Here is a 72,089-nt window from a genome sequence, read left to right on the forward strand (position 1 = left end):
CCCTGTTTCTAATGTAAGCATTTAGTGCTATGAATTTCCCTTTTAGCACTGTGTTAGCTGAATTCCATATATTTTGATAGCTTGTCTTGTCATTTTCATTCAGTTCTTTTTTTTTTTTAATTTTATTTTGACACTTTCCTTTGGACCCATGGAGTAAATAGAAGTGTGTTGTTCAATGTCCTGTGTTTGGTGATTTCCACTTGTCCTTCAGTTACTGATCTCTAGTTTGATTCCATTATAGTCAGAAAACATATTCTACATAATTTTAGTCTTTTTATTTTCTTGAGATTTGTTTTATGGCCCATGATATGATCTATCTTGGTGAATATCTTCTTAAAGAAATGTATATTCTGCTGATATTGGCTAGAATGTTCTGTATGACAATTAGATCCTGGTGGTTGCTTGTGCAATTTATTTCTCCTATAGTCTTGTTGATTTTCTGTTTATTAGTTCTACCACTTACCAAGAAGGGAATGTTGGAGTCCATAACTGTAATTGTAGGTTTGTCTATTTCTCTTTTTACATCTATCAGTTTTTGCCATATGTATTTTTACCCTCTGCTGTTTGGTGCATACACAATTTAACTTTGTTATATCTTTATGATTTATTGACCCTTTGATCATTATAAAAATACATTTTAATAGGAACTATTAATTATGTTGCCTTGTATACATTTTATGAAATCTTAGGGAATGTAATCTACATAGATTGATAACTAAATAGGGAAACCTCAAACTCCAGTGCAGTAGTAAGACAAGTTATTTTAACTTTAGCCAAAGTAACTGGAGATACATTTTATAGTGTAGCATAATATGGCACCAAAAAAGAGACTCAGCCCTTGTGCAAAGAATTTTATATAGAATCTATCTTGTTCATTCATATATTAATACAATCAGTCTCGTGTGTGTGTGTTCATGTGCATGTATACATGTATTGAGTAGTTATTGAATAAGAAAATGCATACTTAGTATGCACATAGAAAATAATGGATAGGCACACATACAGTGCAATTGTGATATTATCTAACAATTCCTTCTGAACTATCAGTAAACTCCTTGGCCATGAATGGCAAGAAATAAGAAAAAAATAAAACAGCTCTCATTATGATCTGAGCATCTCATCTCCCTTGCCCCAGTTTTATTGTGATATAATTGACATACAGCATGATATAAGTTTTAGGTGTAGAACCTAATGATTTGACTTACATATATGGTGAAATGATCACCACAGTAAGTTTAGTTAACATCAGTCATCTCATATAGATATCAAAAAAGAGAAAAGAAAAGGTTTTTTTCCATGTGATGAGAACTCTTAGAATCCACTCTCTTAACAGCTGTTATATATACCATACTGAGCCTCTCTTCTTTATATTTCATGTTGGTATTGAGTAATTAGCTAATATCTGTAGTAACTTTACCTTGCCAGTTATTACAAAATTTACTTCCAGCCTTATATTTTTTCTTTTTTTCCACTAATGCATGCCAAAAAACCTAGTATGAATAAAATGGTAGAGAATAAGCACCTTGTTTCTAGGTTTAGGATTTGGGGCAGTGGGTTTGGTGAGGAAGATTGGCCCTGAGCTAACATTTTGTTGCTAATCTTCCTCTTTTTTGCTTGAGGAAGATTGTCCTTGAGCTAACATCTATGCCAATCTTCCTCTATTTTATATGTGGGACACTGCCACAGCATGACTCGATGAGTGGTATGTAGGTCCATGCCCTGGGATCCGAACCCAGGAACCCACCAACTGGGCCACCAAAACAGAGTGTGCAAACTTAACCACTAAGCCACCAGGCCAGCCCCTAGATTTAGTTTTTCAATGGCATGTGTCACAGTGATAGAAGCTTTGTTACATTTTATAAGATAAAACTAGTTGCTATAAGAAAAAAGTAATGCTTCTATCAAAAACCATGTATTAGTTTTGGACTGTCATTGCTTTTTGGTGGAATCTCTTGCTAATTTTGTGTTTTATGTTTGCTTTTTATTTCAGTTTTAAAAACCAAGTTGTCCACTTTATTCAACAGAGTTCCAATTAAATCCCCACAACCTTGAGAATGAAGAAAGTGATTTGTACTGGTAATTATAGTGATCAGATGGAAGTGAAAACACTTAAGCTCCAGGGCCCCTTCAGTTTGTCTTGATTTGATACAGAGACAAATACAGTCATGCATTGCTTAATGACGGGGATACATTCTGAGAAATATGTCGTTGGGTGATTTCGTCATTGTGTGAACATCATAGAGTGCACTGACACAAACCTAGATGGTATAGCTTACTACACACCTAGGCTGTTTGGCACTAATCTTATGGGACCACCATTGTATATGCAGTCCGTCGTTGACCAAAACATCGTTATACAGCACTTGACTGTAAATGGCTTGATGGTGCCAAATCAGATCAGGGCCAACGTTTTCCCATTCATTTCTAACCAGGAATTGAGTGTGCGCATGCCACCATTCCTATAATTTAAAAACGTTATTTTAAAGAAGTGAGACTTTTTGCAGCAGAATCCTCCATCCTCCTCTTCTCAGGACTCTACCCTCCGGAGATTCCACATGGCGTATTGTGGGTTCTACAGAATTATTTTTATGGAGTGATTTGAAACCATGCTACCCTATATTTGACTTTTTCTTTGTCACTCAGTAGATGACCTGTTATACCTGAGATGTTCAATAAATACTTGGTAGCTATAGTAGTTCAAGTTTTATATCTATACCCATATTTGTATCTATATCTATACTGGGCTCAGAGTGGGAGGTTTGTGTCGTGACGACTGAAAGAGAAAGAAATCCAGTTTTATTTTCAGAAATTTTTTTGTATCTAGGGCTGATTTCCAAGGACCCTCCAGTTTAGGTCAAAACACCTTGGGGCTATAGAAGCTGAAAAATAAAATTAACCTGTGTCTAATCCTCCTTGTAGAGTTTATAAGACCATATTAACAATTTTTAACAATTAGAATAAAACATACAATGACAGTATGGTTTGTCGGTATCTGTGTCACCAGCTGGCCACAAACGGTCACTAGTAATCGGCAGCAAGGGAAAGAATAACAGATCTTGTTAGTTAACTTGATGTCCAAAACTAAATCTTAAATTTCTTTTGAATACTCATTGTCAACTCCATAAATTTTGTTCACTGATTGACAGATTCTCTATGAGACATGAGGGTGAGCAAAGTTGTATTAATTATCTACTGCTACATGAGAAATGACCTCAAGACTTAGTGGCTTAAAATAGTGAACAATTGTTATTTCACAATTTCTGTAAGTAAGAGTTCAGGTCCTCTCTGGGTCCTCTGCTTCAAGGTCTTTTAGAAGGCTACAATCATGGAATAGTCTGGGGCTGTAGTCTCATCTGAAGATTTGACTGGGAGAGGACCTGCTTCCAAGCTCACACATGTGGATACGGACAGGACTCAGTTCTTCATAGCTGTTGGTTGCAGGTCTGCCTTAATTCTTTGTTATGAAGGCCTCTTTATAGCACAGATGAAAATGTGGTAGCTGGATTCCTTCTGAGTGAGTAAGCAAAAGAGCAAGAGGGGCACCCATGACTGAAGTCACCCTCTTTTTATAACCTAATCTTGAAAATACTAGCCCATCACTGTTGCTTCTTTCTCTTCAAGTCACTAGGTCTAGGTCACACTCAAGGGGAAGAGATTATACACAGGCATGACATAAAGGAGCCAGTGATCATTGAAGGTCATATTAGAGTCTGCCCACCATGAGGGTATTGTTAATAATGCTGATGTACACAAATTATTTTCCTTGAAAACCCGTTTTATTTTTTTCTCTCACTCTTGTGATTAAAGAAATACATGGAAATGAACAGGAGAATAGACACACGCTTAAGATAATCCTGTTTTGGCAGTGTGGGTGGCTGTGGGGTAGGGTGGGAAACTAATCATGTAAAAGGAATAGATTAGTACACTTAAATGCTACAGGTGCACACTGTCTCACCTTAAAATGGCCATTTCAATTAAATATTTTAAAATATCAACAGATTCCACCAGCATTTAGGACTATGTTTAAACTTTAACAAAAGGCAACCAAACTTTGAATTTCAGTTTTTTTCATAATTTTGATAGCATTGATTTTCCAATATTAGGGTAACAGATATCCAGTTATCATGTTTTGTCTTTATACCAAGTTGTTGAACAAAGTGAAGTCAACATTAGATCAAAAACAGATAAAATGGCTTTACATAAAATGATAAGGAATTATTTCCAAGGTAAAGAACCACATTTACACTCTTTAGAAAATCAAGGTGGTGTTTTGACTTGTTTTCTGGGGGGTGTTTTTGTTGTTGTTTGCTGTTAGTTCTTAGATAAAGCATAACACTTTTCCCCTGAAAGGGCCACTCTATTTAGTGTAGTTAAGTAGAATGCCTATTTATTTTATTATCAAAATAATTTGCTTACAGTGTCCACTAAGATGCAATATGACTATAATTACAAATATCAGTTGGTTGTGATACCTTCTGTCTTTCTATTTGTTCAGATTTTAGAATTCAATATTACATCGTATTGATTTTTTGGTAAAATCACTTCTTGTTGTACGCAATATTGAACCATTGAATTCCTTCCCTGCTGTGGAATTAGATGTGTAACCATTGTCTCATAATGAATAAGCTGCCTAACAATGGACTCCTTTATAAACACAACAATAACATTTTGAATTTCATCATTATGAAAGATTAGAAATGTACAATTTAATTCCCAGGGTTTTAGCGTTAATGCGATACTAGCTAAAATATTTACATTTTCAGTGCCGGTTTAATTAAGCATATTCATTGTCTCGAATCAAAACATAATTTTCACTGGGTTTTAATATTTCAGTATTATGTTTGTACAGAGTTTGAACACTGTCATCAAGGGTCCTTAGAGTTAATTTTAAACTCCAGCAAATGAGTCATTTTAAGTTAACCCAAGCTTCTTGGTGCATTGCAACACAGGTTTACATTTCCTGACAAATTGAATTCCAGCCAGGTGTCACTCTTTAGAATCCCCAAGGTTTTATCTCTGCCCTTTCTGCTCTGACATACGCTTTTGACATACCCAGAAAATTGTGTGATAGAAACCTGTGGAGTGGCAATACCCTCTACAGCAGGGGTCAGCTGTAAAGAACCATTAATGAGGCCTCCCATAAACAAACTGCTCTGAGCAGTGACAGTGGCAGAGGAAACAAAGAGATGTGATCCACTATTACATATTGCATATGGCGTAAGGCACTCTTATAACTCATTCTTCAGAGTGTTTTCCAAAAAGTGAAAACAAGCTGATTTTTTGTCCTTATCTCCCACGAGAAAATTATTTGACTTTCTTCGAATTTTTATTTTTACTCTCAACTTGAGACGTACTCAACATTTGCTTTGATTGATGTTTCACAGTAGATCTGTCATCCACTATCTTCATTAAAAATATGTCTCTCTGAAAACATGTACCCAAAGCACTTGACCCAAAGTCAATTAATATTTATTCAACTTGCAATAAACTGTTTCTAGTGGAGCCCACCCTGTAGTTAATCTGAACGGAAGATAATGAACAGGAAAGAGCATAACTGCATACAATAAGTAAACACTATTAAGTAAAAATGAGATTGGATGTTCAGCCCTTAAATTTTTCTTAATGTGAAATCTGCTGGAAACTCAATGCTGTGTCTCAAGAGAAGCACTAAAGTCATATTATTCAAGTTATTCCACAAAGAAATAAGCAGAATATTCCGGCTCATGAAGCAGGAAAATACGGGCTATGACCAGATGACCTAGGTAACCAGTGGTATCTACTAACTTCATTGGTTTAGGTGTGATATTGATGATTATTTCTCGTTTGTGTATTTGTTGACATTTAATGTTTTGTTTGTGCTAGATGTAAATGCCGTCTGAATAATGCATTTGTTAATATACAAAACAGTCACTTTAGAATGAAGTTAAGTCAAACCCGGCAAGCGAGTAAGTACAAAGAGTTTCTAAAACATCTAGCATGTTGCAACATGCTTCAAATTTCTTGGTTCTGACATAATTTTTCTCAAGTTTATTGGGAAATAATGCACACATAGATTTTTTTAAAATTCACGATACCATATATGAAGACATAATTTGAGTCATTACATTTATTATAAAACTAATTAGAGAAAAAATGCCTCTTTTGCCTCATAAAATATGCTTCAAAATGTTGTAAAGCCATGTATATGTATAATCTGCTTATGTTTTTCTCACTGATCCCAAATGTGAATAAATGAAATCAAATACTCAAATACGGTGAAATAAAGTAAAGGATTAGTGCGTATGTCCCCACATTATGAAACTCATTATGGACTCCACACTCTGCCTCCCACCCATGTCACAAGTCCCCTTGACTACTCTAACCTACCCTTCTGTCCAGTTTTAACTCAAGTTCAAGGACTCTGTATGAAAGAATCTTCATTTACAGACCTCCCCCTCCCCTTTCTCCATCCCAATCCTGAGCTAACAATACTCATGAGCCTGAGAGGTATATTAATGTGACAAGTTTGTGTGTGTGTGTCACAAATTTATTCCAACTGCATTATCAGTGACTTAAATATAAGAACAATGCCTTAAAAATTTTCCCCTTGGGGAAAAAGTCAAGTTATTATTTGTAATACTTAAAATCTCTCAATAGGTTAAACAGTCTTACTTACTTTGATTAGATGGGTTTTGAACAGATTTGGATCAATCTTGGCTCTCAAATACTCCTTCTCTAAGTTCCTCTGATTATCAATAACAGCAGCTATTGAATAACTGAATAGGATCAGAGATATCATCTAAGGGTGCGAAACAGTCTTTCTCTGTGCAAAACCAATTTTTTTGTGCTTCACACAAAACTAAGTCCAAGTGTCATGTGAACTATTGTGTCCATATGCCTGGAATTTTCTCCTCTCATTCATTCTCTGTATCTCTATAATTAAAGTGCTATGGAACAAAAAGAAAGGAAGTTATCATTTGACTATTCTCATCTGAGTTACATCGAGGATTTCCATAAACACAGGGACAGAGAAAATTAAGGAACTTTGAGAAGTTTTCCATTTAAGGATACATTGAGTACACGGGTCATTTGGATAAGGTTAGGGTAGACCAGTCACTTACCTTTAATTAAAACCGAGGGTAGGCACTAAATGACATAGAAAAAAGTTATTTTTACCTCTGATTATAACAACTACCCAAGCAGATTGGGCAATTTGTGTGCCATCTTAATTCATTTAGAATTAAAATAGGTTGAGTGGAAGGGAAGGATGACTAAATGGAATTTTTTCCCTTTGCATTTTAATCAAACAGTGGAGTCATACCTTTAGGAAATTTGCAATAACTTTAAACTCAAGATGAAGTTAAAGTCTTAGGAAGGCTGTGTGTGAAAAGTAAGGCTGTTAATTATATTTTGAGAATTGTCTCACTTGGTGGATGTTCTTTTAATTTTATTTAACAGATTTCATCTTAAAATTGTGAAAATGAAATGGACTTAACTAGGTAGAGTTCTTAATCGTTCCTTCAGTCCTCTATCTTTCTCTCCTCGCCCTTCCTTCCTACTCTACCTCAACAAACAGTAAAAAATCATTCTTATGTGCCAGGTGATGTGCCATGAAATAAGTACACCATAGATGAAACCCAGCGCCTGCCCTCAGTGGGCTACATTTCCAGAGGGAGGGACAGACATGCGTAACTCCGTGCAGGTGGCATTGGTGTTCTTGTCTCTCTTCCACTCAGTCTCCCAGGTGTCTTTCTGGAGCCTTAAAATATGCATCATGAATTAACTTCCCAAAGCATCAAATCTAAGCAAGAAGTATTCAAAGGTAAAGAAGATTAAGTGGATGCAATCTGGTGATTTTTGTAAACCATTGACTGCCCAAAATCTTATTTATAATGATTGGAACAACTTTTAACTGCATATAGCAAGCACAGGACTCTTTAACACAAAACACACGGGGATCTCTTCTGTGGTTCTGCATCTTCTTGTTTGTTTTACATGGTCCTTTGATAACCTGACTCATGTCTCTGGACATTTGTATACAAACATTCACATGAACTTCAGATTCTCAACTTGTCCTGTACATGAATGACAGTAAATGAAAGTTATAATAACATGAAATATGTGGAGGATGTTCTAATAGTGATGGAATGGAAGGAGATACTAGTATTGTTATCCAATATGTGAAATGATTAACGTTTAAAATATTTATAACATTTATAATATTGATTAAATTTTATTTCTCTTTATCCTACATTAAAGGCATATTATTGAATTGTTGTAATTTAGTCTGTACATATATATGATGAAATCAACATCAAAAGAATCTGTTTAATTGCTCATGTACTTGCATTTCCTAATAGTTGTCAAAGCACAAAGTCTTTAAGTGAACAATTACTTTATCATGGAGCCAATATAAAGAAACACAGATTGATTCAATTATTTGCTATTTTTTGCATTGTTTGCATTGCTTAATTAATATCTCCTGATATGTATATATACCTATTTATCCTCATTTATAGTCATGAATTAAAGCGTTTTTTTAAAGTCTATAGCAATTCTATTAATATTTGAACTGCAACCGACTTAGGAAACGAATTCATTCAATGAGCTTTAGGTTAACATTATTCCCAGATTGCATATCCCAGAAGATTAAGAATTTTATTCTCTTTCACATTAAATTGAAGCTGTTGTTCAGAGTTTATGGGATTACAATCCGAACAAATAACCAAGTCTTTTTACTCTTTTTATGCAACATGTTCTGTGTTATACTTACCACATTTACTTCCATGGCTTCCTCTCTCTTCCAGAAACGAGGAAGGCTGACAACCCCACCCCCTCAAGCTGTAGACGTAAGGATGAAGCAGTGGAAGCCTCCAAGGGGAAGCTGCTCCCTTGCTGACCACAGCTGCTCTGACCACTGCTCCAAAGGTCCACCTTTTCCCCTGGGGAAAGGGGCAAATGAACCTCTCGGTGGTCCTTTCTCCAGCAATGACAGATCCCATTGTTTGGGATTTGGTTCATAATGATTTAACCGAAACTTTGGAGAAATGACAAGAGTCTTAAAATCATGAATATCTTTTAACTCAGTGAACCCCCTTCTGATGATCTATTCTAAAAAATGAACTGAAAATACATAAAATGTCTTATATTATATGGCAATGTAAATTGGTGCAGCGACTATGGAAAACAGTATGGAGTTTCCTCAAATAATTAAAAAAATAATAACTACCATTTGATCCAGCAACCCCACTTCTGGGTATATATCCAAAGGAAAGGAAAACAGGATATCGAAGAGATGTCTGCATTCCTATGTTCATTGCAGCATTGTTCACGATAGATAAGATATTGGAATAACCTAAGTGTCCATCAATGGATGAATGGATAAAGATGTGGTATATACAGATACAGTGAAATATGATTCAGCCATGAGAAAGAAGGAAACCCCGCCATTTGCAACAACATAGATGCCCCTTGAGGACGCTATGCTAGTGGAAATAATTCAGACAGAGAAAGAGAAACACTGCATGGTATTATATGTGGAATCTAAAAAAAAGTCAAACTCATAGAAATAGAGAGTAGAAAAATGGTTGGCAGGGGCTGTGGGGGTGACCCCTCAGAATGTCATCGTGAATAAACTAATTTTTTTAAATTCTAGGTTTAAAAGGATATTTAAGTTATCATAAGAAGTAGTGCATGGGTTTAAATCAAGGTTGGGTATAGAAATGGAAGAGATAGGTGATTGTGCTTGCTTCAGCAGATTTGGTTTTTCGATGTTTTAGAATACGGATATATACAAAAAGAGAGTTAAGAGAACAAAGAAGTAAGAGACGAAAGAGAGACAGAGAAAGTGGAAGAAAACGACAAAGAGGAGAGGAAAAAATATGTATATATAGTAACATAAAGACAGAAATAATATGGTTCTTATCAAAGGTTTAAATACCATGCAGAGTATGAAACATATTTGGGGAAAATGCTTTGTTAAAGGAAAATTAAATTTTCAGCAAGGGTTCAAAAACACATCTTTCTGATGAGGCAATCTATTTGATTAAGGATTCAGGCGTAGAGACATTAAAGCGAGGTGGTTCAAAGCGCTGGGGCTACCTCAGAGTGGCTTTGCTCTCAGAGCCAGCCCAGAAGTTATTTGATTCACTCTTTCCTCCTCCAATGTCTGCATTTTGCTTTTCAAATGAAAGTCAGGAAACACACACATCAAGATCTCTTTTTGGAACAAAGTGCGGAATACAAATTATACTACCTTAAATTTTTTAAATGCTTGATACTGTTTTCCTCTCAATTTTTATCTTTGCTGTCGCCTTATCACAATGAAGAGTTTCTGTTGGTTAAAAAGAGAAGTGCTTGTTTTGGATGTGAAAACATTTGAAAAGAATAAGAATAATGTCAGAGGACTTCCTTGTCACAGAATCAGGGGGTGGGGATAACGTGGCATAAATTCATCAGTGATTCACCGCCCGAGCATGATAGCAGGATAGCACCTCAGCAACTCCACACACTGCCCGGCCTTTTCTAACAAGAATGAGCAGTTACAGATGAGCAAACGCAGACTCTCTCAGCAGCTCTGTCAGACGCTTAGGTGTTAATGTTTCTAGATGAAAGGAATTTACATGCCACCGCTACATTAGGGGCATTAGTGCTCAAAAAGCCAGTGCATTATTACCACTTACATGAATCACTTTTAATACAGCTCGTCATTAACCAAGACTACTTTGGGGTTTTCCTTTTTTAAAAGCTGTTTATATTTTGGCTTCTAAAACTATTGCTTTGTTTCTGGGAGTCCCAGAAAAATACATTCTTTTTGTTACTCTAAAAGAATAGAATACTGGAGCATCGATCAACATAGCAGTGATGTTTTCCCTTGGAAAGGCCATGAGAAATGTATTGCGTTATCATCAGTTGAGACCACCTGACAAATAGCGTTGTTTCGGTTGATAATAAATACAGAGATCTAAATAGAATTCCACCAATGTCTTGTTTTAAATGGATGCGCAAGTATTTTTGTAATTCTTATTTTAGAGCATAAAGACTCTATTATGAGCCGCAGTAGGTGTTTATTACGCTTAGTATTTTTTTTTAAATAAGGAATTGCAGCATCTTGTAGGTGCTAACCATTTGGCCAGTAGGTGGCAGCATAGCTCTTTGGTTGCTCAGAAGAAATCGAAATTTAAAGTATGGCAAGAACTCTTTCTGGCGATTTAAAAAAGTTTTTCTGTATGCTTCACATGTTTCTTTTATTTTCACACCATATTTATGCATGGATATATAATATTTACGTATTAATTTCAGAGAAGATTAGCAATCTGCCCTTTCAAATAGTTTTTGTGATATATACGCTATATTTACAATGTCATTTTCATTTTTAAATTGTAACATTTTAAAGCATTAAAGGACACCTCTAAATCCTCTACCTCACCCTTATTATTTTATAGATTGAACAAACATCGAGCCCCAGAAAGATGAAGTGAGGTGTCCAAGTTCAAACACAGGTAGTTTCAGGAATCAATTCATCTTCCTTTCTCAATACAAATTTATCAGGAACAAATTTTCTTTTGCAGGAATGTTGAAATGTGAACTAGAGGATATTGACAACTACTCATACATTATTTATTTTGTTCATATTTTAAAGTAAACTGTTCTCTTTTTTTTGGTAAGGTTAGGTTAAATTGTATAGAAAGACCATGTATAAGCGGCAGTATTTTTTTTCTGACCACTGACGTTCTTAATCCAATAACCTTAGACAGGTGACTAGTCAATGACAGCAGATATGACAATTGCAAATGATGCGATGTCGTCTGAGTAACTACTTGTTTCCAGTCCTTCAGAATTTTGATGATTGGTCTTCAGATGAAGTTGGTCCAGTGGGCAAGGAGGCCCTTCACGTACTACCCGTCCCTGGGCTCCCCTCACACTGCCCCCTCTGGTGCTCAGTCCACTCCTAGCACACAGGCTCAGGCTCGGGGCTGTTCCTGGAGGCTGAAGAACAAATTCTAGGCCAGGTCCAAGCTTTTGTGTTCTGGCCCCAAATATTTTCAAGGACTGCTTGCTCATCTTCTTTAGACATTTCCTGGCACAAATGTCATCACTGTGGTGAAAATACCTGAGGTTCCTGATCATCTTAAATAAAAGTGCAACAACTGCCCTCTTGTCATTTTTCCTATCCATATTCTCTGAGTTATTTAGTAGTTCTTTTGGCTAATTTAAATTTGAGAACATTTCTTCCAAGCAACCAAAGAACTATGCTACTATCAACATCAGCAAACAATATATTTTATTTGTTTATTTACTTACTAGTTGGTTATTGTCATTTATCCTACTAGAATGTAAGCCTCAAGAGGCCCCAGATTTTGGCTATCTTATTTCCTTCTGTATCTCCAAAACCTAGAATATTCCCTGGCAAATAGTAATAAGTCAATGAATTGAATTTGATTTTGTTCTTTTTCATAAAGCCTGTGGAGTCCTTTGAAGGAAGTTGTAAACAAAAGACAGTGCTACTTCTTAAAGGCTGATTAGCACAGAGCTTATTTCCTGAATTATTTGTAGTTCATACAAAGTATTACAAGCCTTATTTTGATTATTTCCTACATCTTTCTTAGTAATTGATGATTATTGCAAAATAAAATAAAATAAATGAAATAAAATGAGTGTAAAAATAAATGAAATAAAATAAATGAAAATAAATAAATAAAAATAAATGAAAACATTAATAGCATATTATGCTTTCCAGAAACTTGGTATAGTTTTTCTTTTTTTTTTTTGTGGTACTAATTCTATTTCTTTTTCTTCCTCCTTTTTTTCTTTGTTTTTAAACAATTATATATTAAAGTACATGAGGTCAAACTAGCAAAGACTGATCTTGGAATTTTAATAATCTCGTTTAGATGCAGAAAAATAAAATAGAGAGTTTATTTTTAATCTTGAGTCATGATATTGACCTTGACAAATTTATTAATGTGCTACCCAGACTGAGGTGAGCCACTCTGTAAGTTTTGTGTGTGTACCCTTACATGACTAGGGTGTTCCTCGGTAAAAAGATGGCTTATTTTCATGACTAATCACATATCCTTGGTACCATGTAGCCTTTGTGACTATAAACCACCTCACCTAGGCTACAAATCAGTGACAAGCGATGTCAGAAGAGATAATGCTAATGGTATGTGTGGCATTTTTCCTAAGTGAATATTGATCTAGGGTTCCAGCACACAGTTTGTAGGGAGAATTTTATTGCATGAAACACCATCTTATGAAAAACAGACACTAGATCCTTTGTTTTGGAGTTGTTCAAGACTCTCATAACTGTAAAATGCTGTCATCCATAGTGAGAAAAATATATTAAGCACGCCAAATCAGTTCACATTAAACTCATGCTACGCATATTCATTTAAGTTCAATAATATGAAATTTTTATTATGGAAGAATGAAAATTTATATTCACGCAAACTACCTATGAACACATTGATTACTCCAATAATGGGCTTGTATTATGTTGCTATCACCAAGAAATAATTAATAAGAAAGAACTCTCATTGTCGCAGAAAGGAAATTAAACAAAGTGAAACACTGCATATTTCCTCATTTAAATTATGACCAATCTTGCTTACTATGAGCTATTTTTTCTTAAAAATAGTAAGGAAAATGAAAAAGTGGATCAAAGAGTTGACAGGAAATTTTACATCTATATGCAGAAATGGCCAGCTCCTTCAGAAAACAGTATAGGGAGTGAGAAATGAAGAGTTATCAAAATCTCTAACATCACTCCATCTTGCCTTGAAATGAGATCTGGATACTTTATATAGGAATTCGCTTACCCACTAGCCAGAGTCCAGGGGTGTAGAAGACATAGGGTGCAAAATCTATAAATGGTAATGGTATCAAAAATTCTATTTTTATCTAAATTTTGAAAACTCAAATGAATTCACAAAAAAATTGTTTGCATCACAGAGGCGTTTGATTTTTGTGGTAGTATTCTGTAAATGATCATGTGGTATATTGTCACTTTAAATGTTTAAAGGAAAGGTCTGGGTAAATCAACCAAATGATGAGGAAAATAAGCCAATAAACCACCTGTAGTTTTGTTTGTACAACAATAACATACACACGTAGCTGATGCTTCTGATTTTAGCCACAATTTGTAACATCTCTAAACATAAAATGTATATCCAGTCTATAGATAGACTCCTTTGGTTCCAGCTATGGAAATTAACAGTGTTTCCTAGGCACAAAGGTTAAATGACACTAGGACTCTGCATGACAGTAATGATGCAGCGAACACGTCAACCTGTTTTTTTTTTTTAATTGAGGTATAATTGACATACATTATATTAGTTTCAGGTGCGTACCTAATGATTCAATATTTGTGTATAATGTGAAATGAACACCACAATAAGTCTAGTTAACCTCAGTCACCACAATAGTTACAGAATTTTTCTTGTGATGAGAACTTTTAAGATTTACTCTTGTAGTAACTTTCAAATATGTGATACAGTATTATTAGCTATAGTTGCCATGATGTTCATTACTTCCCCAAGACATTTTTTTCATAATTGAAAGATCGTACCTTTTGGCTGCCTTCACCCATTTCACCCACCCCCTCCTCCCTGCCTCTGGCCACCACCAATCTCTTCTCTGTATCTATGGGCTTCAGTTTTCGTGTGTTTTTTAGATTCCACATATAAGTGAGATCATAGGGTATTTGTCTATCTCTGTCTGACTTATTTCACTTAGTACAATGCCCTCAAAGTCACACCAACATTTTTTGAAAATTTAAAATATCGCCCCAGCATAATTATTTCTGGCTTTCCTCATTGGGTAAGACAAATATTTTTTTCTTAGATTAGAAACTATAAAGTAAAGTCAATTATGACTGTTCTATATTAAAATTATTATTAGACATTATATTCCTGAACAAAAATAGATATAAAATTTATTAAAGAAATGGATATTTTCATATTATATTTCAAAACATATTCTACCACGCAGGTGTATTATATTCCATTCATGCCAGGGTAACATTCATCTTTTTTATATTAATGATTTGATTATGGTTCTATCTTCTCCCAGTGGCCTGTGAGCTCCTTGAGCAGAGAAACTGTGACTTTTCTGCCAGTTTTGTAGTTCAAGTTGCTAAGATAATGGCTAATATTAAGGCATTATTCAATAATTGTTTACTAAATGGATCATAAATATTATGCAATGTTTTCTTCCTTTTTAAAGCTTTTTGAGATGTATAATAAATGAACAACAAATGAAATACAGTAACTGTTTACAAGCTATTTTAATTTATATGGTACAGTTATAAACCTTTATAGAAAAAATTTTAATTTATTTAGTCCTTGTTTGCTTTTTTATTTCTCCTCTCTTTATTTTTAATAACAATACATAAGAAAATGAAGCCATTTTCATCAAGGCATGCAATTTAAAGGGCTGTGATTTTAATAAACATTTATGTGAAAATACGAGAAGTATCTCAGTACATTTTGAGAAAGTGATTTATAGTTGCTAGTTTTACTCCTTTTTCTTTTATTCTTTCTCACCAGCAAGTAAAGGCTTGTGAAATCAGGTTTTGTCCTTTCTGATATTTTTCATATTTGAATCCAAATACATCTATACTTTTATACTGCTTGCCAAAAATAGCACCAAGATAAAAATGATTTGCTTTCTCCATTTTTTTCCTAAAGTCAAGACCCTTTGTCATCACCTTTGTGTGTAAGATCCAGAACACAAAAGTCTGAATGTGGAAATGATCACATTTCTTTGTTAACATCCATATTATTTGGTTAAAATAAGACATGTTTTCTTAGAAAAATATGAGAAGAAACAGAGTCTTAACAAAAGAGGGCCTTGAGAAAATAAAAAAGGAATAGAGTGTATGCTTGTATCATTATACTACTTTTGTGTCAATATACTACTTTTAAATGCCATTAAAACGGACAAGAAAGTCAAACATTCCTTGTTAAAATTGCTTTAAAGCATGTTTTCTTTCTAAATCATTTTTGGTGTGAGTGCACATGCACTTGTGGGCCTTCCCAGGCTCTGTCTCACGAATCAGCATCTGCATGTTTCAGGGTTCCATCCTGGGCTTCCTCAATCATCCAGGTGTAGAAGGAACAAGCCTGTAAGGCATGGTTTCTCCATTGTGCTCCCTTTGGCCACTCAGTACTGGGTTGCAATTTTTCACAGCTCCATCAGGCATATACACCTATCTTTTGAATACATTTTTCAAATATCTTTTAACATCAAATATTGTAAGGTTAATAAAAAGAATTTGGGAGGGAAATAAAGCATACCATGCAGTAAGATTTTATGTATTTTTCATTTAAACTTAAGAATAAAAAAACTACAGGTTATATACATACAAAATGACACTATGTTTTTGGTTAATTTATAATTCTCTCTCTCTAAATGTTAGTATGGCTCTTAGCGGATATGGTTTGATATAATGTCATTATGGTCTTGTTCAGCCTCTCGACTGCTTTCATCTTCTGCTACTTTTTTCTTTTCTTCTCATGCCAACCTATATCTCCCCTCAGTCTGTACCAAAATTATTCCTCCTGTTAAGTCTATCTGTTGTCACTTAGAGGAAAGACATTAAAACCAGAGTCATTCAGGGGCCAGCCTGGTGGCACAGCAGTTAAGTTCTCACATTTCACTTCTGCGGCCCAGGGTTCACTGGTTTGGATCCCAGGTGCACATGTACACATCGCTTATCAAGCCATGCTGTGGCAGGCGTCCCACATATAAAGTAGAGGAAGATGCACACAGATGTTAGCTCAGGGCCAGTCTTCCTCAGCAAAAAGAGGAGGATTGGTGGCAGATGTTAGCTCAGGGCTAATTTTCCTCAAAAAAGAAAACCAGAGTCATTCATTTTATTTCTAAATAATTTCCACCTAAAGTTCTTAATTTTACTGCAGAAACCCAAAAAATTCTAGTAATTAAGAAGGTACTTTATGATTTATAAAAATTATAATAACGCTTCCTTCTAGAAATTTTAAGTTGTGTTTCTTAAAAGTGTTTTGAGTATATAGTGTATGTTCAAAAACATTGACTAATTTTTAAATTACTGTAGTTATTGTTATCCTTATCTCATCTGAACTGACTTGCTTTGATAACAATGACAAAGATATTGATTTAGAAGAAGCTCATAAAATATCATGAAATCAGTAATCTTTATAGCATAGCCATTCAAGACCTACCAATAAGATAATAACTATTCAAGAATAAAAGAATTCTTTCAGGTCTTCTTAGGAAACAAAATTAATTGAGACTGTCATTTGTTAACAAAACTACTCTGGCACTAAAATAGTTAATGTTTTATACAGGAAAAGAAAAATTGGCAATGCTCAATGTCCATGTTCTTAAAATACAAGCACTCCAAATAAAAAGGATTTGGGCCACATCTTCTCAGTGTATAGCCTAGTAGCTGATTTTATTTTTTTTTCTCCTCCATATTTTTTAAGAGATGTATTTACTTAGCCATTTCATCTCTTTATTTAGTGTTGCATAGCTGATTGATTGATGATTGGTGACATCACATAAATCGCAACTTATGTCAAAGTGGGGCAAAGTGAAATGGAAGGAACCTTGTCATCATTACTTGACCTTTACCGTAATGCAGCTCTTATCAGACTGCCACTTAGTTTGGGGAAAATACTGAAAATGCAGTGCTTGCCTTTAAGTTATATTTGAAAAAAAAAGCACTCTGTTAGCACACTTAATGTTCTTCTATAAGTCATAATTATCTTACACTGTGTCTATTTGTGATCATGAAAAAATTATCCTTGTCTATGAGTTTTTCCAGCTATAATAATGATTTTTACATTACTTTAAATGTGTGTAAATGGAGAAATATATCTTGACTCACTGTTGGTTAAAATAGTAGGAAATGACTAGAAAAAAGCCAATATGATATAAAAGTGATTTGCCAGTTGGCCCAATGTTAAAAAGTACAAAAGCTTTACCTTTCACAAGTAAAAATGTGGTTGCAATTAGATTCATTCATTCGTTTTCAAACAATTAAAATGTATTGACTCATTGCAATGGATTAGAAAAAGGGAAGTCATCATTGGGTTAATTGTGTGCAGCAGATTATTAAAGTATTTAATAAATGTAAATATATTTAGTTAAAGTTTTTTATGATAGTAACAGTTGATGTTATATTTGATGCTGACTTTTTATTTATTTATTTATTTTGCTGAGGAAGATTCGCCCTGAGCTAACGTCTATTGTCAATCTTCCTCTTTTCGCATGTGAGCCACTGCCACAGCATGGCCAGTGACAAAGGAATGGTGTAGGTCTGCCCCCTGGAACTGAACCTGGGCTGCCAAAGAGGAGCATGCTGAAGAGGAGCACTAGGCCAGTGGAGCTGGCCCTTGAAGCTGACTTTTTAAAAAATTACATCTAAGCTAAATCACATGCTCTCTATCTAGAAGCATTAACATAATTAGGAATAAAATATTTGTCCAATATTAGTTTTACACACAAAAAAATACTTCAGATAGTGCTGAAAAATAATTTTTTTCAAAATTATGATGAATCTTTCTTTGACATCAGTTTACTTTCAAAGAGATAAGAATAGAAATTTTTGTTTAAAATTGAAGAATTCAAAATTTCTATTATAGCCATTATATGTTCAGTGGAACCACACTTTCTCTTTCTAGGCTAGACAACATTATATTGCAGAAAAGAGGTGAGGTAAATGTTTCCAGACTTTTGGACCACAGGCAGTGAAGGCTTGTGATTTTCAGCAAATGAGAACAAACAAGGTGAGCCCCACATGCACTCAGGCTTTCTGGCTGAGGAGACCTCCTCTACCACAATGCGATAAGGTGAAGTCCAGTCAGAATACAACAGCCTCACTAAGCTGAGGAAGAATAGTGGTGCTCAGGGCAGCTGAAGTGGTTGAAATGAGCAGGGCAGGTACAGGAGAGAAAAGAGGGAAGGGAGGGAGTCTCAGAAATCTACAGAGGATTCTGCATCTTTCTGTGGCTGAGGGAAAATTTGCACATATGCAGAGGAAACTACTAGAAGGCTAGTAGAGAGTCACCACTGCAGGGGTCCAAATGTTGAGAAAAATACCACAGACTGTGAAGCAGAAAGACATTGGAGTTCTAGTACAGGCAGGTGCCAGAAACCTCTCGAACTCCTTATACATTCAGTTGAGACTGTAGACACTTCCAGCCTTGGGAGAAAGGAATAGGTTTTTGAATATGAGCCATACCCTAGGTTTAAGGACAAAACTAAAATAGATATATTCTAACAAAGAATAAAACCAAGCCTGAGATTCTAGAAATAATCTGTCAGTAATGTAACCTTGCCTACTAGAACAAACAAACATACACACCTTCAAAGTTACTGCAGTCTTACTGCAACATATCATCCATAGCATCCATCTTATAAGAAAAAGTGACTCAATCTTAAAGGAGCAGGAGATTGTAATCCACAATTTAAAAATTAACAAGCATGCAGGGACTGGCTCCGTGGCTGAGTGGTTAACTTCACGCACTCCACTGCGACGACTCAGGATTCGGATCCTGGGCGCAGACATGGCACTGCTGGTCAGGCCATGTTGAGGCGGCGTCCCACATGCCACAACTAGAAGGACGTGCAACTAAGATATACAGCTGTGTACAGCGGGGGTTTGGGGAGATAAAGCAAAAAAAAAAAAAATAGATTGGCAGCAGTTGTTAGCCCAGGTGCTAATCTTTAAAAAAAAAAAAAAACAAGCAAGCAAAGAGGCAAGAGAACAACCAATAACCAGGAGAAAAGTCAATCAATAATAATGGAAAGAAATCGTGACTCAGACTATAAAATTAGCACAGAGATGATAAAATAACGATGGTAATTTTATTACATATGTTCAAGATGGTATGAAGAATAAAGAAATAGCAGATGTAAAAAGAATCACTCAAATTACTAGAGATTTTTTTAAAAAAGCAAACATGAAAAATACACCACATTGTAAGAGCAGATTAGATCCTCCACAAGGTAAGATTAGTGAAGACGCAGAGAGAGAAAAGACTAACAAGTGAACAGAATTTCATATTTTCTGTGGGGCATTATCAAGAAATCCAACATTGTGTAATTTGAGTACCAGAAGTTGGAGAGGCAGGACAAAAATTTTAAATAACGGCAATTTTTTTTCAAATTTGATGACAACTACATACACACAGAGCCAAGAAGCTCATCAAATTCCAAGCAGAAAAATCAGGAAAGAAACTACACTAGGAATACCATAATCAAATTGATGAAAATGTGTGATAAAGAGAAATCTTCAGCCAGAAATAAGAACTAGGACTTACAAAGGAATAAACATAAGAATGACAGCAGGCTTTTCACCCCAAACCACACAAGCCAAAAGATAATGGAAGGTTATTTTTACAGCAAGAACCACAACAAAAACCTGTTGACCTATATTTCAATACCCAAAAAAATACTTTTCAAAAGTAAAGGTAAAAAGAAAGATTGATTTCCAATATGCGAACATGAGGAGCTTTGCTGACCTGCTCCCTAGTGAAACTGGTGGAAATTATTTTTTAAAACAACCATTTAAAGCCTCTAGAAATAGCCCTAAGGGCAAAAAGCAAATTAAGAAACAAGAAACTCAAGAAAATCTACAAAAATTCAGCAACAAAAGGCAAGTCTGTGGTATTTGAACCAGGACAACTCCCTCTCCCAGCTCAGAGAGAAAGACACCCTGCTCCAGACAGCTGCGGCCAAGAAACAGGGCTCCCCTCTCTTCCCAACTCCCAGCCAGAGGGCTTTCTTCCCAAGAAGGCACAACTTCAGCATTTCTCATCCTGCCCCCAGATAGCCATGGCTGAGGCTAAATCACATGCAAGTGCAGTCTAGAGGGGTAGGTTCCTTCTTCTGTGCAACCTCCATTCACAGAATGGAGGCTCTACTTTGAGTGTGGCTTGTTGAGAATACTAGGTCCCCCACAGCTCTTCCTTCCATGTTACGAAGTGGGGTTACCAGACCCAAGAGGTAAGCTGAGAGAACCCCAAGATGTTGCCTGCCCCTCCACGAGCGCTCAGCAACTACAGCAAAGGTGTCACTCAGAGAGAAGCTTTCCATTGTTCCATAGCCAGCTCCAGAGTCCTGATTCAGAGATTTTGCCCTTTAGGAAAAGCAAGATGTAAAACAGATGGTTCATAATCTGTTCCCAAAGAAACTGACTTCTTTGGCAACAGAATATGGGGAAGTTTAAACCTAAGGGCACTCTCAAGAGCAGCTGAGGTTTCGATGAAGAGCAATTGGGAGGAGATCTGTGGCTCTAATGAAGGTACAGTTTACACTGTAGGTCCACTAGCTTGCAGGAGGAAACTGTGGAACAAGACAGCTGGGAAGAGCACGCAAAGCAAATATCAAATACTGATCGCAGAAACTATTTCCTAAAAGGAGACAAATTTGACTGGATTAGTTTTTGAAGGGTAATTTTTGCCCCAGGACCTTACCAGAAATAGTAGACAAATTGGCCAGTAAGGCAATTAGTGGAGTTTCACAGATATGTGTGGTCAGAGGAAGAGTCGAAAAGAGCCCTACCAGTGACACTGTCATGCCATGGTGACTGTAGGCATACTGAAAGCTGTGACTCTTTGAGGAGCAACATCAGAGGCCTAACAGCGTGTGGGTATGGGACATGAAAAGACTTCCGTAAAATAATCCAGCCAGTCACTAAATAAATAAACAAGCTCATTACAGTAACTAGTCCAGGAGGAGGGACAGTACCCAGAGTTCCTTCAATATATTATCCAAAATGTCCAGTTTCCAACAATGAAATATGAGACAGGCAAAGAAATAGGAAAGTATGACCCATTCACTGGGGAAAAAAAGCAGGTGAGAGCAGCTGCCTGCAAGAGCAACTAGAAGTCACATTTAACAGAAAAAGATTGCAAAGTAGTCTTTAAAAGGTTGTTCAAAGAAGTAATGGAAAGAATGAGTAAAGAAGTAAAGGAAGGTATGATAAGAATGTTGCATCAAGTAAAGGATATCAATGAAGTAGAAATTATAAAAGAATTAAATGTAAATTCTAGCGTTAAAATGTTCAATGACAGAAATGAAAAAAATTTACTAGAGGGACTCAATAGCAGATTTTAACTGGTAAGAGAAGTAATTATTGAACTTGAAGTTAAATTGCTTGAGACTATGCAAATCAAAGACTAGAGAGGGAAAAGATGGAGAAAAATGAGCAGAGCCTCAAGGAAGAATCAGACAACAACATATGTGTAGTAGGAGTATCAGGGGAGGGGAGAGAAAAAATACTCAAAGAAATAATAGTTGAAGACTTCCCAAATTTATTGAAAAATAATAACCTACACATCCAGGAAGCTCAATGAACTCCAAGAAGGATCAAGATAAAGAGACCTATAAAAACACATTATAGAAAAATTGCTGATAGTAAAAACCAAGAAGAAAATCTTGAAAGAAACAAGAGAAAAACAGCACTTCACTTACATGGGAATCCCAGTAAGATTAACAGTTGACTTCTCAACAGAAATACCTAAGGCCAGAAGGCAGGGAGATAATATATTTAAAGTTCATGCACACACAAAAATAACTGTCAACCAAGAATCTTATTTATAGCAAATCTATCATTTCAAAATTAGGGCAAAATAAAGACTCTCCCAGATAAAAACTGAGAGAATTTGTAGCCCCCAGAACAATACTAAAGGAAGTGCTTCAGGCTGAAAGCCAGTGACTCCCGACAGTCATATGAATTCACATGAAGAAATGCAGGGCACCGGTAAAGGAAAACATGAAATTATAAAAGACGATTTAAAGGCATATCTTTGTCCTTTCTCCTATTAATTAACCTAAAAGCCAGTTAGAGGTTCAAAGTAGATTTATTAACAAGGAATATTTCAAAAGACAAAATGTGATATTTAGTTCATTTTTTGATTTATCAAAAGGAAAACTCAATCTTAGACGTATAAGGACCTACTGGTTTCAAAATGTATAAAAGAAAATGACAGAACTCCAAGGAGAAATAATTGTGGATTTCAAAATCCTTTCAATACCCTAAAGAAAGAGTAGATTGATAATTTGAGCAACACTATCAACCAAACCAAACAGACTGATGACTCCACCCGACAACAGCAACGTATACATTCTTTTCAAGTATATGTTGAACATTCACCAAGATAGACTGCATGCTGTTCATAAAAAAAATCTTAATATATAAAAAGCAGAGAAATAAAAGTATGAATTCTACAACAGAATTATAGTAAAAATCAGGAACAAAATCGAAACTGGAAAATAACCAAATACGTGGAAATTAAGTAACATACTTCTAAATAACTCATTGGCAATAAAAATACACAAAGAAAACTAGAAAATATTTTTGACTGAATTAAAATGAAAACATAACTTATCAAAATTAGTGGGATGCAGCTAAAACAGTTCTTAAGGGGAAAATTATGGTATTAAATTGTGTATTTAAAAAAATCTCAAATCAATTATCTTAGCTTTTACCTTAAGAAACTAGAGAAGGTGAACCAAAGTATACCAATCATATGTAGAAGGAATAAAATAAGAAATATGAGTAGAAATTAATGAAATAGAAAACAGAAAAATGAAATAAAGGACTTGTCTTTTCAAGATCAATAAAATTTATAAACTTCTAGTTTACCTGAAAAACAGAAAGGAGAGAAAATGCAAATTTCCAATATTAGTAATGAAAACAGAGACATCACTACAGATCCTACCACATTAAAGGTATAAAAAGGGAATATTATGAACAAGTTTGTGCCAACAAATTTGATAAGTTAGATGAAATAGAAAAACTCCTTGAAAGACACCAACTACCAAATCTCACCCAGGAAGAAATAGGTATCCCAAATAGCTCTGTATCTATTTTTAAAAATTGGATTAGTAGTTGAAAATGTTTCCACACAGAAAATTCCAGGTCCAGGTACATTGAATGATGAATTCTACAAACATTTAAAAAAGAAATATTAACAGGTTCATACAAACACATCCAGAAAATAGAAGAGCAGTAAACACTTCTCACCTTATGAACACAGATGAAAAATTCTTAAACATACTTTAGCAAATTTGATCCAGTAATTTATTAAAAAGGATACTATGTCATGACCAAGTTTATCCTAGGGATGCAGTTAAAAAGGTGATATAACCAAAACTAGTTAAAAAGGTGATATAACCAAAAGTACTTAAGAATTTTGGGTCAATTTAGGAAAGACACTAAAGAAAGGACAGAGATTTTTGCTCCAGGAACTGGGCTTGGTATTTATACCTGTTACATATTTAAGTTTTGCCCAGGCTTTTATTTCTATGCATTTTGTTCAAATTATTATATTGTAGTATTACGTAGTTAGCTGAAGGTCAGTGAGTGTTTCTGCTCACTGTTATGTGTAATTCTATACTACATTCCATTTAGATCTAGCCACTTCCTGTCAATGCCTTAAACTCAAACATACAGAATACAGAGAGAAGAAAAATAAAAGACCCAGAAGCCAAAGAAATGAATAGACAGTAATCTAATTTATAGATTATGCAGATGATAGTAAAGATAAAACTGTACCAGAAAGTTCCAACTGGACAATGAGAATTTGAGCAACGGCAACTAGGTTCCTGGAAGAGATGGCGGTTCAGAAGTGGTATGAATGATAGGGTGCTGATTCTGTGGTGTTTCATTCAGATCCTCTCTTCATTCCCAAGGCATCCCTCCTCCAGCTGCCAAGCATACAATCTTGATTGCTGACTCTTCTTGGCTCTATTCCTCTCTGCAAATTACCTTCGTCACAGGAATCTGCTTCACTCAAGGTTATTCACCTTTCCAGGAGAGACCAGAAGATTGGCTGATGTAGGGATACAAAGGCCCAGTCCTTTGCCTAAATTTGGAATCACCCTGAAGGGCCATTCCAGCTGCAGAGCTCCCTGTGGGATTAGCTGAAATCTTGGTTGCACAGCTTTGCCATAGTCCCTCTCTCTAGCCCTGCTTTCCTCACTCCCTGATAGGTCTGCCTGTCAAGAGTACTCCCCAGTAAGCATTTCTGCGCAGAATTCCTTGTTTCAAAATCTGTTTCCAGGAAACTCACTGTAAAACAAATGAGCATTGAAATGATGATTGGGAGAGTGGCCTTTTAGGTACATAGTGCTATTTTTGAAAGGGCTAGTTTAAGTGGGTTGAAAAAGACATAAAAGAGTGTGACTGAGGTGTGTGAAATGGGCAGGATCAGCAGAAAAGTAGAGGAACTACTGAATTTAAGTACTAAACACTTCTATGAAAACTATTTCTCAGAAATTCACTTTAAATCACTAAATCGGAAGTAAAGTTAGCTTGCAAAAGTCATTTACTTAAAAAGAAAGTGGAACAGAATAATTTTACAACTTGACACCTAGATCCTGTGACTGCCAAGTACATCCTGGCAGTGTTGGTCCTGAAGCCAGGGCAAGTTTAACGAGTGCCAGTAGGGAAAGCTGATGCCAAGCTAATGCTGACAATTGCTTAAACTGAACACTGATGCCAACTTGCTTTTGCATCATAATAAGGTAAAGAGCAAGCTAAAATTAAACTTTTATGTGATAAACATTTTAGGTGTCCACATCTGGTTATTTGTGAACCCATCATCCATCCCCCATCATGTAGCCCTCCTCCTACATATCTGCTGGGAAGGATTCCATCCACCTAATTTCTAAAACAAGAAATCTGGGAGCCAATTTAGAACCTTACAGAATCTGCAGAGGCATTCGCTACATCATACCCAAGCTGGCTGCTACCTCTTTCTTAACGTTTGAGTTCGTTCTTCTCTCTCCCCAAGTCCACTGTTAGTTTTGTGATTCTGGTCATCTATATTAGCAGAATATTTCACAGCCTTCTTACAACCAGTGTCTTCCAAGCCAATTCAAAGTTGTTCCAAGAACAGATCTTCTAAATGCACATTTAACCATGCTATCCTTCTTTGCCATGTTCCCTAGCCTCTATTTTTAAGATACACCCAGCTGCCTTAGCACAGCAAGCAAGGCCCTGTTTCTCTGTCTATATGTTACTTTTCCAGGCATTTACCTAATCGTAAAATCTTATGGCCCAACTACATTATACTACTTTCAGTTCCATCAAATGTGGGCCTACTCACATGATAACTTCTCTTTCTTGAAAGCCCACTACTTTGGGTCTCAAAAACTAGTAACCTTGAGAATGTGGTTTGGAAAAATTATAATTAGCTCACTTTTTTAAAATTTGCATTTGAATGGCTTTAGTGGGGACATGCCTTCCCCAGCCAACTTTGGGACCCCCCGACTTTGACAATATCTAGGCAATTTGCTTAGATTTATCAGTATTTGTTCCACAAGACTCTGTTCCTCTGATGCACCAGCTGAAACGTCTTTGACTTAGTCTTATTTAAGCCTCTCTCTTCTTAAGGGTCTTCTAAAAATTTTTTTACATTTTTATAGTGTCTTTAAAAAATTCTTGCAATAGCATTTTCAGATTAGTTTCTTCCCTTATTACCTTCATTCTTCTTATTATTGACATAAGAATGTGATATATCTGATGAAAAAAATCGACAATTCCATTCAATTTTTTCTTTATATTTTCATATCAAAACCATCTGTATGATATCTCATTTTAAGTTACTATAAGATGGCATTAAATGTAGAAAAGATAAATCTACATCATCAGTTATTAACTGGGGGTGAGTCTGCCTTCTAGGGGACATTTGCAATGCCTGGGGACATTTTGGTTGCCACAGAGGGTGTGGGGAGAAGTACTGGTATCTAGTGGATAGAGGCCAAGGATGCTACTAAATATCCCATAAGGCACAGGACAGTCCCCTTTCACAAAGAATTATCCATCCCAGTAAGTGTGTCAATAGTGTTCAGGTTGAGAAACCCTGATCTATATGGAAAAAATGTTTCTCAGGCTCAGGAGTCTTACTGTCCAGGTTCAAATCCTGCTCCACTTGGGAAGTATCTGCCTGATGTTAGGCAGTTTACTTGTTCCTTAGTTTTCTTTTTAAAAATGGAGCCAATGATTCATGCATCAAAGAGTTATCATTGGAATTAAATGCTTAGAACAGTGCCTGTAGATAGATAATAATTAAAAATGCTAATTAGTATTATTGTCATATATTATAAAGAAAACATTATTGCTTGTGAGTGTATGTGATTTTTCCATCACAAAATTGTTAAATCAAAGCAATTTTGCCAGAATCCACTTATCTGGTGCAATATTCATTTATATCTGGTTGTGATTGCATTTTGCTTTAATTAAATACCACCTGAGCTAGTTATAAGACAAGACTAAGGGCAGGTGCACCTGTTTGCTTGTGCCTCTCTTTAGTGTGCTGCTTCGCAGATACTGAGTTTTTTTTACCAACTGAAGGTTTGGGTTAACCCTGCATCAAGCAAGTCTATTGGCACTATTTTCAAACAGCATTTGCTCAGTTCATTCTTGTGTCATGTTTTGGTAATTATCACAATATTTCAAACTTTTTCATTATTATTATATTTCTTACAGTGATCCATGATCACTGACTTCTGATGTTACTATTGTAATTTTTGGGGGGTGCCATGAACTGCACCCATATAAAACAGTGAACTTAATTGGTAAATGTTATGTGTGTTCTGACATCTCCACCAACTGGCCATTCCCCTCTCTCTCTCTCTCTCTCTCCTTAGGCCTCCCTATTCCCTGTGACATATTAATATTGAAATTAGGCCTATTAACAACCTTACAATGGTCTCCACGTGTTCACGTGAAAAGACGAGTCACATGTTTCTCAGTTTAAATCAAAAGCTACAAATGATTAAGCTTAGAGGGGAAGGCCTGTCAAAAGCCAGGATAGGCCTCTTGGGCCAATTAGCCAAGTTGTGAATGCAAAGGAAAAGTTCTTGAAGGAAATTGAAAGTTCTACTCCAGTGAACACACGACTGATAAGAAAGCGAAATAGTCTTGTTGCTGATATGGAGAAAGTTTTAGAGGTCTGGATGGAAGATCAAACCAGCCACAACATTCCCTTAAGTTGAATTCTAATCCAGAGCAAGGCCTTAACTCTCTTCAATTCTATGAAGGCTGAGAGAGGTGAGGAAGCTGCAGAAGAAAAGTTTGAAGCTAGCACAGGTTGGTTCATGAGGTTTAAGGAAAGAAACCACCTCTATAAGACAAAAGTGCAAGGTGAAGCAGCAAGTGCTGATGCAGAAGCTGCAGCAAGTTACCCGGAAGACCTAGCTAAGATCATTAATGAAGGCGGCTACACTTTACAAGAGACTTTTCAGTGTAGATGAAGCATCCTTATACTGGAAGAAGATGCCATGTAGGACTTTCATAGCTGGAGAGAAGTCAGTGCCTGGCTTCAAAGCTTCAAAGACTGACTATCTTGTTGGGGCTAATGCAGCTGACTAAGTTGAAGCCAATGCTCATCTGCTACTTCAAACGTTCTAGGGCCCTTAAGAATTATGCTAAATATACGCTGCCTGTGCTGTATAAATGGAACAACAGAGCCTGAACGACAACACATCTGTTTACAACATGGTTTACTGAATATTTTAAGCCCACTATTGAGACTTACTGCTCAGAAAAAAAAAAAAAACATTCGTTTCAAAATATGACTGCTCGATGACAATGCACCTGGTCACCCAAGAGCTCTGATGGAGATATACAACAAGATTAATGTTGTTCTCATGCCCACTAACACAACATCCATTCTGCAGCCCAGGGGTCAAAGAGTGATTTTGACTTTCAAGTCTTGTTATTTGAGAAGCATATTTCATGAGGCTATAGCTGCCAAAGCTAGTGATTCCTATGATGGATCTGGGCAAAGTAAATTGAAAACCTTCTGGAAAGGATTCACCATTCTAGATGTCATGAAGAATATTTGTGATTCATGGGAAGAAGTCAAAATTACAACATTAACAAGAATTCAGAAGACATTGATTCCAACCCTCATGGATGACTTTGTGGGGTTCGAGACTTCAGCGGAGAAAGTAACTGCAGATGTGGTAGAAAGAGCAAGAGAATGAAAATTAGAAGAGAAGTCTGAAGATGTGACTGATTTGTTGCAATCTCAGGATAAAATTTTAAAGGATGAGGAATTGCTTGTTATGGATGAGCAAAGAATGTGGTTTCTTGAAATGCAGTCTACTCCTGGTGAAGATGATGTGAAGATTATTAAAATGACAGCAAAGGATTTAGAATATCACATAAACTTAGTTGATAAGACAGCAGCAGAGTTTGAGAAGATTGACTCCAATTTTGAAAGAGGTTCTATGGTAAGTAAAATGCGATCAAACAGCATCACATGCTACAGAGAAATCATTCGTGAAAGGAAGAGTCAATTGACACAGCAAACTTCATTGTTGTCTTATTTTCAGAAATTGCCACAGACACCCCAACCTTCAGCAATCACCACCCTGATCAGTCAGCAGCCATCAACATCAACGCAAGACCCTCCACCAGCAAAAAGATTACAACTCGCTGAAGACTTGGATGATGGTTATGATTATTTTAGCAATAAAATATTTTTAAATTAAGGTATGTACATTGTCTTTTTAGATACAATGCTATTGCACACTTAATAGACTACAATACAGTGTAAACATAACTTTTACATACACTAAGAAACTAAAAATTTGTGTGACTCGCTTTATTGCAATATTCACTTTACTGTGGTGGTCTGGAACCGAACCTGCAGTATCTCCAAGGTATGCTAGTATGTTTTACTTTCTTTTTCTCTTCTTTCTAGCCACATCATAATCGGGTCTAAATTGTTAGTGTTTTAGTCACACACCAAGGGAAAATTGTACCAAACAAAGAGACCTAGTGTTCACAGAAGGCAAAAATGACATATAATTTGAGCTAGGCTGACAACTGGAGGTAGTTGTTTTAATTCTGATGAGTATACTGAGATTGCTGAGCTTTTTAACAGCAACATCATTCTAAATTCCCAAGCAAGGAAACCATTTACACTTTTGGTTACAAAGTCTAAAAAGTCAGAGTGTATATCCAGCATATTTTCAATATTACCATTTCTTTCTTATTTTTCCAGGAGCATTAAAAATCTTGTAAATGGTATAATTTGCTGTCAAGTGCTTGCATTTTCTGATATGAATAAATAAACTATTACAAAACAGATAATTTTGCACTCACACAGGTAGTTACTAAGTTAATATTAATTTAAAGTTGAAGCCTTCCTCTTCCTAAGTAATGGACTGTATGGAATTTTCCAGCTTCCTCCCTATTTGTAAGCTTTTTGAAAAGATATTTATTGGTTATTGAGGCACTGGATACTAAGAAGAAAAAATACTGTTTTGGAACTCTTTCCATAATAAAAATGCAATTCATCACATTTTAGAGAATTTCTAGGGAAATATTTATATATCTCTTTCTTAATAGTCAATAACACAGAAACAGTCAGAACCATTACTTAGCTCTCAGGGAAGTTTATTGAGGGCTGTGTGGGAAAAATATGGGTCACTTAGACTGCATTTTGATTTAAAGAAGCTTTGTCCTACTGGAAAAGAAACACTGTGCTCTAAAAGTGATATAATGTGTTAGACCAAAATATCTGTTTGCAGAACTTTAGACGATAGATAAAAAATTCACAAGACTATCTAGCACATAGATAGATATGGCTAGATATTCAATATGATGAATTTTTCGGCCCTAATGTTGAATCTCCAAAACTATAAAACTTTATAGACACATAAGGCAGATGGAGAGATGACACTTGAAACAAGAACAAGAAAAAAGAAACAACTTAATGGAATAGGTTTTTTGGTCCAGATCTCAATATATTAATACATATATTTATCTCTTCTACCCTCCAAACCACACTACAATTAAATTAAAAGATCACTTGTTCTGAGAAACGCCAGTTGTCATGTTGTGGGGACATTCAAGCAGCCTAACGAGAGGTCCATGTAGCAAGGAACTGAGGCTTTTGTGAATGGCCATTGACGTACTGGGGTTTCCAGCCAATAGCCGTTAGGTGAGCCATCTTAAAATCAAATTCTCCAGGCCCAGTCAAGATGACTGCAGCACTGGGGAACAAACAGACCACAACCTCGTGAGACATACTGAGCCAAAATCACCCAGTGAAGCTACGTCTGAGTTTTGACCCACAGAAACTGTGAGGTGACAAAAATTTGCTGTTTTAACATGCTGAAATTTGAACTATGCTGTTACATAGTAAAAGTATCCAATACAGGAACAAAAGAGAAAAAGAACCTCATAGCAGATGGAAGCTGGTAACATAATTTGAAAGCTGTAAGGCAAACAGACAATTGATGTAAGACAGACTATAGATGGAATTGAAAAGAGGTGGATGAATAAGTGAAAGTCAATAAAAGGAGAACTTAGATTCCAGAACATCCTCTCCCACTTCTAGCCAAAAAAATCCAAAACCTTATTCCTTACCATTTTGGCAGAAGGCAGACGGCTTACTCTATGGAGGGATGGTGGATTTGGGCACAGCTGTGGAAAGGACTGCCAAATTTAAATACGGTCGATTAAATGGAAATCTACTTGGTGATCAGCAGGAATCCAGCCTGAGTTTCCTGATAGTCTCCCAGAAATTTTAAAGTTAGAGTTATAACCCCCATCCTCTAAGAGACATATTGAATGATTCCTTTCTTTAAACTAATCAGCACAAAAGAAAGAATACTCTCAGTGGAGTGAACAGTTCCACAGAGGACTAGCCTCGAGTTTTGAATCACTATACTGTGACTCACATTGTGGCAAGCAGAATTCTAAGATGACTCCCAGTGACCCACAGCCTTCTATAATCCCGTCCTTTGAGCATGGGAGGGACCTGTGAATATCATGGGAAATCACTTCAGTTATAAGCTCATCTTATTCGGTAAAAGTGGAAACGATTTTTCAGATGTAGTTAAAGTGTTTAGCCAGTTGACTCTGACTTAACAAAAAGGGAGATTGTCCTGGGTGGGCCTGACCTAAACAGATGAGTCCTTAAAAGAGACTTAGAGCAGCAGCAGAAGTACTCCTTTTGGCTTTGAAGTGGCAAACTGCTGTGTTGTGGAGAGGGCCATGCTATTGCGACCTGAAGGGAGTCTTTAGGATCTAAAAATAACCCTTGGCCAGCAACCAGCAAGAAAACATGGGCCTCAGTCCTGTAACAGAGAGGATTTCTACAATTGAATTCTGCCAACGACCTGGATGAGCTTTGAAATAGATTCTTCCCTGGGTGAGCCGCTGACTGACAATGTAGCCTAGCCAGCAATTTCATTTCAACCTTGGGAAATCCTGAGCAGAAAACTAATCTGATCCATGCCCACACTTCTCACCCACAGAACTGTCAGATTAGAAATGGATGCTTTTTTTTAAGCCACTAAATTCGTGGTAATTTGCTGTGTGACAATAAGGAAGAGAAACTAATATACACACTATTGGACAAATTCTACCCATTCAAATAGAATTGCTATTTAGTATTTTGGTTCTCCTTAACACGACTAGATAACCAAACATAGTTAGACTGGGGAAAGACATTAATTGTAGACAATGAAATAATTTTTTTCAGAATTGAAGGACGTGAGTTTCCAGACTAATAGGCCCATCAAGTATCCAGCAAAAATGAAAAAGACTCAAATGAGGAAAGTCCATTATAAAATTTCAGAATACAGTGGATAAAGATAAGATCAAGCTGAACTGCATTTCGATTTTCAGTAATACATGGACATTAGAAAATAAGAGAGTAATCCCTTCATATAGCGAGAAAAAGCACTACCACTCCCCTCTGAGTTCTACACCAAGGCAAAATAAAGATACTGTATTAAGGTAACACAAATCATTTTTCTTGTGGACATGCATCTTTTCAAAATACTGCCTCCCATGACTTTTATAGAAACTACTGGATGCTGTGCTCCCCAAAATTCTGGAGAGTACACCAAGAAAAAAGAAGTCTTTACTTCCAGAAAACAGACGATCCAGAGTTAGTGCTATCAAAATGACAATAGTAAAAGGAAGTCCCCAGAAGTGTTGTCTAGCATGCATGAAGAGCAGCAGCACAACGCAGGTGGGTGAAGGAGGAGGAGAGCTCCAGGATAGAGGTCCACCTTGAAAACAATGACTCGGTAGACATTTTGATGGGTTGGAGCATGTAGAAAATGCCATTGAGAGACTTTTCAGAATCTAATGGACTGTTTCGGAAGAAGAAAGTATATTTATTAGAAAATAATACAAATTCAAAAATGGGGGGACCATTTATTACAGAAAAGTTAAAAGTTTTTTAAAGGTGACTCATGTATAATACTTGACAGCATTGAATGGTAATTGTAATTGCATAGTAATATATACTGAGTATTTATTTAAGCAGATATTGTGATATGAGCTTATTGTAAGCGTAGAGTAGAGAGCGAACAATGGGAAAGGCTTTTGGTGTTAGAGATCTGAATCTTACAAATCCTAATAAAAAACAATAAATTCTTTCAAAAAATTATATATCTAGAAATAACAGTATAGATATAAAGTTTACATCTACATAAGTAAATATAAGATGACATAGCTAAAAAGAAACAAAGAAATGGGATTAGGGAGTATTAGGAAATAGTGGGGAAAAAAACACTTCTCATTACCAGCCTTTTGAGTTCTATTTGATTTTTTAATCAGTGTATGCGCAACTTATATAAAATAAAATTCATTAAAAGAATTCATAATAAATGTATTAAAATGCAAACGTGAGGAAAATGAGGAAAAATATTTTCAATTAACATGACAGTCAACAAGATGATATTCATTCAAATAAGTCACTCATTTCTGGGAAAAAATTTAACATACTGTCATGGCACAGAGTGAGTGATTTGAAGACAGACTCCATTTTTGAATCACAGCTCCTTTGACACTAACTCTTATTCCTGGACTACATACATAATTTCCTTGTCTCTAGAAAACAGGGCATACACAACATGGTTCTTGGAGAAATATATATGAGAAAGCTTGTAAAGTGTTCTGACAGTACTTGGTAGATCAATAAATATTAGCTACATAAATTGCTAGGAAATATTTATGGAGCAGCTCTAGGTATACAGCACTGTCCTAAGTCTGGGTAGAAAGAAACATAAGTGAAATAAGAAAGATTTCTTCATGTGGAGTTGGTAGCCTAGTTGGCAGTCTAGATGAAAGACAAATGAGAAAATAAAACTAAAATATTAAAAGAGCTAAAAATATTTTTAAAATCCAAATCCTAGTAAGTGATCAGCGCTCTGAAAGAAACAGAGTAGTACATGACATTAGTGTGCATGTTAAAGGGTACAAGTTGTACTTTTCAAGGTTATCACTGGTTGCCTCATGAGGAAATGGTATTCAGGATACAGCCTGTATAAATCTGCTTAGGCGTCAATAACAAAATGCCGTAGTCTGGATGTCTTAAACAACAGTAATTCATCTCTCGCAGTCCTGAAATCTAGAATTCTAAGATCAAAGTTCTGGCCTATTCAATTTCCGGTGAAGGCTCTCTTCTGAGCTTGCAGATGACCATCTTGCTTTATCTTCACATGGCCTTTCCCCTGAGCTCGCATGGAGAAAGAAGAATGCAAATCCTACTGCATCTCAGCTCCACTCTTATGACCCACTTCATTGAACCTTTCTTACTTCTGTAAAGGCTCTATCTCAAATACAGTGACATTGGGGGCTATGGCTTCAACATATGAATTTTGAGGAAACACAAAATTTCAGTCCATGACATTCCACCCCTGACCCCCTAAAATTCATGCATGCAAAATACATTCATTGCATCCCCACAGCCCTGAGAGTCTTAACTCATTCCAGTATCAATCCAAAAGTCCTAAGTCTTATGAAAATATCACCTAAATCAGGTATTACTGAGACTCAAGGTACAATTTATCCTGAGGCAAAATTGCTCTCTAGCTGTGAATCTGTGAAACCAGACGAGCTATGTGCTTCTAAAATGCAATTGTTAGATAGGCATAGGATAGAGGTTCTTAGTCTGAAAGGGAGAAATAGGAAAGAAGGAAGGGGTGATGGGTCCTAAGTGAGTCTAAAACCTAGCAAGGCAAATATTATTAGGTCTTGAGGCTGGAAAATAATCTTCTTTGGCTTGACATCCACCTTCTGGGCCGACTGACACTGCAACCTCACACATAGCTCTACCAAGCAGGAATTCTGCCACCAAGGTTCTGCTGGGCAGAGACCCACCCTCAATGCCCAGGCAGCTTTGCCCTTAATACACAAGATGGCCCAAGTCTCCAGTTAGTGGCAGTCTGGCTTGTTGAAACCTTGATGGTGGCCCCACCCTTTGAAACTGAGGTAGAAACAGCCTTTCTCCCTGGATCCATGGTGGGAGTGGCTGTCCTGATGATCTCTGAATCACCTTTGAAGTCATTCTTACATTGTCTTGACAGATAAGGCATGCTCATAGCCAAATTGTTCTATGGCTCCATCCTGTGGAATCTAAAACACCCTACAAACTTCCCTCAATTTTCCTGTCTCTGTCCCTTTTTGTTCAAACTGGCAGTGTTTCTGCTCATATAATCCCATAATCTGTTTATCACATGATAGCCAGCCACACCCTTGGTGTTCTTTTCAGAACACATTTTCTCATTTTTTGCAATATAGACAGACTGAGAATTTTCCAAACCTTTAAGTTCTTTTTTCTTTTAGCTTAATAATTCCTTCTTCAATTTTCTCTCTCCTCTTGCCTTTTACCATGAGCAATGAGGCAGACCTAGATCACACCTTCAACATTTTGCTTAGAAATGTCCTCAGTTAAATATCTAGTTTCATCATTCACACTATTTTCCACAAAACGCTAGAACACAAGTGAGCCACAGTCTTTGCCACTTTATAGCAAGGATTATCTTACTTCCAGTTTCCAGTAACCTGTTCCTCACTTCCATCTGAGACCTCACAGAATAGCATTTAATGACCACATTTCCACCAACATTTTGTTGATGATTATTTACACATTCTCCGAGGATGGAGACTTTCTCTCTAGCTCTTCTCTTTTCTTTATGAACTCTCACTAGAATCACCTTTAACATCCGTATGTCTACCAATAATCCCTTCACAGCAATCTAGGCTTTTTCTAGCACACCTCTCAAAACTCCTCCAGCCCTGTGCCCATCAGCCAGTTCCAAAGCTACCTCTAAAGTTTATTTCTAACAGTTCTGAAAGCTAGAAGTCCAATATCAAGGTTCTGACCCATTTAGTTTCTGTGACATCTCTTCCTGGCTTGCAGACAATCACCTTCTCATTGTGTCCTCAGCTGGCCTTTCTTCTGTGCTTGTACAGAAAGAGAGAGAGAGAGCATGCTGGGATCTCTTCTTATCAGGTCTCTAATCCTATTGGATGAAGGCTCCACTCTTATGACCTGATTTAACCTTAATTACCTCCATAAAGGCTCTATCTCCAAATGTCATATTGGGGGTTAAGGGCTTCAACATATGTATTTTGAAGGAACACACATATTTAGTCCATAACACAGCCCAAGGATAAGAAGGCAAATTCCACGACTAGGGACAAGGTAAGAAAAATTCTGTATGTGCATTGGTATATTGCAGTAACCGAAAGAAAACTAATGTGGTGAGCAGAATTGGTAAGTTTGGGCAAGTATGAAGTAGGGAAAGATATGAATGCAATGGTGTGGTCAAAGCTTCATGTCATGATTTTTGGGTTTTATTTTAAATGTGAGGGAAAACGATTGAAGACATTAAGCTGGGTGGCAATACAGTGCAATATACATTTTAGCAATATCAGTATGTCAGCTGCTTTGAAAACAGATTGATTGGGCATAATTCTTCTATATAGAGAGCTAATCAAATATGGAAAGCCAACGAGCAAAAAACAGGCAAAGATATAAAGAAATTATTTACAGAATTAATACAAATTACAATATATTTAAACTTACTCTATTAATAAAAGTACTAATGAAAAGCATCAATGTAATTTCATTTTTATCTCACCAAATTTTTATTAAAAGGGCCCAACTAAGATAAAAATCAACCAATGTGTTGGAAGAGAGTAAACAGGAAATGACATAAAAGCAGAAAAACCAAACATAGAGTTCAGGAGTTGAGCATCTCTGAGTACCACGATGAGACGAAGAAAATGGAAGCTGTCCTCTTGTTTCCATTTCCCAGGCAGTGCCAGCCCCCAATGGTCATATGGATTTCTGTTGAAGTGATTTTTGATGTCTCAGTGCGTGGCGAGGTTTTATTTGGGCAGGGATGGAGAAGCTGTGGTGAGGAGAAAAGTTAAAGTTTCTGAAATGGTCTGACCAGTTCCACACGAGGAAGAATAGCCACACTCTTCTGCCAACAGCACCCTAATTGAGGATGTTAGAAGTCAATGGAAAGACCACATAGCACTCACCCTTTTCTTTCCTCCTCCCTGGTTGAGACAGGCTTCTAGAGCAGATGAAACAGGAAGCAGCCACATTCCAGAAGCAAGAAGAAAATAACCTAATGAAGAAAGAAAACGCTTGACCAAATGGACTATGAAGAATTATTGGGGTGTTAATGTCTAAGAGATCTGCCCAAAGCAGGCATAAGGCTTAGAGAAATGGAAAATATCTGCTCTTATTAGTAGATTCCCATTTTGTGATAGAGGTTTTGCATTTGATTTTTGACAGTTCAGTTCATATTTGGGACACTGTTCTCAGTCAAGAAAAATAGCAAAGCTTAAAATAATTTTTAAAAGAGTTAATATCCTGTAATTTCAGTTCAGGGAAACTGTTCTAAGGAAATTACAAGAAAGCCTGGGAATTCTCCATGATACTATTACAGTGTTATTTATATTAAAAAAAGGGAAATGATTACATATTATATAGCTATCTGCATTGTGTTTTTAAAAATAGCTTATTGACATGGACTTCTCACAATACAATGATAAGAGAAAATATGTGCAGATTTACATAGAGTTTGTAAAACATTATATGTATATATTAGAAGGAAACATCCCAAAATATTATATATAATATAAAATGAATGAAATAAAATATGTAAATTATTATTTATTTTATACACATATTAAAAAGAAACCTGCTAAAATATTAAGAATGATTATCTCTGGTGGGTAGTATTACTGGTGGCGTTTTAAAAATCTTTTTAGTTTTAAAAATTCTATAAAGATCATTTTTGCTTTCCTTCTTCATGGTTATTTGCAAAATAAAATAGTACTTTTCTCATTGTAAAAGATTCAGACAACATTGGGATACAGAAAGGATGTACTTTATTTTAAGAGAGGCATTTCTGGGGATATGACAGAATTGAAAATTTGCATACTTCAAGCCTAAAATAATTCAAGATTAATTTTTCCTATAGAAAAAGCAACGGAGAACTGCAGCCTTAGAATATAGACATTTCTAATCAGAGCACATATATCCCCTATTTGTACTATTTCTCTAATGATTTTTTTTTTTTTGAGCAAGATTAACCCTGAACTAACATCTGCCACCAATCCTCCTCTTTTTGCTGAGGAAGACTGGCCCTGAGCTAACATCCATGCCCATCTTCCTCTACTTTATATGTGGGACGCCTACCACAGCATGGCTTGCCAAGCGGTGCCATGTCCCGCACCCAGGATCGGAACAGGAGAACCCAGAGGCACCAAAACAGAATGTGCACACTTAACTGCTGCACCACCGGGCCGAACCCTAATGATGTTTTTTATGTTATCTAAAATAAAGCTATCTAAATTAAAAGCTTGACCTTCTTCATAAAAATTTAACCTATCTAATCGAATTCCAAAGTTTTTGTTGCCTGGCAGCCCTTTCCAGAACTCACGCTCGTTCTATTTCATGAATTCTTAGATGCTATCGTCACAGGATAAAAATATTTTCAAGTTATGATAATAGTGAACGTCAAAATAACAGCACAGGTATTATAAAACAATTCCTGGAAATTCCAGTGCACATTAAAAACAGTATGGTTAAAAGATGTACTGAAAAAAAACAAGAGGAAAGTGATATTTCTGTTTACCAGCTAAAATGACGCTAGCTTGTGGCAAATAAAATAAGTAAATAAATAAATAAATAATGAATAAAAACACAGTATACAATGAAGTTGGTCTGCTAGCTTTTACTTTCAAAGAGCCTTGATAATAAAAAAGTCAACATTTTACACACTATCCACATGCTACATGGTACAATACAACTCTCCCTTCTCCCCGTCATACACATTTTCTTATCCTCTGTTCTCAATCACATATTCCTCCCCAGAGTTAACCACTTAACAGTTGGCGTTGTTGCTTCTAATCATTGATTTTATGATTTTATGTGTGTATAGTATATTGTATTATCTATGAATAAGAAAAAATACATTAAAATGTATATAAATCGTTGCCCCTCTAACTTATGTGCTAAAAATCACTTTGCTGTAGTACTCAAGGAAAAATCCCTATGGACACCATAACCATCCATTGACTCATAAATCAGTTCCTATGACCGAAAATTTAAGAATTTAGTCACAAGAAGATTCTCCTTAGAATCTGTTCTCCAGGTGTACATAATTACTTCTATTTCTTTTTACCTAAATATGGATATAAACATGTTAAGAGTACGCAATTTCATAAATTCCTGTTATTAATATTTCTCCAAAAACTAAGAAGACTAGGGAAAGAGAGGAAAGCCAGCTTTTCCTCCTGAGTTAATATAATGTAAAATACTTGTTACCATAGTATTTTCTTGAAAAATAAGGGCCAGCTATCTACTGAGCTATGCTTATGCCTCCTTAGAAGCCATTTAAAGGAAATTCATGGAAAATACTTACATCAAATTAGGGCTAAATTATTATCTTTGTGAGAAGATGGTGAAAATTTTCTGTTAAAAAGTAAATAAAACAAAGAAAACCAATTTAAAAAAACATTAGCTAAGCATTTATGGGAAAAGTCTTAATTGCAAATTTCTCCCCAAAGAAGCAATTTTAAAACTTAGGATCCCACTACTTTAAAATGTTGCTTCTTTGAAGTCTCGTCTCTTATATGAAACCAGGTACTTTTTAGCTGTTTTTTTCTATATTCAGTGTGATTCAGATTAGTAAATTATCACACAACTGCTATTTCAACAATTAATATTTTCCTGTCTATCCTTGCAATTTTCCACAATCATTATGGTTAAAATACAGTGATGCTGGGGCCAGCCCATGGCACAGTGGTTAGGTTCGTGCACTCTGCTTTGGCAGCCTGGGGTTTAAGGGTTCAGATCCCAGGCACAGACCTACACACTGCTCATCAAGCCATGCTGTGGTGGCATCCCACATACAAAATAGAGGAAGACTGACACAGAGTTAGCTCAGGGACAGTATTCCTCCAGCAAAAAGAGGAAGATTGGCAATGGATGTTAGCTCAGGGCCAATCTTCCTCACCAAAAAAAGAAAAAGCAAAAATGGTGATTCTACCAAGAAAGATGTACCATGGACAGAACACAAAATAATTTAAAGGATCCAAAGAGCTTCTAATCACCAAAGAAAAGTTGTTTAGCTATGGAGATAACTTTATTATTATTAGAGATTGACATCAATGGCAAATTCTTATATTCATTTCTCAACTTTATATAATTTATATTTGGCTTTTCTGATGATGGGCCTTACCTCAATTTTACTTAAAAACAAATATTTCAAATGACATCAGCCTCTTAATAACTAGAAAAATTTTTAAGAAATAGAAAAACTTGAGTTTATAGTAAAGATTGATCTGTGTTGCTGTTGTCATCTTTTTCAATAAGTCCATCCACAATGACTGTGTACTTAAACAGGAATGCTGTACATATGCGTGTTTACAGTTTTTGTATTTCTAGAAGAAAAAGCTACTTAACAGATGGAGCAATATTGAACTTTACCCAGAGTTACATTCATCTTATGCTCAAGTCCATGCAGCAAGCAAGCCAACCTGACAGTTTAATTCCACATTAGGATAATGCTTGGAAGGGTAATCCTATTCACGCTGCAGGATAAGGATGCCTGTGCAGTGGCTTTGGCCTATAAAATTGTTAGCTACAAATTCTGAGCTGGCATTATGAGCATCTTAACTTTTAAACCAGCCTTTTCTTAGCATTCTATTGCCAAGAGTAGGTTATTTGCCCTATAAATCCATCTAACCCATTATATTTTCCTTTTTAAAATCATTTGGCAAATAAACCCAAAGCAATAAAATCTGCTTTTCATATGGATTATCTTATTCTAGACATAATAATCACATGTATGTAAGAAAAACACAGAATGGGTTATAAATGGAACAATTTTGTTTACAAGCGTAGATTTAAAGAGAACCAGAGGCGTTTGATTTTTGCTGTGTTTAAGGATAAAAAAATCAATCAACCACTCGTTTGAGTCAAGATAAGTGTTCACAATATTTTATAAGGCAAGTCAAAGAAGAAATGAAAGTACCTCTTTGTTTGCTTAGTTTTTAGAAACTGGAACTTAAATCTGATTATTCAACTGTGTGCCTAGCCCATGAATTCATGTAATAGAAATAGTTGATGTTTATATGTTGCCACTGTGGGATGACCATACATGAGCATGGAAAGATGAGCCCTGGGGACACTTGAGAGGGGTCTGTCCTGCTTTCTCCCTTTAAATGTTGGCTAGATGTCTGAAGTTTCAAGCTGACAAATGTGAACAGAGGTATTTTAAAAACCAAATGTTTTTGCTCATAGCTCATAGTTTTTAAATGGAGAAAAATCTGCCTTGGACCTTAAGTCTTGGGTGGAGGCTTGAAGTCTCTGATAAAAGGTTTAAAGCTCTAGAATACTGTCCCTCTTCCAACAGTAACTACCTCTTTGAGATCATTTCTTTTTTCAATTTCTCAGTCTTAATCTGTTTGTTATTTTATTCTTTTTTATCAGAGCTCAGTTATCCGTGATCCATCTGTCTCCTACATTATCCTTTTCAATTATAATTTATATTAATTTGACACAAAACCATCTTGTTTAATATTTGGTCATATGTATAATTTGTACTTGACTGTATTAACTTTTTTTTAGTCAACAGACTATTTTTAGAGCAGTTTTAGGTTCATAGCAAAATCAATTGGAGAGGACAGAGTTCTCATATATCTCCTCTCCTCCCTACACACACTGACTTTTAATTTTTATTACTGTTGTTTTAATTGCATTTTTTAATTTGAACATCATTGGATGTTGTTTTCATATTTATGTCTACAGAAGCAAAAATGGTTATGGCTATAAAGATCATCTACATCCATTTATAGCAATCTATCAGAAATGTCAACTTTAATGGAAGAGACAGCCAGAGCTTTAAAATAAGAGAGATTCTTGGACTCTCTTAAAACACAGTGGGACAGTTTCCTGATCTATTATATGTCTGCCATGGCAGAGGGGATAATGGCAGCATGGATGGCATATTTTCACCAAACTTGACCGATTGCCTCAGTAAGAGAGCCCAGGTTTTCCTACACAAGCCTTGTAAGTCTTTCTATTGAGAACAGAACTTCCTCCCCCAATACTGCAAACTTGTAATAATATATGTTCAGACATCTAAAAGATTAGCTTTTTCTCCATTGCTTAGATTAATATTAAATGGTTTTACATTGTCATCTTATTTAAACACCTTTGCTTCTTGCTTTATCATGCCATATGTGAATTTAGATGATATAAGAGTCACTGTATCCTGTATGATCATTAACAAGGGATAAATTTTGAAATGATAGTAACATTAATGGTATTTAAAATTTATTTTAATTTGAAATTTCTAGACTTTCTACATACATTCATTCACTTAATCTTCACATTATCTGATAGTGATTATTTTTATCCAGGATTACAGATGAAGTCCAGAGAGAGAAGTTTACTTGCACTAAGCCACCTGATTAGTAAATGATGGAGACAGGATTAAATCCCAGATTTATCCATGTGTTGTTATATATATCCATATTTTCTACTTTCCTACTTCACAGTATTATACTGTGAGTTTATACCAAATGTAAATATGTATATACACATATATACATTTAAATACGTATATACACATACACACATATATATACATGTAAATATGTATATACACACACACATATATATATATGTAAATATGCATGCCTTGAGTCTTTCGAGTTCTTGAAAAATCTTTGCCTCTCCTGCCTACCTTACATTGGAGAAAATTTTTCTTATATTTCTTCCTAGAACTTTTACAGTTGTTTTTTTTTATGTTTTAGTGTATGATCTGATTTGACTTAATAACTGTTTGGAAAGAGAAAATGGTTAAGGTACATTTCTTTAGATATCCATTCCACCATCCCACCACTATTTAGTAAAAGATCATTCTTTGCCCATGGCAGCATTGTCAAAAATCAATTAATTTGATTTGGGGGAAAGCTTAGATTTTAGTGGATTGAGCAGAGGACACAGGAGGATTTTAGTAGAGATGAATAGTGTATTTCTATATTCTTTGAATTGTTCTATTTGATCTATAAAACTATCCTTATGTGAATACTACACTTGATACCTTGAGAATAAGTCTTAAACTAGTACATTAGGGTAATTCCACCAACTTTTTTCTATTTCAATTTTATTTTAGCTTCTATATGACTTCCTAGTTCCATATATGTTTTAGAATCAGCTTGTCAACTTCTACCAAAACAAAACCAAAAACAGGTTTTGACAATTTTTTATTTGGATGATGCTGAATATATGGATCCATTTGGGGAGAAGAAAAAACTTCACAACGTGATTTATTTCAATTCATGAAATTGGTATCTCCAAATTTTAGGTGTTCTTAAATTATTGCCAGAAATGTTTTGTAATTATTGGCATATCACTTTTTCATATATTGTGCTGAATTTATCTCAAAGTACTTTGTCTTTATTATGGCATTTTTATTTCTTTTACTGATTGTTTCTTAGTGTATGAAAATGTAATTGATTTTTTCTAGGTTTCTTTGGATATTCCATTCACTATGAAATCTTACTTTCTGTGAAAGAAAATATTTTTGCATCATCCCTTGCAATAAGCATGCTTTGAAATTCTTTTTCCTCTTTGTTACACTAGATAGTCCAGAAAAATATTACATAGCAGTGGTAAGAATGGCCATCCTTATCGTCCTAATCTTAGAGGAAAAGCAGTCAGTCAGTTGTCACTAAGTATAAAGATAGAAGTAGGTTTTTCAAAGATGCCTGTTATCAGAATGGAAAATTTCCCTTTTTTTCTTAGTTGTATGACAGACGATTCTTATGAATAGATGTTGAGTTTGCCACATTATTTCTATATCTAATGATATCATCATATCCCTTTTATCCTTTATTCTATGAATGTAATAAATAATGCATATATTTCTTGACCATCAAATGCTAAACCAAATTTGCATTTCTGGGGTAAAAAACCTTCTGTTCATGATAAATTATTATTTTTATATATTACTCAAATGAATTTCTAAACAGCTTGTTAAATATTTTTGTCTATTTTCATGACGCAGTTTTCTCAACTCTGTGAGACTGCTATGCTCTGATCTGGTTATGCCTTTTCTGTACGGGGACCCAGAGAGAAAATGCCACCAGGCAGAAAGCCTGGTACTGTCAATGGAGATACTTAGTCCTGCTGAGATGATCAGGAATAGTTCTTTTCAATGGAATCAGTTCTGTCTTTGATGTCTTATGTCTATAAACAAACACACTAACTCTGTCACTTACTGGGCAACCAACACAATTAAAAAGACAGAAATTCATAAGAAGGATATCTCTATTTCCATTACATAGGATGTTTTCAACACAAAAAATCACTATTGCTCAGGTTTCATTACCAGTAGTTTTGACTTAATTGTTCTATTTTTCACTTAACTGAATAGGTTTTTTTTTTTGCTTCTGTTTCTGTTTTTAATCTCTTCAGGTGATTCTAACGTAAAGCTACAGTTGAGCACCACTGCTCTAAGTAGAGTAGATACAATTACTTCTTGCACAGTACTTCTGGAAAGTTCTCTCTTCCCCATAGAAGAGGTTAAATAACTTGCACAAGTTCATATATCAAATGAATAGATAATCCTTGCAACCTGCTGATCGCCAATGTTTTGTATTCTTTTATGATGTGCTCAGTCAGGTCCCTCCACAAGAGGAGACAGGGGAGAGGCTCAGGAAACAGCAAAGTTTATTGTCAGAGGTCCTAGAGACAGGAGGCATGGCACACTGTGCAGTGTCACACAGGAAAGACACCAGGGTGGACAGGAGGCAGAAGACAGAAACAAGGGGAAGGTTTAGGCCGCTGCCTTGATTGGGATTTCCACAGGCAAGGCAGGGCAGAAGGAATAGTTTAGGATTGGCTTGTTTGAATAATTTTGTGGATTTTGAGCTAGAGGAGGAGTCCCCAGTTGCCTGGTGCCTGGCAATGATCAAGGCAGAGGAATAATGCCTCCTGGATGCGCAGGCCAGTAAGAGGAGGAGTGGCTCTGGATTGCTTAGTTTGCACATCAAAGACATGCTCCTGGCGGGACCCTTTGACATCTCTAACAGTGGCTTAGCTCAGGCAATTATCTCATCCGCAGTCTCTCCACAGCCAGAAAGGATTTTTACCACGTCAAAATATCATAATAAATGAAAAATTAAAAATGTTTACAATACAACCAACATTCCTGTTCTTTGCACTCTGAAGTAATGCCTTCTCAGGCTAATATTATCTTCTCTCAGTTTAGTAAAATTTTTATTTTTGAACCTTTTACTCATATAAACTGGATGTCTTTTCGAAAGTGAAAGCAGTATAGTTGATATCCCCAACACCTGACCGTGGCCCCCATTACATTACACAATGTGATTCTTCTCAAAAATTTTCCTGAGAGGGACTTAAATCTCATTATTTAAAATGGGAAGAATTGTTTAATATTGGTGAAATAAATTTCTAGGCCCAAGGTGGAGCCCCTCTTTCCCAGGGTGCCACATCAGCAAACCAAAACTTAGATAACTTTTGTGTCCTTCTAAATACCTTACTTGACCAGAAACACAGTCTATCCACTCAGCCAATTCCCAAATGCTAAGCTACCTCTGGACCCTTTCACCCCAAACAAGGTTGACTATGTGGCCTCCACCAATCAGATATTTTCTGTTTGTCTCTTCTTTGTTCTTTATTCTTTATCCTATAAAAGCTTCCTGCTTTCCTCCCCATTTTGCAGTTCCCCAAAAGGAGACTGCTCACTTCGTGAAGTGTTAAATAAACTCTTTTTGATGTCACCTAAATTGTCTCTTTAATCATGTTTTGACAGTTTTTTGGCGATTAAGAACGATCTCAAGCTGGTTGTTAATGGCCTATGGGATGAGAAGATGCACAGGCAATGCATCTGCTGCCCTCTTTGAGTTCACTGTTCCTTGCGTCATTACTGAGGGTCTTGGGCAAGTCACTCTCGGATTTGAGCTGCATTCCCTTGCATGCAACTTTCCGATCCAAACAAACTTTATTTTAAAAAAAACATATATGGGGCTGTCCCCGTGGTCGAGTGGTTAAGTTTGCGCGCTCTGCTGCAGGCGGCCCAGTGTTTCGTTGGTTCGAATCCTGGGTGTGGACATGGCACTGCTCATCAAACCACGCTGAGGCAGCATCCCACATACAACAACTAGAAGGACCCACAACGAAGAATATACAGCTATGTACCGGGGGGCTTTGGGGAGAAAAAGGAAAAAATAAAATCTTTAAAAAAAAAAACATATATATGTATATATAGTTCCCAGGAAAAAAGTTTCCAGAAAGGTTATCGGGGCCCAGAAAGCTTCCAAGGTAAGTATATTGGGAGTTTGCATCAGGGGGCAGCCCTCATGGGACTCACAAAGCCTCAAGTAAATCCATAGCATGAAGTGCAGGGGAACTTGGAGAAATAAATTAAGACAAGAAATTCAGACTGCTTGGACCATCAAAATCAAAATCTAAGTAGGCATAAGTCCAATTATTAAAAGCCCGTAGGGCATCCACGGCTATAAAGACATCTTCTCTTGGAAAGAAAAATAGATCTATTGCTAACGGGAATCTCAGAAACCAAAATCACAAAACTAGTGGGCATGCGTTGAGCATTTAAAAGCAGTTAGAACTCTTGCCACCTAACTCTTAAGCCTCTTGTGCTAGGATAACTGGGTTACAGAACAGGTTAGATCAACACTAGATCACCCACCAACCTCAAGAAAATTTCTGGGGCCGGCTCCGTGGCCGAGTGGTTAAGTTTGTACACTCTGCTGCAGCAGCCCAGGGTTCGGATCCTGGGCGCGGACATGGCACCGCTCATCAGGCCACGTTGAGGTGGCGTCCCATATCCCACAACTAGAAGGACGTGCAACTAAGATATACAGCTGTGTACAGGGTGGGTTTGGGGAGATAAAGCAGAAAAAAAAAAAAAAGATTGGCAACAGTTGTTAGCCCAGGTGCCAATCTTTAAAAAAAAAGGAAAGAAAGAAAATTTCTGTGCAATGAGGTACACTGTAAAACACCACAAAATCCTCAACCCAGTGGCACTTCCCTCTTAGGAATTAATTTGGCTCTGAGCCCCAAGGCTTAGCTAAAGAAACGGAATTCTCAAATTTCATGGAATTGAGTGCACCACCTTCTGGCACATCTTATGTCTAAGAACTGTGGTCCCAGAAGGGTTAGATGTCTACAAAATTGACAAAATCTTACTAAGACAGTCTAGAATTACAATGGACATTACGGGGAACATTCCAATTAGACAAGGTCGTTCATTTAAGAAGTGTACTTGAAAGCAAGAATTCCCAAACCAAACAAACAGAATGGGACACTTATTTTAATTGGCATGCAGAAACCTCCAAAAGACTTCAAAATTCCAAAATAGCTTCATTCAAAGAATGATTGCAAAAGGCTAATGAAAAATTCAAGACACAGGGGGTACCAACAACTATAAGACTGACGTGACTCCTGCTCCTGCCCTCTATCCTCCTTACCTGAGGCCTCAGTCCACTAATCGTCTATCTCAACTGCCTTTCCACTCTGAAGAGACTACAAGACTGTGACCAATAGACAAAGTTTTGTACACCAACTTCAATGCCCACATATCTATTCCCAAAGGAGGGCCCCCATGTGGGCCCCTCCCAGGGTTGACGAGACTCTGAGGGATTTTCCAATATACTGCTACCACTTATTTCCCTAAACAGCCAAGGAGAAACTAAAATTAAAATTAATGGAAAACCTTGCCAAATTCTAGTAGATACTGGGGCTACACTCTCTAAACCCACTACCTCCAGAGGCTGCAGATGGGATCCTGGGAAGACTGGTAGAAACCAGCAAAGGGTGAGAATTCTTGCTTGAGTCAGTGCTCCCAGATCTCTGTAGCACTCAGTTTAGAGAGGAAGGTACAATTTCACCTCATTCCTTATTGGTTATCAATTCTTTTCCCTCCCAGAGATAGCTATTGCCTTCTTGTTTGCCTCATTTTGTGTCCTAAGAACCTGACCTGGCTTTCTGCCTGCCTGGGACACACAGGTTGTCAATTCTTACATATGCAGGCAGTTCAACCATTAGGTCTGAAGCCCCAAAATATGACTGGATGGAAATATGAATTGCAGTACTTTTGTGTCTGGGGTCCTACCAATTGTTCCCAGTCCTCAGGGAACTGTCTAAGTCTTTCTTTCTTCGGGCTATCTTTGGGGGTGGCTCTGGATTTTAGGAGGGTAATATCTTTTGCACCCTCTTTAGGGATCCTCTGGCTCCTTCAGGTTGTTCAATAGTGCCAGGAATATTTACTGTTTGTCCCAGCTGAAATCTGACAATATATTTGAAAGGATTTTCTTCTTTTTTTCCCGTAGCTCTATGGTCAGAAGTTGGCCAAGTTGGAAACTGATATTCAGACACTGATAGGAAATTATTTTTTAAGGCCTTCTTGCCTAAGCTAAGTAAAGCTATGTACCCAAAGGAAAATAAAAACATTCCACACAGCTCTAAATCTAGAATATAGAATTTTTTTTATTTCAATCTTAGTTGAAGATCTTCTGCCTGATATAAACAAGCAAATTGAAAATAATGTAGTTGGATGGGTGGGTCAGACCCTTGATATCACTCAGGTTGAAACCCAATTCTTTGAAGAATTAAAAATAATTGTCCTACAAATTGAGGACAATTTGTATAACTTGCCTTACAAACTGAGTCTTTATGAGAAGAGAAAAAGCCCACCTATCCTTTTTACAAATCCCAAAACTTCCCCTATTCATCTCAAAAGGCTTCTAGGTATTGTAAAAATTTGAGATTTAGGAAACGAAATTCCTTCTTGCAGGAACTCACATTCTTTCTCTGTGCCTGTTTTCTTTTTCTGCTGAGGAAGATTTGCCCTGAGCTAACATCCATGTCAATCTTCCTCTAGTTTTTAGTATGTGGGCTGCCAGCCCAGCATGGCCACTAACAGAGCAGTGTAGGTCCCACGCCCAGGAACCGAGCAGGGCCACCAAAGCAGAGTGCGCTGAACTTAACCACTAGGCTACCAGGGCTGGCCCCTCCCTGTGCCTTTGAGATGTAAATGTAAAAGTTCTACGAGGCCTCCTCTAGGAACTCAAGGTTATCTCTGTGAAAAGCAAATTTCAGAGAAGTAATTCTTATTGGAAGGAGAAAAAGGAAAGGCTATTTGGAAACTAGATGATTAAAAAAACCTTAAAAGTCTTCTCCACAAATACTAATAAAATGTTTAAGCCACCTAAGCAGCTAAAGTTAACTTATTCCATCTGCCAGAAACATAATTTGGAACCAAGTGTTCTTGTATAAACTAGTGAGTTTTGCATTACATGCTCAACTCATGGCAAAGCTTTAAGGTCTCTGTTTGCTTCTGTCTATATATTTATGTACACCGATGTATGTATGTTATAAATGTATGATTTTTCCCCCTCCAGATGGTATTATTTGTAGGAGCTCTATTTAAGTTCTTGTGATGTAGGATAATCTTCAGTAAATAAAAGTTATTAGGGTTTTTTTTTTTTTGATTGGCACCTGAGTTAACATCTGTTGCTAATCTTTTTTTTTCTTTCTTTCTTCTTATCCCCAAAGCCTGCGAGTACATAGTTGTATATTTTAGTTGTAGGTCCCTCTGGTTGTGCTATGTGGGTTGCCACCTCAGTGTGGCCTGATGAGCAGTGCCATGTCTGCACCCAGGATTTGAACTAGTAAAACCCTGGGCTACCGAAGTGGAGTGAGCAAACTTAATCACTTGGCCACAGGGTTGGCCCCCTCCAATAAAACTTAGTTTAAGTTTGTTGGTTTAATTAAAACAAACATGTCTTTACTTTTTTTTTTTTTTTTTTGAGGAAGATTAGCCCTGAGCTAACTACTGCCAGTCCTCCTCTTCTCTTGCTGAGGAAGCCTGGCCCTGAGCTAACATCATGCCCATCTTCCTCTACTTTATACGTGGGACGCCTACCACAGCATGGCATGCCAAGTTGTGCCATGTCCGCACCCGGGATCCTAACCGGTGAACCCCGGGCCGCTGAGAAGCGGAACGTGCAAACTTAACCGCTGCGCCACCGGGCCAGCCCCAAAACAAACATGTCTTTAGAATTATCAGCATTGAATATAATACTTTTATTCTACCTAGTTTTACTAAAAGTCAAATAAGCTCATTTTATCTCTGTTACATGATTTGTCAGCAAGAAAGATGACTTAAGATGATGGCTAGCTGTTTAATGTCTCATGAAAATTTCATGAATAATCCAAATATAATTATTAAGAACAAGTAAATTAAGTAGATGTAAGGACGATAAAAGTTTACAAATGGACTTGACAACAATAATAATGCTTTATGGTATATCTACTTAAAAATAGTTTTCAAAATCTTTTTGGCAATTTGCAACCTTAAAGTTATACTGAAATAAATTAAATGGTGGATATTCATTAAAAATCTAGATCATTTCCAAGTAAAGTAAGATATTGAAACATTAATTACTGAACATAGGTTTATCCACTTTTGGCTTCCTTTTACAGAGGAAATAAAGATATTTGGGTTAGTAAACACATTTTGTACCTCATTGAAAAATTTACTATGAGGAAGACTATACCTCTAGAAGTTATAAACTGTATTTATAAATTTGCCAATCCACAGAATACTAGTGTAAAAGACAGTCCACAGATTTCTCACTCTTAGTTTTCACTAGGAATTAAGGATTTTGAGGGTTAAGAATTCTAATTAACATTTGTAACTAAAACTACTAGAAATAATAAGGGAAATATCTCTATGCAAGGAAAGTAGGATGTGTTTTGGTTATGAAAAGGTATGAGGTATGGAGATGTGTTTTTGGTAAGGGAAAAAAAGAGCAACTTTTTCCTAAAGTAAAACAACTGATTGTTCCAGAAAGAGAAAGACAGAAAAAAATAGAACAAAATCTGAATGAATATAAACAGGTATAGAAGATTTGCGGGAAAGGAAACCCAGTCTTCTCAATATTAAAACAACTAAGATTTTTTACAACTATGTAACTTTCTATATTTGCCTTTTATGTCTTTAATTGTCACTTTGGTTAAATGGATATTTTTTTATAAACATTCCAAAAGTCAAATTTTAAATAAAATCTTTTTGACCTCGAACTAACTTTGGAATTTTCCAAAGGGCCACTGGAACATCTCAAAAGACTCGTTCTCTCCTTATAAAGAGAAAAATGTTACACTAATCAGCCTTATTTTATATGTTAAATTACATAGGAAGCATTGTCAAATAAGAAATGATGTTTAACCTTCTTAGGTTATATTTGTGTGGGTATATGTTATTAATATCAGTGTTCTGGAAATTGTGCAAAATTCCTAAAAATCCATTATATCCTGGTATAATATTATCAGTCAAATCTAGTTATCATCTTAAAATGTTGTCTGTCACAGAAATAACCAAATTCCCTTGCCAGTTCCATTGTAATGAAGTCTCATCAGATTTTTATGGGCATTTTTAAGTCTTTTGTAATTTACAGACAGTTATTGTTTCCTTCTGATGCTTTTGTAAAAGTGAGATTCATGGAGAGGACCCTACCAAGTACTCTTGACTACTAACACGGTTGTCAAATTACAAGGTGTCAAACTTTGGGGGCATCTTCACAACTGAAGAAGGTTCCACCTGACGTCTAGTCCTGTGTAAATGTGAGAGACCTCAAAATGAAATTCTCTAGGAAGAGAAGTAGCTGACATTAGGCTAGACTGCTTCCTCCTAAGACAACAGATCAAGAACATTTCTTTATGTTCTTCTTTCCTTCTCTGACCATCCTTTTCCTAATTTTTACGCTGTAAAGATCTTTGTGATTCTTTTGTCTACCTTTTTCTTTGCCCCGGCCTGAAAAGATCATGTATTGTTCACATATCTCAGGCTATTGCAAAGAAGGGTAATCCAACCTCCAACTAACTGTTGGATTTACTATGATGCTAGAGATCCTGTAGTTCTTTCTGCCCATCACAAACTTCCCCTTGATTTCCAATGCCTCAGTTTCTCTGGAAAAATCTCACTGGATAAACACTTCTAGGGAAGTAGAGACAAAATTACATGAAATATATAAACAGCCCATTGGCTTAAAGATGTGTCCCCTTCTTTGGGGTAATTTCTTGACTTATTTGATTCTAGCTGATTTGGGTCATGAGGACCCTGGCTCAGGAGTCCTCTCCAAAATATGGGCATTGTTTTATTGTTAATAATTATTATTGTCTCCCTAATACACTGTGTTCTTTCAAAAGTTTTAAATGCATTAAAATTCAGCCATTGACCAGCCAACAGATTGTCTCTCTCTGACTGGAACGATAAAAGAGAACAGAAGAATGTAACCAGCTCTAAGGATACAAACCTGAAATTGTCTCTTACGAATATTACACTGAGATCTGAAGAGGCAATGGTAACTGAGAGTCATGCTGAGACTGATATTTTTGATCAAACTTCTTGAGAGTTCAAGAGGATAATCAAAAGGGGGAACTGTTGAAATAAATTTCTAGGCCCAAGATGAAACCACTCTTGTCCAGGGTGCCATGTCAGCAAACCAAAATTTAGATAACTTTTGTGTCCCTGTAAATGTTCCACTGGACCAGAAATGCAGTATATTCAGTCAGCCAATCCCCAAATGCGAAGCCAACTCGGGGTCTTTTCACCCCAGACAAAGTTGACTATGTGGTCCCTGTCAATCAGATATTTTTCATTTGTGTCTTCCTTGTTCTTTATTCTTTATCCTATAAAAGCTTCTTGCCTTCCATCCCTTTTTGCAGTTCTCCAAAAGGAGACTGTCCACTTCACGAAGTGCTAAATAAAGTGTGTATCACCTAAACTGTCTTCTTTAATGATGTTTTAAGAATATTAACTACTATAAAGTTAAATTTATTGCTATCTGAAATTTAATGAAGTGGTTTCTTAGCAAAGTCTATCAGTCAGAGCTCTTTCTTATAAGCAACAAAAGCTAATTCCCAATCATTCAGAAGAAAAATGCATCTATTGAAAGAATGTTAACTGGCCTACAGAATTGATGGGTGAGATAGAGAGTCAGGCTCAGAAAATAGGCATACACGAGGGGAGACTCAGAAGCCAGTTTCACAGCTGGAATCATGCCACAGGAAGTGGCTGAATGAGGAAAGTGCCACTAATGTCGAATGCTGGAGACCAGTATTGTCATATCTGTCCCCACCAGCACTGGGCAATAGTCCTCCAATATATCTTCATCTAAGATATTTTTTTTCTGCCATGGTCATCACATGCCTGAATAATTCTCTATTGTTTCTGCATCACACACTTAGGATTCTCTGTCTCAGACTGGCCAATCTCAATCATAGGCAAATGCCTGAGCTGCTAAGTAAGCAGGGAAAGTGAGAACCAAGCTGTACAGCTTCTCTGCTGCAATGGTTAATTCTCCCAAAATTGGGTGGGAGATCAGCTATCAGTCTGGAATGAGAAGAGCCCACTCTCACCCATTCTTGTTGACTTCTATAAAGGGGAGAATTTCAGGTAATCATGTTGATTTCTCATCCTCATTACCGTGGCTCCTCATTCAGCAACATAGCACACTAGGACCCTGGTCCCTTGTGTAAGAAATCAATCTTAATGTGCCTCTTTCCTGGCTGCTATCAAAAGCCCAGTTGAAAGAACTAACATGAAGGAAATCCTTTAATTTATTTGAATTTTATTCCCTCCTCCAAGTAATCTAGATTCTACCTTCAAAATCAGTTCATTCTTTGAAAATATACATATTCTAACTACATTAGTGTTATCCTCATAGAACCATCATAATAGTGTTGTGTTTTATTTTCTGTCCTCTACTCTTGTGTCATAAAATTATATGGAAATCATGATATATTTACTTTTGCATTCTCAGGACATCAGTCTTAAGGTTAATTTACATTTTTGTGGGGGTGAGGGGTTAGATAATTCAGTGCAAGAAAACTATTAATTTTATCTAAGGAATTGGTATCGTACCTCATCTTAAATAATGTGTCTGAGAAAACTCAGATTCAAATATAAAGAAAACATATTACTGTCTCCTTGTGTAGTTTCTAACCGCTTGTCATTATTTTAGCCAAACTCTAAAGATGCATAAGTTGTACTATACATTCCCTCAAAAAATTGATATAAGTTGTGATGTGTGTATGTGTTTGTATTTGTCATGAACCACCTAAACTCTTCTTTAAAAATATGTGGATTATAAATGATGCCTAAAGAGTTCAGATTAAACAAGAATCAAGCATCAATTAATAAATAGTGGAATTCATTCATTGTACAGAAAATCATCAGGGTTTGCAATGTTTGATGAAAATTTGGGATTTTCATGTTGTAATTCGAAGTTTATATTAATTGTAAAAATTAGATAATATAAATAAGCCAAAATAATAAAAAGCAAAAACCCTATTATAAATCCCACCACCTACAGATAAATATTACTTTCATCGATATATACATCTTAGATTTATATAGATGTTTATCTTTGAAATTTAATCTGACAATTTTCTTTTTCGTTATGTGTATTAACAGAATTACTAGCTGTCTTGATACACAACAGTTCTTGGTGTCCTTTTTCAATTCCTCCAATAAACTTAAGCTCTGATTAATAAATCTAATGTACCTATGAGAATAGATACTTTTAAGAATTGTTTGAATTTTGCAGTATAACAAAGACACTTTGTTTAGGAACTTTATCATAATTTTATATTATTCCACTTTTCCCTTGAATTTTCCTTTGCGATGAGACTTGTCTCTCACTATGTATAAGCAACAAAGCATTAAATATTTTAATAATGGCCATGGGATATAATATTGACAGGGCTATTTAAAATATATGTTAAACATGAGAGAACGGGTAGAACTACTATAAAATTAGAACTGAATGGCAAAAGAAATATCGACAATTGTTAGTTTAAAAAAAATTCAAATGGTGTGTTCATCATTTCACAATAACCAAAATATTCAAAAGAGCAACCATGCAATTATAGTAGATTTTATAAATCTCTATGGTTGCTCAACAGCACAATAATAGTCACAATTTTTTAGCCAATAGCATACTTGTGAAATTCTTGTTTCTATTTCCAATAAATTTGGACTTTATGGGACTAAAGCACAGTAAATTTGAAGAGCAGCACAGGCTCTAGTAGTGGGGTTAATTTTGTATTCATAACAGCTGGTGCAACCCTTAGCCCACCCCCCCCCCATTCTCCTGGGAATCTGCAAATCTTTCACCTGACACAGTCGTTGTCTCTTCATTTGAATTCATCATAGAGAATAGCACTTAATGCAAGTAATGTCTTAAAAGGACACTTGAATATAGGCATGATCTCCCACTTTCCAACACTGCTACTTTATCAGTTCTCATAAGATAGTGAAACCCTGTTCTTACAATAAAGAAAAGTTTAAAAGCAATTTTGATAAAGCAATTTTTCTGAATCTTTTTGTGCTTCTGTGGTGAAACCCACTTAAAACTAATTCCCTCTCAAACTGAGAAGCCTACAAAGAGTTAAGAAAACTGTGATTGCCCATCACTCAATTCTAGACAGGAACCAAAGAGGCAAAAAGGTAGCCTACAGTAATTTTCTCCCAAACTTATGCACTCTTTTAAGAAGCTAAAATCATCTTGTAATGTCTGAAAGCACTTTATCTAGTTAAGATTCCATTCAATTTGTTATTATAATCATCTAATGAATTCTTTCTCCTTATCAAAAATGTATTAGATATATGGTCTTAATTGAGATCTTCAGTAATTAGATGAGGATAATAAATCTTTGCGTTAAATAACATTTGCATCTTAGTTATTTTTTTCTGAGTGGACTATATGATATATAATTGCTGTAAATTACCTAGCATGAGTTCTGATTTAGAGATTCCATAGGCTAAATATTCTTTTCCTTTTATTTTTCCATTTCCCACAAGTAAAATAAATTTCATTTAAGTTTATCATAAATCTTATAATAAATGTTCACTGTTAATGAATTTACTCCTTTTTAATACTTATAGTTTGATGGATCACAGGTTCATTATTACACAGTGCTGCTATTTCTTCTCAGAACCAAAACATGAGAGAAAATAGAAGGAGAGAAGGATGGAAAGAAAGAAAGAAAGAAACCCCATGGACACATTAATGTTATTTAAATGAACAATGAAGTTCTCTATTTGGATGAATTGCAAGCTTTGTACAGTTGATATCCAAATAAAAGCTTACAAATTAAGAAAGGATCATTATGTTATCAAAATATGAAAGAAAATATAATGGAGGAAATTAAAAAGACATTGTACAGTCCTTTTTAAAAGATGCTGATGATGTTCCAGAATTAGGTGTTGAATAAAACCAGCTATGAGTTTCTGTTCTCAAGATTGGCAGGGAAGATGGTGTTCACCCCCAGCTGTGGTTGATCTTACTGTGACATCATTCACTCCGTTGACTCCTAAGGGCTGAGACTGATAAAATGGCTGACTAAACTGGAGTTCTCTTCATCCTTTAATACCTTCTGCAAGTCCCTCCTGAGTGATCCCTTCAGATTAGAAAACATCCATGGTACCAGTTGTTCTGACAAATGTCTGAATGCATTGCTGCCTTTTAGGATCAAGCATCTCAGATTGACCTATTTAGTGTTAACTTCTCTGATTGTAAAGAGTTCTCACTGTTTTCTGAGGAGCTGGATGGCAACATGACATAAGAGAGCCGATAGAAAATAGAACCCAGAAGGAAACTGAACAGCTGGGAGGCTCAGAAGCTGAGCACCCATGGTTATCACCATTTTCTTTCTTGCATTAGAGATGGGCGGGTTCCCTGAGTAAGGAGACTTTAGCATCATTGTCCTTCCCAGAAAATTTCCATTGTGGTCTCTGAGATTTCAGTTTGTGAGTAAACTGCTGAAACATTGTAGTCTATACAGGAAAAGCATTGAAATTTTTACAATGTTGAAATATTTCTTAGAGTGAATAAGTAGTTGACAAAACTATCAAACTATCTAATCTTTAGGATTATCCATCCATATTAATTCCAAAAATATAATGGGCTACGGAATCAGTACAGAAACCAAATGAGGTTTCTACTGATAAAAAATATAAGGTGCTGTTTAATTTTTCTTAAATTTTCAGGTAAGACGTTTTACATTTTATTTGTCTGTTTATTTATATCTGTTGGGCAATTAAATCTTTCCTGTAACTTAGTAAGGAGGGCATACAATAGGATATCCAACTTAAATGTAAGATTGGTGGCCTCAAATCAACATTTTATAACTGGGGACTGGCACAGTCCTGACATTTACCGGTTAATTATCTTGTAGGTTTTTAAATTCAGGTTTTATAGTGAATTCCCATAATTGCACTACAGTTAACATTCTACTGTCTTTCAAATTTTAATAAGTTCATTATTTTTTTAATTTTCCTCAATCAATTATTCTTAGAGCCAATAGTATGTCAATGTGTATTTAATGCAGCTAGTTGAGACACAGACTGAATCAAGTCAAATATCTGGTTCTCAGGAAGATTTTTTCTTAAGCAACAGTGATCACCAAAGAGACAGGTTAAGAAAATGAGAATGAATCCATGAAAATCCATCATTATGCTGGAAAACCATGGAAAGTGCATTACTTATGGGTATTGTTTCAGTACTATCATCTTTGTTTACAAATGACACATTATAATTAGAATCAAATAAAACGGTTTTGGCTAATTTACTCTACAACTCTACAAATTAGTTGCTAGTTTGAAGCTTAGTGATGGCAAGCCACTAAAGTAAAAATTGCCATTCTATTGTATTTCTTTATTGTTTTCTGCATGGGAAATGTAATTCCTAAAACAACCCGTTAGCCTATCATGCTAGTAAAATTAGTGAGCATAAAATGCATAATTTTGACAATATTAAAGTGAACATTTTTAAACATATTTGAGATTATATAGGGCAAACAAAAAACCACGGAGCACGAAGTTGAAGCAAATGAGATAATTTTTTAAACTGGGTGATAGTTGTTTTACTGTTTTTTCAGAATTCTTACACCTAAATAGGTAGATATAAGACTGAAAAATAGATGTCTTCCCTTTTTTATTTTTATGTTGTTCTTTGCAATCATTTGTTGTAAGAGATTAATATCAAGGCTGAAATGAGATTAAGAGAGTGAGGTAGAAATAGGGAGAGAGAGAAAGAGAATTGATTGTTGGATACGAAGTCTTCAAAATATACGTTTGCTCCCTTTACATATAAAGAAAATTTATGGAATGAACTTGACCAATTATAAGACAAGCCCAAAGAGGTTGAGTTCTTATGAATAAAAGAAAAAAGTTCATTTAAGAAACTTCATTGCATGTGTACATATAGCATCACAAAGGAGTGTTAATCTCTCTCGTTTTAAACTGTTCTCATTGATGATTTTAATTTTTAGTAGATGGTGTTGTGATAACTAAGTAATTATTTGGAAAAAAGAGATGTTAGATTCATACCTTACTGTACATAAGAGAATAACTCCAAATAGTTAAGAGATCCAGGAAGCAAGGACGTGCTCCAAACTAATGGAAACACATCAAAGTACCCAAGATCCAGCCAGAAAACCCAGGAGCCAAATTAGAGACAAATAAACATCATAAAGAATAATGAGAATAACCAATTATAATACACTGAATTAAAACATATTATGGATGAGTCCATTGTGCTACTCAAAAAGAAAAAAAAATTGGAGGAGGAGGAAAGCTCTTTTTTAACAGAAGAATATCAGCTAATGTAGAAGGAAAATAGAAAATAGGCATATGTGATTATCATAATAATTTCTTATTCAAGTAAAAATTATCAGCGAATGTTAAAAATCATTTACACAGATTTTAAGCATCACCCCACATATTATTTACATAATACCAAAGGAAAATTTTTTTGTTTCTAATGGGAGAATCTAGCAGGCAACACCTGGTACAATAATTAAACTTGGCATCCTCGATAAGGACAAAATGGTATTATGTACTTCATGACTTTATGCATTGGAAAATCTCTCATTTATTATTTCTGACACACAAAAAAATGCTTAACTCAAATCTGGTTTATAAGGAAAGAATTATAAAAATCCATCTTATATGATTTTCTATATAATATTTGGCCAGAATGCTTTTAAAATATCTTATGTTCCACATCCTACCTGGCTGGAAGAAACCTCCAGTATTATTGTGACCACCCATTATGGTAGTACTTTCTTGCTTGGCAACTGGATAGTATATGATGGATTCAGGACAGTCCTAAGTGTTTTGCCATCCTGAATCCATCATAAATCCACAAGGACATTGACTGGCATTTGAATCATGAGTCTTTGTTTGTACACTTTATTTATGTTTTTCATACATCCACATAACTCCTTTCTCAGCTCTTTGCCCTACCCTGTTGGTTCCTGGCTTTTTTGCTTGTTATTTTTGTCTCCTGAGCTGTACTCATCTGAGTTCTCCACATGGACCTTTAACTTAGAGTGTCTCTTTGATTTTCATCTTTTAAATTCTCTGTCATGACATACCTACCTTGTAGTTTCCTTAGAACCTGATATACCAGCTCTTGTGAAATCTAGACAAGTTCAAATGTGAGAAAGCTTTCAGAAAATTTTTCTATTTCGACAGAGACCAAGAGTATGCCCCTGACCGAAACAACATTGGTGAGCTTGTGGACATTTTCCAGGCCCTGAGGCTTAAGAATATGGCACTAAAGAGAAAAACAGCATGCATACAATATCGTATTTTTCTTAACTGTGGATAAGCTACTCTCCAAACTCACAGATCTCACTTCTCACAGCTGTGAAAACCCACTTGTCCCAAAAAGGGCTTTCTTTGTGTGTTCCAGAGAAACACTGGGCAGCCTATTAAAAAGCCATTTGGATTACACATGAAGCTGTATATTTTTGTGATTCAAGATAGGGTTCTACAGAAGAAATCTGAAGGGTCTCATTTCTTGCATCCTGCTGGCCAGACAGGAGTAGATGGATTAACTAGCTCATGCAAACTGGCTGTCCTTTCAGTGATGATTTCCATGTTTTTAAATCACCCTTCCAAGAAAGTTTCACAGTGCTGCTTACAGTGATGCAGGAAAATTTGCAATCTATTTTCTCCCATAAGGGAAAGATAGAGATGGCTAGGATGCTACAGAATAAGATACCCCTATCTCTTCTTTTCTTGAATGATCCACAATCAGAAAATGATTCAAAAAACTCTCAGCTAAGTGCTGCAATTTGAGCCAACTTGTGCTCCACAACCAACCAGTAGGATGAACAAAATACATTTTTCTATTTGCATGGGACTGGAAATTAGAACCATCTATGACTCCTCATTGGTCGTTACTTAAGTTGTATCAATCACTTGAGGTGGTTCCAGGGGGTGTGGTGACAGGTCAAAAAGTAAATGGTGGAACACAGCCATCACTTTTCTTGCTGCTGTCAGAATAAGGACAAATAAAATGGGCGGCATAGTTTGCCCTGGGCAAACGCAGTGAGTTTAACCATAAAGAAAAATGGTAAGTGAAGTTCTAAGAATTAATACTCTTTTAGCATTCAAAAAGATATTTTTCTTAAAAATTATTTCATCAACATGAACTTCCATTGCTATAAATGACATTAATGTCGGCCAACCCATTTCCAAAGACTAAGTTAAAAAAAAAGGCATGATAGGAATATTTATCAAACTTATAAAACTCTCATGTAAGTGGTAGTATCATCCTTGCTATTTCATGTTGGCAAATGCAGCCTGCTTTCATCATAATATAATGCATTAAAATCCCTCATTTGACTAGACACAGGCAAACGACAAGCAGCTGGTTATGCAATATTCTAGAAAAGCTTAAAAGTTCTAGAGAAGAAATGAGTTGCTAAAAGTTCTGATTGAATCAAGATTTTCTTGTCAGACATAATTAGCTGAATATGGGAGTAGGTCCATGGTCAGACTTGCTTGTCAGTACCTAAGCTTTGGAGATAGCCTTGGGAAGGCATGAATCCCATATTTTAAACCCAGATTGAAGGAAAACTATGAAGAAAGGACTAGGCTTCCCACAGCTGCATGGCCTAAAAAAATAAAAACAAACAAAAAACTAAATCCCTGTTATTTAAGCTGTCTTGGTAATTGTTTTCCAGTAGGATAATTGTCAATCCTAGCATACATGGATGGTGTGGAAACCAAATGTGTTTGCAAGATATGTCCACTATAGTCACTGATGATTGAAAGCATCATCCTGTTCACATCGGCATTTACCACCTATAAAGTGAAAAATAACCCTTGTAATACAATTATTCCTGAAGTGACCTTATAACACGAGAGATGTCACATGGCTCGTGAAATTTAAAATATGATTCTCTTATGTTCAGCACTGACACATACAATGTTAATTCTCTTTCACAGGGTTCTTCCTTCTGACAAAAATTTTATTTGCCCACAGAGGTATCATGTATATCTTTAAATTTACTCTTCATTCCAGAGCCTAGTTGTGAAAATTTATTCATATAGCAAAATAAAAAATAGTTGCATGTTTTGTGGCACCAGAAGGTGAAAGACGTGTTGAGTACAAGATCTCCCCAGAAAGAGCAAACTGTGTCTGCCTTTTGTTTAGGATGCTCTGTTAGGATTCACACTGAACAGGAGTGGCCTGCCTCTGAATAGCTTGTAATTTCTTCAGGATTTTCAACATCAAGGCAACCTTGATTTCTTCATGTAAACATGGAGTTCCAGGGCCAGCCCGGTGGTATACTGGTTAATTAAGTTTGTGCACTATGCTTTGGCGGGCTGGGGTTCGCAAGTTCGGATTCGGGGTTGGGACCTAGCACCACTCGTCAAGCCACACTATGGTGGCATCCCACACAAAATAGAGGAAGATTGGCACAGATGTTAGCTCAGTGACAGTCTTCCTCACAAAAAAACAAACAAACCAAAAATAATGGAGTTCCAGAGCTAACATTCAATGACTCTCTACAGATAATACAATGAAAAACGTTTTAATTTGCAGATATTCACAGAGCTTTTATATGAACATATTTCCATGCTCTTCCCTTGCAAACATTTTGATAAGCGTATGTTTCATCCCTCAAGCAAACTGTAAATTATTTTAGCTATAGATTGAAAGTCCAACTTATTCACTAATTATTTTTTAATCGTGTTATGGGTTGAATTGAGTGTCCTCCTGCCCACTGATATGTTGGAATCCTAACCCTCAGCACCTCAGAGTGTGATTTTATTTGGAGACAGGCTCTTTGTGGAGATAATCAAGTTAAAATGAGGTCATTGGGGTGGGGCCTCATCCAATATGACTGTTGTCCTTTGAAATAGGACAATCTGGAACTAGACACACACACAGACACACACCCACACACAGGAAGAAAGCCATGTGACTATGAAGGCAGAGATGAGGGAAAGTTTCTACAAGTCAAAGATTGCAGCAAACCAACAGAAGCGAGGGACAGGCATGGAACGATTCTTTTCCCAGTCTTGAGAAAGATCCATCGCCATCACCTTGATTTTGGACTTGTAAACTCCAGAACTGTGAGACAATAAATTTCTGTTTGTTGAAGCCACTCTGTTTGTGGTACTTTGTTAAAGCAGCCCTGGCACACTAATATAAATTAGATACAAAGCTGGAAAGGAGAAAATAGAGATGGAGTAATTTTGTTGTTGATTTTCCTTCGATATAACCACTTTGTTCTCATCAAGAATTTTGTTTCTTCCCTCTAATTAATTCAAGTAAAAATTAATCAATGGTTTGGGTCACTTTCACTTTTACTTAACATTACCTTAACACTGACTTTGGACGGTGGGGGCGGGGTAACTCCTCTCTGGCCCCTTGTTGACAAGTTCACTCACTGGAGCTTTTGGTGATTAACACCACTCATCAGGTCGGCTCCTTCCTGCTCCTGTATCATAAAGGTCTCCTGCAGCTCCCAGCAGTATCATACTAATTCAGTCCCCTAGCAAAATTAGCAGCAGGAAACAAACCTTTGTAATTTTCTTCCTTTATAAATAGCATTGTTCATTCAGTAAAGGAGAGCAGTTCCTGCTGTAATTGTTTCTGCACAGAAGTTACTTTCTTTCCATCGGTCTTAAAAATCAATCAAAATGAGTGCACATACAATTAACCAGCCTACTGAGAAACAGAATATTCCTTTCTGCTATGGAACTCTTTTGATTTCATCTCTTAGAACAGGTCCGTCGTGCAGGCATTTTTTAGCATTCAATACGTTTAATGTGCCTTCAAGTTGCCATTGAAGAGAGTGGAACAACAGATGGAGCATGAATGAGCCTATGCTACTGTCTTTTTTATCTCAAAAAAGCATTTTTTTCTTAACAAAGGAGTTAATTTTTAATACCACTTGGGACTTTGTGCTTTCCAAAGGTGAATACAAAAATAGTAAACCAAAGGTAGTGTTATATATAGAAGGAAAGTATATAGAAACCATAATTTCTTAGCATGGAAGGCATTTCATCTCAAGTATCCTCTGAAGTAGTATAATACATCTTCTTCAAAACTGACTAGAAGTTTAATGGACATAGACTATAGTAATTTAAGAGTTTAGCCATTTTCATGATATTGCAATTGCTGTGAGAAAGAAAACACCAAATAGGTTGACATTTGTCCTTAATCTTAACTCCAAGTGAGTGAAATTGAAAAAAAAAGTGTCACTATATACACAAAAATAATTATTTAGTACAAACAATAGCAAGAAAAACATATAGAACAAAACATAGAAGGAAAATTTAGAAACGAGAGAGAAAATAAATGAGTAAACATATATCAGTATATATAACACTATACATAGAATTAAGAAACACTGTTTTACAGTTTCATTGTATAACAGAAGTCCGTCAAGCCTAAACTGAGCTCTTTGCTGGGTTGCAAACATTTCTGGACTTCTGGAAGTGAGCTGCCATGACTGGACAGAACAAAAAGCAAAAGAGATTGGAGGCTCCTTACAAAGAAGCAAAGTCTTGGGGGGAAAACTCTCGGAGAGAGCTGGGCTTGCACACTCGCCTGGAATCACAGGATTGTACATTCAAATTCTCTGGGTTTTATACATGCCAGCTGCTGATTAAAATTCACGTTTGTTCTCCACCTTGAATAGACACCTTTCCCAGTCTCCTATGGGCTCATGACTGACTTGAAGATTGAGACAAGGTTATAAATAAAAACTGGAAAATGTGTTTTTGTTAAGTTTCAATGATATACAGACAAGTTATTATTGTTTTGAAACTCATATAACATAGTGTAACTACAAAATACAAGAGAAATATTTTCCCTGTGTTGGTATAGAACACAGCACTGCATTCAAGACCAGTCAATAGTCCATTCTGACAGGCTGGGTCCCAGAACTCTTAAGCCCAAGGCACAGGGGTCAATCTCATCGTAGCATTTCCTGGTAATAATAGTGTCTCCAACAGTCACAAGGGAAGCAGATCTTAGAAGCAAGTGTCACGAAACACTTAAGGTTATGTTTTATAGAAAGCAATTCAGAGAAAAATACTGATGATAGTTTTCAATCACATTCGGGCACAGTAGCTTTAATAAATGGAAGTGGCTGAGAAAAAATATTTGCATTGTAAACAAGCATTTATTCTTTACAAAGTGATTTGAAAATTGCTGCATTCACTTCTCTAATTCCCAATTTTCTGTGAGCTTACCTTTAAAAAAAAACTTTATGTTTTTAGAGCAGTTTTAGGTTTACAACAAAATTAAGAGGAGGGTACAGATATTTCCCATATAACCTCTGCCCCCACACATGCACAGCCTCCGCCATTATCAATTTCACTCACCAGAATGGCACATTTTTTAACAAGGATGAACCGACATTGATGCATCATAATTACCTGAAGTTCACACTTCATCTTAGGGTTCATTCTTGATGCCGTACATTTTATGGGTTGGGGAAATGCATAATGACATATATCCTTTGTTATCATATCAGAAAATACAGAATCTTTTCACTGCCCTAAAATTCCTCCATGCTCCACCAATTCATTTCTGCTCACCACCGCCACTACCCCTGTAACCACTGACCTTTCTATTGTCTCCATAATTTTGCCTTTTCCAGAATGTCATATAGTTGAAATCACAGTATGTAGCTTTTTCAGATTGGCTTCTTTCACTTAGCAACACGCATTTAAGTTTTCCCCATGGCTTTTTGTGGCTTGATAACTCATTTCTTTTTGGCTCTGAATAATATTCATTGTCTAGATGTACCACAGTCTATCCATTCACCTGTTGAAGGACATCTTTATTGCTTCCAAGTTTTGGCAATTATGAATAAAGTGGCCTTAAACATCTATGGGCAGGTTTTTTTTGTGGACACAAGTTTTCAACTCCTTTGACTAAATACCAAAAAGAATGATCGTTGGATTGTATAGCCAGAGTACACTTAATTTTGTAAGAAATCATCAAACTGTCTTCCAAAGTAGCTGTACCATTTTGCATTCCCACCCATTCTCATTCCTAAAAATAAATGAGAGCTCCTGTTGCTGCTCATCTTCGCCAGTATTTAGTGTTGTCAAGTTTCTGGATTTGGCCATTTTAATAGATATGTAGTGGCATTTCATTGTTTAATTTGCATTTCCCTGATGCCATGTGATGTGGGACATCTTTTCATATGCTTGTCATCCATAAATCTTCTTTGGTGAGGTATTCTTTAAGGTCTTTGGCCCATTTTTTAATCAGGTTGTTTTCTTATTGTTGAGTTTTAAGAGTTGTTTGTGTATTTTGGATAACGGTCCTTTATCAGATGTGTCTCTTGCAAATATTTTCTCTTAGTATTTGGCTTGTCATCTCATTCTCTTGACATTGTCTTTCACAGAGCAGAGATTTTTGATTTTAAAAAAGTCTCATTTATCAATTATTTCTATCCTGGGTTTTGTCTTTGGTGTGTTGTATCTAAAGAGTCATTGCTATACCCAAGCTCATCTAGATTTCCTCCTATCTTCCAGGAGTTTTATAGTTTTGTCTTTTGCATTTAAGTCTATGATCTATTTTGAGTTAGTTTTCATGGAGTGTACGGTGTCCATCTAGATTCTTTTTTTTGCTTGTAGATGTTTACTTGTTCCAGCACCATTTGTTGAAGAGACTGTCTTTGCCCCATCGTATTACCTTTGCTCCTTTGTGAAAGATCAGTTGATTATACTTATGGAGGTCTCTGCTGTTTTGTCAAAGATCAGTTGACTATATTTATGGAGGTCTATTTCTGGGCTGTATTCTGTTCCACTGACCTGTTTATTCTTTTGCCAGTTCCACACTTTCTTGATTACTTTAGCAATTTAGTAAATCTTGAAGTCAGATAGTGTCAGCTCTTGAACTTTGTTCTTCTCCTTCAATATTGTTTGGGCTATTTGGGGTCTTTTGCCTCTCCATATAAACTTTAGAATCAGTTTTTTAATATCCATAAAGTAACTTTCTGGGATTTTGATTGGGATTGCATAGTTTACCTTATTTTTGTGGTAAGAAATTAACTAATAAAGGCAATCTAATACTATCAAAATTTTGGAGAGAATAATTCCTATAAGTTGCAACTTAATGCTGAGTTGAGAAGAAACGAAGGAATCACTCTGTGACAATAAACTCTGTTCCCCATAGAATGCCATCTAAAACTAGAAAAATAGGGATACATTCCAGAACTGTTGGGTGAATGTCAACTGAAAAACTTTAAAACATGGAGCCTGTTCAGGATCAGTGTAGTGCTATTTAACGTTATGTTCACATCCATGTATTTTTGCATGGTGCCAAAAGAGGTGAGTGGTCTGAAGTGCCTGGTTGTTTTGGTGTCATGCAAACATCTTGCTAAAGGGATTCCCTGTATATGCTCTCTTGTGATTAAGTTGGGTTATGTGTTGTTATTTGCTATTATGAAAGGCATATTAAATTCTAAAAACTGATTTTATCTACCACGTTAAGAGAAATGGTAGGTCATGCATTTAAAATAGGGAAGTAAACATGCAATTTTTTTGTTCAAACCCAACACACATATTTTAGCTGTAATTTCTCGCCCATATATAACATTCTTTACAGGAGGCAATTTACTTCATCAAGGCAATAATTGAATCACCAATGTGTTTAACCTATAATGACCAAATACACTAAAAAGAAAAGATACCTACAAAGGTTGCAAACAAGTTCTTTTAGACTGAGTAAAAATGACTTGCTATTAATATTATTCTTATTCTGTTTTGGACCTATTGAGTTTAGCAAAATAACATGAATGAGGTCCTAGCTGAGATTATTTATTCAAGCAAAAAGAGAATTAGAAAGGGTGGTGACACATACATCATTGCCACTGTTAGAAACAGCTTCAAAAATTCAGTCTCAGTTGAGTGTATTAAACTCTATGAATGGCTGGGCAGGCAAAATTATAGTCCACTAGGATAATTATAGTTCACAGTCATATCTAATGGGATCTGCATAAATCAAGGTATTGTTTGCCACAAAGTGTATTTATACTTGTCAAATGATTGTAATTGGACATTTACAAAAGACCATTTCAATTTATAAACATGACTTTTTAAATGAATATTTATAAAGCACTTGTTAAAGAAAATAAATTTACTCAGGTAATTTTGAACTGTGATTTTACAGCGTGTAATATAAAACCATTTCTTACTAAGGAAACCTCTACTAAGCGTCTGTTGATGATAAAGCTCAAAATTAGATAGAGACGGTTACGATCTTTTCAGCAGTTCCCAGGGCAAAATATTTCATAGTATCTGTGTGTAAAAAACAGTAGTATAAATTTAAATTCTAAGCTATGCATCTAATTTCTATGGGGGGAATAACGTCAAGACAATACACATTGGCACACAGATGCATACCTCATACCTATATGATTTATATAAAGCCTGACCGATAATTCTTCCTAAATTGTAAAACCTTCCCCCCAAATTTTGGAAATAATTTACTACAAGAGTCAAGAGGAACTATTAAGTAAGGCTTTTCGATTACCACATATTCTACTTTGGAAACCTCATTTTTTGGGTTTGAATTCTTTTTTATCTTATTCAGTATTACTTCCTTTATTAGTCAAATTAATATTACAAAACAGATCCCTTTCATAGCCCCTTTGACTCTTATGAGCATTACCTGTTTTGGAGTGTAAACAGCCAACATAAGGATCCAATTCCTGCAACTCTTTGACTAGCCACCTCCTCTGTGGCTACTTCTGCTAATCTCGTGATTATTCTGTGTATCATGGACAACATCACTGGAAAATGCACACTCTCATTTATTTCTAGGAGATGGCCCACAAAACTCTTCTTAGTTTCTGATTCTATTGAGTTAGACTGGACCTCCAGAAGCTGAGATGTCTCCCATAAAAACAAGCCCATGACAGAGAAGTTTTGGTGCCTATTCCTGCCCCATTTTCAACATGAGGTGTGCGTGGTTACCCTTTGACTATCCAAGGTTGAATGTCTCTTCTAGGTTAGTCAGGACTGCATCAACATGGCAGCTGGGTAAGATGGAACAAGGGTATCTAAGGGCAAACGATGTGAGTCAAAAGACCACACGGCCCTTTCAGTTCTATGTGTAACCCTCTTATCCTTATTGGCAAAACTTCCTCTTCCACGCAAATCTACCCAAGTTGGGTGGTCTAGTTTTATTGTTAAAAAATGCCTTTACTTCTACTGTATAACAAAGCTTCACCTCTTCAGGAGGAAAGACAGTTTTGAGTTTCTCCTAGAGATTGGAATGTCTCCCACCTCCCCCCAACACCCTACTTATTAAGGAATTTCTTGTTGCTCCCTGACAGGAGTATATGCTTTCACAGTTGTAATCAATGTCTACTCTGCTTTCTTATTTGTCTTTCCCATTGTCTTTGACTGCCTAATTTACTCTCACCATTCGATTCAGTTAAACCAATATATTGTCTTTAAATCTTTTTTTTTCACTCACAATCTGTATCAGATACCCTTCTCTGAAATTTCTGCACATGGTTGACCAAACTTTTTATAATATTTTTTAAAACCATATCCAAATTTATCTGTTGGATCCTGTGTCCACAAGCCTAGGTCATTAAACTCTGTGTTCTCAGTACCTACATCTACTCAAGACATTTTCAGTATGTGAAGTGATTATATCTCTTATGAAAGCCTTGATTCCTAAGAAAGATATCCCACCTATTTTAAAACTTGAGTATAGTTCTTCTGTTGCATTAACCAACTAAGACAATTTGTCTAAATCTGCAGATGATGAAAAATAAACACCTGATTCAGGCAATGGATATATGGGTAGAGGACTAGAAGGAAAGTTAGATCATGTTATCTGGGTAAAACCTTCCAGCGCCTTCCCATATTTCAATCTGTAGTCATTTCTATACCTTCCTGTCCTCTCTGTTCTACTGCAAGGAATAGAAGCTCTGATACTATAGTTCTCAAACTCTCCTCAAGGATCCTCGATGTGATTATCATTCTACCAATCAGATGTACTTATATGAGATTTTGAGACAGAAAAGAATAAAAAACCTTTGCTTTCTTTTGCAGTAGCAGTACAAAAACACACGGGCTTCACAGACATGACATTTTGCAGCAAGTTCTAGATCTTTCCCCTGTGAATGCCCTGGGGCATCATTACAATAAAACATTCAGAATGTCAAAGAAGGTGGTTTTTGCAGAAGAGTTGCAACCATTGAGGGGAAAATAATCTATATCCAACAGGTTTATTTTTATGAGGACAAATCTCTGGCCTGTCCATACTGAAAAGGATCTCCTATAATTATCCTGCCACGAGGTGACTGGCTGGTTCCCCTGGGACATAAAGCCCTATTAGGCAGTCAGTGTTGACCTTTGGTGCTGGCTGGTTAGACACTTGGCAACAGTAATGGTGGCAGGTGAGGCTTGCTGAGGGAAAGTTCATGTTTAAAACCCATGTATAACCTTTGCCTGGACCACCATGGCCACACTCAGTGTGAGCCAACTGGGCAAGCACCAGGGTGGCAAAGAAGTCATCAATAAATTCAAGCCCAGTCAGCTCAGAAAACTCATCTCAGATTTCCATTTTGGGTCTATTTTCTGGCATGACTGTTAACATGCTCTATATTTTGTATCTGGCAAAATGTCCAGCACAATAGTGCTTAACAATGGGGACAAAGAGGCATAGGTCTGAATCTCAGGAGATTCTCTTTTTGGGGTAAACTTTTAATACTCCCAGGAAATATACAACTCACTAAGGACAAGACCAGCAAAGTCTCCGACCTCTTCATGAATGAAGATTGAAATCACCTAGCTAAATGCTGGCTGAGAGCAAGGAAACAATCAATGGTTAGTGGAAGGAGAAAGTAAAAATGCAAAGTACAACTTTGTGACCCATTACAGAAAATTTCATTAACTATGCATATTCATATTTTCTTACTAGCTTTATTATATATATCTTTTGTCTATATTAGTCCACTTATCTTCTCTTTACTTACTAATTTACTTCAAGTGTTGGTGGTTCATATAAATTAGTTTTTAGGGACTAAATATATCAAAGGGGTTGCAACTGAATTTAAGGAAGAATTAATACCACTCAGGGATGGATTTGGTAATTGATGGTATTTTGGGTCCCAATTTTGGGGGGAAAGATTAGGAAACCCTTTGTATGAAGAATAGCTCTATTATAACAGAAAGAATCATGTTGTTTTTGCCATTGCTGCAGGTTGAAATTTTAAATATTGGCCAAAGTGGTGTATACTCTGCTATCTGTTGTTACTTTTGCCACCCAGCATTTGTTCCCAAGCTCTCCTGTGCTTCTTTTTCTATCACAAGAGCTAAAAACCTGGTAACTAGATTTTTCAGACTCCCTTATATCCAGATTTCAGTGTATAATTCATGTTTGGCAATAAGATTCTATATTTGTTTTTTTCTCTTTTTTTCTTTCTTTTTTTTTCTTTTTGAGGAAGACTGGCCCTGAGCTAACATCCATGCCCATCTTCCTCTACTTTATATGTGGGACACCTGCCACAGCATGGCTTGATGAGCAGTGTGTAGGTCTGCACCCAGGATCTAAACCAGTGAACCCCAGGCCACCAAAGCAGAGCGTGTGAACTTAACCAGAACGCCATCAGGCTAGCCCTAGGATTCACTATTTTCATTTGAATCTTTAGCCCATAGCGTTATCTACCATACAAGGTATTTTACTTCCGTATTTTCCATGTCACACACTAGAATGACAATTGTACCAGGAGAGGGATGTTTTGTCAATATCTTTCACTACTACACCTTCAGCGCCTGGAACAGTATCTGGCACATATTAGGGGCTCAATAATATTTGCTGATTGAATATTTAATGACTAAATATTAAAATTAAGAGGAAATTTAAGAAACAACAATTTTATCTGGATTTGCACATTGAAATATTTTAAACAGATCAAGGGTCATCTCAATCTTTTAGTTCTTAACACACATTGAGATGTGGGTGTGGCTAATTTTTTAGCTCCATAATTTTACAAGAATATCCAAGTTATAACAGAACCTACAGCATTCAAAAAACAAAAGTGCAAAAAAGAAAAGATAACCTAGGATCTCAGGTGAATATGAAAAATAAGAAAATTTATTAAATTTGTGAAAATACATATAGGAAAATGGCCAATGGTTGCATCATTAAATTAAAAAGTCAGTGATTGCACAGGTTAAATAGAATATGACTGATATGTATAGTAAAGAAGAATGATAGCACAGTTCATTGCCTCTAATTTCTTATCCTGAGTGTTAGATGTTATTTAATTTTACTTTTGCCCTTCTACCCATGTCAGAGATGTTCCCTTACTACTGGATTATGTCTGTTTCTCCAAAGGAATTACCAACTCCTGGAGGGCTAAGTTTATGCATTGGTTATCTTTGTATCTCTCAGGATGTATCATAGC

This window comes from Equus przewalskii, chromosome 2 (genome assembly GCF_037783145.1).
Source record: "Equus przewalskii isolate Varuska chromosome 2, EquPr2, whole genome shotgun sequence".
Lineage (NCBI taxonomy): Eukaryota > Metazoa > Chordata > Mammalia > Perissodactyla > Equidae > Equus > Equus przewalskii.